This window comes from Rhea americana, unplaced genomic scaffold (genome assembly GCF_003343005.1).
Source record: "Rhea americana isolate MKP2758 unplaced genomic scaffold, rheAme1 scaffold_20, whole genome shotgun sequence".
NCBI classification, from domain to species: domain Eukaryota; kingdom Metazoa; phylum Chordata; class Aves; order Rheiformes; family Rheidae; genus Rhea; species Rhea americana.
This window is the reverse complement of record NW_028186150.1, coordinates 7547116-7619204: the sequence shown is the minus strand read 5'-3', so window position 1 is coordinate 7619204 and position 72089 is coordinate 7547116. Positions and strand designations below refer to the sequence as shown.

Genomic DNA, 72089 nt, shown 5'->3' with positions numbered 1-72089 from the left:
GAACCAGCATTTAGAAATGTCTAAAGAATCCTTAAAACACTCTCAGAACTCAATGAAGCATAAATGAAAAAAAAAATTTAAATCCCTCTGGAAATTACTTAGATATAAAACATTCCACAATTGCTAAAAAAGGCAACATACTGGACCTGATAGGATATCGACTTTGCTAAAATGTAAACTGCTTACCTCTTATTTGAAGGCTTTTATATAAAATAAAAAAAAAAAAAAAAAAGGCAATTCTTGCATACCTTTCCCTACTTGCTTATCTGTAAGCACATAAGTAGTTCTGTCGCAATCAGTGAGGCTGCTCATACTCTTAAAGCCGAGCTCATACTTCATTCAAAAGGAAAAGCAAAAAGAAAAGAAAAAAGGAAAGCCTATTGAAACATGGAAGATAGCTCCATTGGAGTGATCCCAAAGGAAGGAACTGTCAACACAAATGCAGCCTCTGCACTAAAACCAAATTTAACAAACTGTTAAAATTATAGATTCATATGTTTTTACCTCCTTATCCAAAGTATAACACGAAATGAACAGCATTTGCATTCCATCTCTCTTGCTATTTTATTGTTCATCCTTGAATGTAACACTAACATAATTCTTTTTCTAATGATTTCCATTTAACCTTCTGAATTTAGCTTCTGCTTTCTGGATCTCTGAACATATCCCCAATACTAGACACCACTACACTGCCCCTGAATGGGATTTTCTAACAGACTATTAACTTACTTATAAAGAGATTATCTTAATGTGGAATAAACTGTACATTCTTCTTCTGAGGACAAAATTTATTATGAAAAAAAGAGTACAGAGACCAAACCGCCACAGTCAGGAACAGACTTCTGTAGTCTGAGCCTGACTGCAGGCAACTTTTTACTCTTCGGAAGTTTTCTTTGTATGAGACCAAACCATTAACATACTGTGATACAATGAGCATTATTAATAAGGCGTCAACTGTCAACCATGAGTTATACATTCTCAGAGGAGAAACCTGGCAGGAGAAATAGTCTGAGTAGTGAAGAGAGGTTGCTCTTCGCCATTCTGAACAATTTCGCGAGCCTCGGGGCTCCAAGCCTCAGTGCCAGTGCAAGACCTCAGGTGCTACCTAGACCATCTCCAGGCATCGAAAAGCCCGGCTAGCAGGGGCACGCTATACAGGACAGGCTGTTCGCTCGTCTACTCCGTAACAAGCTCTACATCGCCGAGGGGGCACCTCTTTTCACCTGGGCAGCAATTTTTATTCTGCTCTGTTATAAACTATTTGACCACCTTTGCCATTTGCCGCCAGCACTAGTACTGGCATATATTTTTTCTCCCTACTGTTCCTATGCCCATGGGCTATAAAAATGAAATAGAACACAGTAAAATAAACCAGATCTTTTAAATACTGGACTCAGGAAAAAAAAAATTATCTCTACTGCAGTGACAAATGCCAAATTTCATAGCACCTTCTTTTTAAGAACCAAGCCATAAACCCCTCCATAATGAAGCTTGTAATGGAAATGCTGAGTCTCCCTTTACTGCTGTGGCCTGAACTTGCTGCTATAATCAGCTATTTTTATCATTTAGTTGATTACACCTTAGAAAAATGACTGCTGGCAACACAAGGCTGTGCAGGCATAACTTTTTGACCTTGAAAAAGAACAAATAAAGTATTCATAAATATAATTATGAAGGACATGGCCGCAACATGATGGCAACAAACAATATTACACTTSCAAGACGAAGGAGATTCAAAGATTTTTTTTTCCATGTGTAAAACCTATACATTGTTTTCCTTGCTAGCATCCTGGGCAGCATTGTGCATATGCAGTTAATCATGTCTTTGTTTACACAGACACACTGCAATTACATTTGAGTTTTCCTAACTCTTGCACATTTAAATGAGAAACATAATGCTGACCATGAGACAGAGCCAAATACTCTCCTGTAAGGGGAGAAAAAGAAGCCTGTGTATCTTGCCTGAGCTACAAAATGGGGAGGTATTAACTACACAGCTTTATAATCCTAATCTCTCAAAATTTCTTTTTAACACTGTTCTCTCAAAAATTTCAGCATTTAGCCAACCTGCCCATCAAATTGCTAGAAATCTTAACATCTTTTGTGAYCCTGCACTGTTGGGAGCTTCCCCTTGAACTGAGCAGAACCAAGATTAGACCCAAAATAAGCACGTTGTATACACATTGTACTGCTTTTCTTCCAGTCTTCGGGGGCTAAAATCTGGCAAGAATCATGTCCCTTAAAGACAAGCTCTCATCTTCCTAAAGGTCTCCCTGTTCCAATTTTGTAGCCCAGAGATGCTGGCGAAACAGGAAAGAACATGAAGAGGATGTGAAGTATCACTGGTTTAGATATACATTCTCTACCAGACTCTCTGTCCCAGGTCTCTACTCTCCTCAGGAAAATCTTCAAGAAACACTTATACCAGGAAATATGTCTTCATGAGAGCGGAATGAGGTTTTCACATGCCCGCACTGACAGAATACACATTTGTGTGCTTGCCCCTCTGGCAGAATACCAGTCTAGCTYGAGATTTTTTAAAAAAGGAAAAACCAAAGTGAAAGACAGACTTCTTATTCTTGCAAAGAAAGAGAGCAAAATAACAGTATGAAAAGAGATACATAAAAACGTTTTCAGCAAGATGCACATTGTCTCTCTCACTCAGGCAGCCCGATTAATATGAGTGAAGGTGAGCCATCTGTGAAGGTGAGCCATTGCCTCAGAGTTTTCTAGTAAGTATGAACATCACATCCTTAGCCACAAGGCAAGTATATCACAGGTGTATTCCAGGGCAGAGCACTGAAGCAAAAAGGAGAATAGCATCACTCTTAAACAAAGCTTTCCTGGTTACAGAACAATTATAAGAGCTTTCATAAAACTGCACTGTATTATTAAGCAGAAAAAATCTCCACGATGTTGAGGAACAGSAATTCCCGCAAGTGACTGAAGTGTAGCCCCGATCTTTTTCTTTTTCTTCCTTTTTTTTTGTTAGCTTTAATTTGCTTGTACTTTATGTTCATTGGCAGCACTGCTAAAATGTATCTTTACAACCTATTGTCTTAGGTAAGATTATATCAACAGCTCCAGATGGACCACTTTTAAAAATAAATTCTGCTTTCCCTTATCATTGACAGGAATCACATTTACATATTCTCCTGGTGGAACTGATAATGCACTAGATGATTAATGTGCCTCGATGTACTGATACCTGTAGACTGTTTGATCAATGTCTTGCAAAGAAAGTGTCTTTCATTCAGTATGCTCAGAGTCCAAAAACAGCCTGTGATTAATGTAACTAAATGTTTGGGGTCAACTGAAGCTACAGTTCCTGTTCCTGATTCTATATCAAACTAAAGATAGGTCACAGGAGAGTGGATTAGTCATGTGAAGAAAAAGTCTTGAGTGTGTGACTTCAACTATCTCCTTAAGGGATGCTAGAAAAGAGTTCACTGCATTTTCAGTTACTACTACAGTAATCTGCATGGTCTTTCACCTCATTGTTAAACAGAACAGCCCAACATGCTAAGCCTTTTAATGCCAGGATATTTTCAGTATAAAAATAAGTGGGTTTGATTTAGTCCCTGGCATTGAAGTTTGGATTTATTCAGATTTATTTATTACAATTAGTGAACCACGAAAATCCAGCTCTCTGAAGTTATTCCCCAAAGAAAGCACTTCTTACAGTTGGAAAAGAACAAAACGCCTAGCAAACGCTAGACTTTTTCCTAGTTTTACTTGATCAGCTGACATAACACTGACTACTTCTGCTTGTTCTTATAACAGCTGTTTGGTGTCTCATTAAAAATAAATGAGGATTTAGGAGGCAGGGGAACTTGTTGAGGGATGGCTTTTCCTTTCACTTGCACTCCTTTATTCTTCTCTTCAAACATGCAGGACCCCAACAAGCCAAGCAGGCAAGGAAGGAAAATCGTCTCCTCTTGCTGCCCTGCCAACTCTTTTCCTGTCTGCACCTCACTCCGACCAAGTCCCTGACTAGCAGGCAGGAAAGTAGGCTGAAGAAAGAGACTTGGATTTATTCTTTTATCCAGCTCCCTAAGTTGGGAACTACATTGCCTTAGGCTCTCTATAGTCAATAGAAAGAGACGGGCACCTCCACAGGGAGCTTTGGTTTGTAGGAAGCCTGAATCATATGCAGAGCTGTCTCTCTCCACACAAGCTATAGAGGAAATGTAGGCATTTCAGTGAAGTGCTTGAAGTTAAGTATGATGATTCCAGGCCAAAGTATAGCATGCTGGGAACAGATAAAAAGATCCTTCAGGATATATAAGTGYTGGAGCAGAGTTATGGGGATTATCCCTGGAATTGCTACTGGYTCCCAGGAGAATAAAGGCAATGGGTAGCTCCCTTAGTCCCCCTTGCTCCTCACTGTCTCTCYCTCTGTTCACAGCTCAGTTCTGGCCCTCCGTTCTGTGAAAATCAGATCAATAAATACGATTTACTCTGATGCTATGTTCATTTGGTGACCTGTGTTCCCATGCTTTTAAATAAGACCTCCATAACATCAGCTGGGGACTGATTCCTGAGATTGACTCACATGGAGTTACCGAGATGAACAAAACATCTTTGTTATCAGACACCAGGAGAAAGTATATACTGGGTTTCTGTGSAGATGATAGCACATGAAAAAATAAAATATATCTCTGTACCAGTAAATATGCCAGAAAACAAGGAAGAAAYTATCACATTTTCCAATCCAAACATAATAATTTATCTCGTAATTAAACAATGAGCTATGCTGATACAGAGATTTAGGGCTGAACTGCACCTACTCGCTATACAAATGTGCTAGAGAGTAGATTCAAGAGAAAGAGCCTTTCTTCTCTTCCAGTGCACTCACACAGGGAGCAGGGAAGACCTAGGTCAGCTGGCATGATTCCCTTCCTCRGGTCAAATGTGGAGCCTGCAGGACAAAGCTGATCTCTGGGATAATTCTCTCCAGTCCACCTCATTTTCTGCCATGTCTACACCATCGGGGGAGTGGAAGTGACAGTAAATGTCACTGTATCACCTCAAAAGCCCAACAGATGAATCACTTGACTGCCCAACACATACCACAGACAGGACATATCCTAAACTACATACCCAGCCCTGCTCATCCAAAGATTTCTCCCTCTGTATACACCATGCTACTGACCTGCCTCTCCTATGGCCAGACCTCACAAGGTGATTAGTGCTAGAGGAGATGACATCATCTTCTATGCACCATCTGGGGGAAAAAAAGAAATAGAGAGGTCCACCCTGAAAACTGCTGGTTTGCAATGTAGTTAATCTTATAGAGCACAATAATCTCAAGGGTAAGGTGATAAATGAGCAGGTAGGAAAACATATTACTTGAGATTTGCCATTCCTTTCTACATATCCTCAGAACAGCCAAAGATGATGCTTAAAGTGCCTCCTGGGCCTCAAATTCTTGCCACAAACGAGCACCTCTGCCAGCTAAAGCACAGCTTGCAACTTGCCGAATTTCCCAGCCTAGGAGGGCTTCAGTGGCTTACTCTCTTGAGTAGCTGATACACTAACATATTGTATAAGGGAAGATGACAAGCCCAATACCAAATTTACACCAGTGAAATTTAACCGGGTTCTGCAGAATCATTCCTAACCTCCCTCATCGCAATTAAAGGTTTCTGGGCCGTGTCGCCAGCTCCACTCAAGCGCTGTGAAGTGGCAGCGTTGCGTGCAGGGCAACTGCCCCGATAAGACTGCGAGCTCCTACACCCCATGCCACTCCTCTGCAAAAGCCCAACCAGGGGAAGGGAAAGGTGGCCTGGACACTGACCTCCGCCTATCAGAACAGCCCTTTACACRCCAAGATAATGGGACAAATTTAGAAAAAACACGTCAAAGCTCTCAGAAGGCTTCTGGCTCTCAGACAAACCTCTGGGGATGTGGACCTTTCTCCTCCATCACTTCAGTTCAGCTAAGCACAGATCATTCAYTGCCTTCCTTTTCCAATGGTTTCATAAACGCGGCTTAATTACACTGTGGACTTAGAGCATTACAACTGAAAACAGCTTTCAATCGAAAGATGCTATAAGAGGCTCAGAGATCGTATTTATTATTCCACAAACACTCAAGATTAATAAATGTATCCTTAATACTAATACAGCTGCAAAAGTTAATGTATGAAAAATAACCATTATGAAAAGTATTATCAATAATTTCAAGAATAATGTACCTACATAATGAATGAATTTTGCCCAGAGGTAAYAGCTTGCATCTTGGCCTGATTTAGTATGGAGAAACTGCATTATAATGAAAGGTAGAATTATCACATAGTATAACTGCTAGCTTTATCACTGCTTGGTAGGATCCTAAAACTGTCATCAAAATGTTAAAACTACACTCACTTAAATGATCTCTATAATACAGAACTATGTGCATGTGGATTTATTGCCCTCAGAATAATGCAAACAACCTCAACATCACTGATTTGTAAAACATTAATTATTCTGCTATAAAGATGCACATCAAAATAAAACAGAATTGCACTTAAGAGACAGTAGGCTCAAGGAAGGGACCTTACCAAATATGCTCTCTTGATTTTAAGCATGAAATGATTTATTTGTCAGTTGAAAGGTTGTTTTTTTCCCTATTGAATTTCTYAGGTATTTTTGTAAATAACACTAGCTTGGGCTACTAAAGCATAAAGGATTTTTCATTACTGAGAACTAGATTTGATTTGTTTTTTTTAAATGCCACAGTAAGAAGTGAAATGTGACTTCCTTGCTTTGCAAAGAAGTTCAAGTTATACAGTGCAATGGATCCCTGAGGAAAGACTTAAGAGTGTAGATCTCTTAAGAGAGTAACTCTGTCTGCATAAACCCAAATCAAATGAAATAATAAAATGGAGCTGCTTTATAAACAGAATAAATATATTAAGAAAATATGTGAATGTTACATGCACACTGTTATACTAAAGAACTTTAGTGTAGACAATATATGTTCAGCACAAACAATTACCTCTCTAGTGAAGTTCTGCTACTGTGTTAAAGATTTTATTGCACATCAGCAGTAAATCTGCTTTTCATCATCAAATGGCATTTAATTGCATACAATGAGAATCTTATTAATGCACAATATAGCAATGTTTTAAATTATATGGGCCCATAATGGATTACACAAAATATGAACAGCGTGATGTTCATCAAAATCTTTTCCCTAATACTTCACAGTCTTATCAACATTATTTAATTAAAACTATTTGTTAGTAAGAATAAATCTAACATAGCCTTATTTTTAGAGAGGCTGCAACATAGCCTCTAAGGTCCTGGTCCTGCAAGGATCCCTYTACCCTCTCACATTTCATTTTAAGATCTTCAGATTTTTTTGTAATTCAGCAAACAAGCAGTACCAGATATGAAGAGCAAAATAAAAACAATAGCTCATACACCAAGTGCCTTCCTTTATCTTGGGAGCTAACAAATTTATTTAAATATTTTTATAATGTTCACAACTCTATAATGCAATATTTAAGAATTAATTTTTATAACACGCCCTTTTCTGTTAACTGAAGTGCTGGGAAATTGTGTTTGTGTGTGCGTGTACACATGCGTATAGTTTGTTTGCTTAGTAGCAACAAAATAATAATAAAATGAAAATAAAATAGTYGACAGATGGGAATTCTTACATTACCAACCTCAGTAAAATCTAGTAGGAAAAGCCTCTTTGATGAATATTAACACTTATTTATTGATGTTTTGATTGTAATGCCTGGGAACCCTCAGATACATTCACAGAGTACCTGATCCATGAAGRTTTCTAATTTTTCCATGAACTTCAAAGGGCTTTCCCCTCTTTGCCTTACTTTGAGTTGGACTAGGACTACTGGTAATCCATGTATGGATTGTAAACTGCTCCTCAACTCAAAACTAGTTGAAATAGGATTTACCTAATGTCTTCTAAATATTTCAATTCCGAAATTAACTCAGTTCTGTTGCAGTGCATTAGGAATGCTATCTTTTTAACAAAATGCTCAATTCTATAACATCCAAACGCATTTCTCTTTAAAAAGGAAAAAAAAACAAAACAAAACAAAAAAAAACTTGATAAGCATGTCTCCTGCATTCATCTCAGGCAAATTAGTTTCCTCAAAAACACATGAGCATATTGGAAGAAACACTTGGAAATGATTGCTGAAGAGGAAGGTTGCATGGGGTACATCTTCTAAGACATTGAAGAATGGAAGCAAATGGGAGTGAATGAACAAATTAATGATTAAGGAAGATTTTTTTTTTATTATTTATTCTGGAAGCTCTGTCCAGCTTGGCCTCCCAGGTTCGAGCAATCTTTCACTGTCAACATATGCCATGAGATTGATTCAATTAAGATTAGCGGCACTAGAGAAAAAAAGTGTCATGGTTTACTTTTGATTAGTATTGTCTTTCCTCCCATCTCATAGTGCCTGTGACCCCTACAACCAAGACAGTTTAAATATATCAGATCATGAAAGTAAATCATCTGTCCAGTATGTATAAGTACAAGAGGAAACAAGCTTAATTGCCACTTATATTTTAGATGTTTTTATATCTCTGTGAGGATACAATTAAGTCTTATCTAAACATAGTGGCAATGGTACAGTACTGGAAAAAAGGGGCAGGATGCTGAATATGGCTTACTGCAGGAAGTAGTGTAATTCTCAATGTTATAACCTTTGAAGGTGGATTAGTTTCTCTCTCTCTGCATCTGAAGTGCTTTAAGAGTATATAAAGGGCATTCAGTTTCACTATCACACAYTAGCAGGTAGATTACATTCAAAACTTAGCTGGACACTTAGTGTGTTCCTCTAGCTGCTGTCACTAGCATGCCCTACATTTTCTGCTGGTATAAATGGGACAAACTGTCATGAAAACAATAGAACTAGCCTAGTTACGGTAGACGAGAATTTGACTGAAAGCCTGGATTTTTTTTCCTTGCATCAGAATGAAGAAGGAAAATAACTCTTGTATTATCCATTCTGAAGAAAAATGCTATGGCAATTTTTCTATTTTTCTCAGTCTCCTAGGACACAGAAAGACAAATCACTTACATCAGACAGGTATCCTGGGCCTCATGGTAACATAGGTAATAATAAGTAAAGGAACATTATTTGCTAGTGTGGTTACAATTTTATCGTTGTATAAAAAGGCTTTATTAACTTGAACAGAATATACCAAAAATACAGTTCACYGTGAACACATGCAGGTGTCTTTACATTGCTATAGCTATTTCTATATCAAAGGTTAACTTYGGTTAAAAAGAAAAAGCAAGAGCAAAATTTCATCTCTACCTACTTAATTTATCATAATATGAAAATCACGTGGGCCAAGTGTTAACAGTCGGTAACCTCCAGGAACATTGTCTTGGTCAACACAGGCCTGATTCTCATCAGCTGCCRAAGCTTCTCCTGACTTCTGCTGAGATTTCAATCACAGCACAAAGATCTATTTAGTAAAAGGTGTTCATTTGCACTCCCGGTGTATTGTAGCAATATACATAAATCACAAATTTTTCCTAAGATACCTTGGGCTGGATCCTTGCCTGGATCCATGCCAAATAATACTGGTTGAGGGTTGAYGGGTGAAGGACATGAATATAGCCTTTTATCTTTGCCCCAAATTCATATTCCAATGCAGTCTCAGTAGTGAGTGTAATGAAATCAGAAGTCTCAGTTCAGTCCCTAGTGGCATTAGTTCACATTATAAAATCATTACACATCATTTGACAATGTTGTGCACTGTTAGCATAGAGAAGAACTTGTTCTGTATCTCTGAGGGTGGTGGTCCCTGCAAAAATGATCAGGCTCATGTGTGATGAGGAGGTGCAGTGAGGAGTGCAGCTGGCTGGTTGATAATGAGGACTTTGATGTTTAGCATTTTTAGTCCCTTAACGCTCATCAAGACCAATATTTGTCAGAATAAAAAGAGAGAAAAAAGTAAAATTGTTGTCTTCTGAAAGGGCAACTGAGTAACATTTAGCTAGCACAAGTTCAAAGGGAAATCTGATRTTGGAAAATATATAGAATCTATTAAAACACCTTTGTCTATTGTTGCTCTGGAACTTCAACATAGAAAAGTGGACTTTTTTTTTTCTCCGCCCTTCCTCCCAATTTTGAGCACAGATTTAAGGCATGACCCCTGATCTCACACACTTGTGATGATATTTTCCTAAGGCCTTGGAAGGCAAAGGAGCTTTGCACAATTTTCAAGTTAAGCAAAGGAGCAAACTTGCAGGTCTGAGATCTAACTACATATCCAGGGAAGCAGGAAAAACAGACAGAACATACTTTCAATTCACAACTTCCCCAAAGGACAGTACATTTGTAGCCCACTTACACAACAACTTGCAATAGCATATCTTTAATTACTAGCAAGGAATGCTGTCGTTAATTCTAGTTCAAGAAATAGGTCTATCTGCAGGCCACAGAGCATGTTCTTTCTCAAGCGAGATGAGCTGCAACTGTAACTGGAATATAAAGAAGCAAGGACAAATCACTAAGCAGTTAATTATCTCTGCAGTTTTAGTTAAAAGTTACATTGGCTTTTCAGTCACAGAAAAATCACCAGTCCCAAGAGCACAGGTGGAACTGTCTGGACAGTTGGTTAGAAAACCCAGCTCCCAGGGGTCACCCAGCATCATGACAGTAAAAACTAGAAGTAGTGAAGTCAGGTGAAGCTGAATGGAAGCCTCTGATTAGCTATAACTGGAGTAGTTTCTCCCATGGTGGCTCCCTGAAAGCTTAACCGAGCTGAGTCCGGACCACTGCTGTCCTGCCTGAGCCACAAGTTCCTGTGCTCTCCCAGATGGCTCACGTTATGGTCAGTCAGAGCCAGTACCCACACCACCATCGGCATCAGCRCCAGCACCAGCGCCGCTGCAAGGAAGGGAGCAGGAACCATGCTGTAGTAGAGGAGGAGTCTCCTGTAGCAGAGTACAGGAGAGGCTGTAGTACGAGAGGCGAGAGAAGCACAGCAGCTCTACTTGACCAGATCCAAACCACCACCACAGACACACCATCTTAGGTAAACATGTCCTGTAAAATGTAGGGTCTGGACTACCGTAAGCACTGCAGCAACAGAAATACTGCACAGCAGGCCACATGGCCTGTTGGCAGATTCTTCTGCCAGAAGAGAAGACTTCCCATTGGAAAGCCCAAGTCTTGAACTCCACGTTAACCTGCTGCAGCATCAGCCAGGGATGTGCAAAAGCCATAGCTCAGGCTTTGAACATCCTTTGCTTCTGGATGTGGAAGCATTTCCATAAAGCAGGCTGCAGTTCCTGGTATGTCATCCAGTTCTGAAGTTCTCATATTATTAGGAGGTTTTGTCTTTTACGATTTTCTCTGCCATGTTCATTCTTATTTTAAGGCTAATTTTCTCATGCCGTCTTGCTACTCCACTATCTAGGCGTTTAAACAGAGCACCATTTAAATTGGTACAATAAAATCAGAGGAACTGACAATGCCAGATATGTTTTAGATAACTATAAGCAGGTTTCTTTGCTGTTCACTTCTGTGAAATGCTTTTCAAAACAAAATTACAGAAATATATTAAAATAAATGATTGTTCCCCATTGTGGCTGGACTCGAAATGTGTCTGCTTTAAATTGGTCCGCTGGCAGCTGCAGTCTGGGGGAGGGAGGGGGACGGGTCCTGCAGATATCTGGCTTCATTCACCATTCACTCCTAAACGGTGTAACAGTTTTATGGCCTTTCCCTAATGATCACCTATTGTGCGGCGGATTGCCAATCAAGGATCACTTAATGACAAAACAGAATAATTTAACCCCTATTCAAATGACAATGCCCAGGATTGCCCACGTAAGTGTCTCGACACAGCAGAGGCATACAGAGAGTTCTTCAGCTGAATGGGTGAATAACGCCAACAGGCCGCCGCTCTCCAGAAGGCCGCCCTGCCCGAAAGGCCGCCCTGCCCGAAAGGCCGCCGCTCTCCGGAAGGCTGCCCTGCCCGACAGGCCGCCCTGCCCGACAGGCCGCCGCTCTCCAGAAGGCCGCCCTGCCCCACAGGCCGCCCTGCCCGACAGGCCGCCGCTCTCCAGAAGGCCGCCGTGCCCGAAAGGCCGCCCTGCCCGAAAGGCCGCCGCTCTCCAGAAGGCCGCCCTGCCCGACAGGCCGCCCTGCCCGACAGGCCGCCGCTCTCCAGAAGGCCGCCCTGCCCGACAGGCCGCCCTGCCCGAAAGGCCACTGCTCTCCAGAAGGCCGCCCTGCCCGACAGGCCGCCCTATGAACTCTGAACTCCTCCTTTGACTGATCCAACCCCTACAGCGCTTGTGTCAGTCACTGAAACCCGCAGGTGTAGCCACCTAACAATCCCCAATAAAACAACTCGCAGGAGCAAAACCACGGGAATTAGCAAGGGCATTTCAAAGGGATTAATGCAGCGTAGTCGCGAAGGATGGGCCCAGCACCGTCTGCCGCCATGCTTCGCTTTGCCCCGCCGCCAGAAGAGCGGAGGCCGCCCGGGCCGTGCGCGGGCACCATTTGCTCACGCCCAGCAGCACCCGGCTGCTCTTCCATCTTCCTCCCAGAGTTACTTGATTTTAGTGTCCCAGGTATGGTTTCTCAAGAAGAGCCTGGTTCTGAGGCTACTTTGAAAAATGTAGCTTGGGTTGCTAAATCATGTAGGTATTTCTAGAAAAGGGGTGTTGCATTGCTGCCTGCAGGCTGTGCCCAGAGGGACCCGGCAGGGCTGTAGCCAAGCATCCACCCAGAAACAAGTGCCTCTCTGCTGCACGCCAGGGAAAGTAGCGGTGTTGCTTCATCTAGATGACCAACCACAGGCTTATGGAAATGTCCATATGACGGTTAGAGATGGGAAACCAATGGGCAGGAGCCTTTACGTCCTGAACTAACTGTAGTTTCCATGGGACTCCTTAAAACGGACTTCACAAGCCGGAGGATGCGCCTGCAGGTCGGCTGCGCCCTCTSCGATGGCCCGGTGGGCGCTCGGAGCTGTGCGGAAACCAACGCCTTGCTTTCCCCAAACCCCCGGCTGGGTTACCGAGCCGGCACGGAGCACAACGCAGCTGCTTTGCACCTAGTCGCCTGCCTCTGAAAGCGAGCGGCAAGACCGCTTGCACGGAATAAATACGACGTGTTGTGTAGTCTGGGGACAGCACGGTAATCGCCCTGCAGTTTCCCTGGATTTTTTTTCCTCTGAAACCAATTAAAGCTAAGTGCAAAAATAAGTAATGAAAAATGTGTTATTAATTTCGATTTGATATTGTAAATAGAATCACTTCTGTCATTTTATGACTCTTGTGTTCACTTCCTAAACRCATTCAAATGATTTGATTTCACTAATATTCACAGAAGGTGAATTTAAAAGGCAAATCAATATAATATAACCACTTATTGAAACCAGATTTTAAATTTGCACACTGCTTATAAGGTTTGCCTTATAAGAACAGGCACAATATCTTGTGATTTATTTGGATAGTCAGAAATAAGCCATCTACATTCCAGATCAAAATTTTAAAATTATGATCAATTCAGTGAGAAAAATGTGGACAATGTATTTGTTTAGTAATAAATTTAAAGAAATTTGAATATGGCTGTAGATATACTGCAATTACCAAAAGAAGGTAGGTTGATCAAATAAATTATTCATTGTGAATCATTCATGCAGCTCTATTTTAAATAATTGAAATAAAGGCTTTATTATTGTTTCTGGTGGAAAATAATATCTAATTATGTAATAACATTTTAGATAATTAGTATGTAATGGGAGCTAATCTAATGTAAGAAGAAAATTGTAAAATAGATAAATAAAGATTGATTTTGAACTGCCATTGAATGTCACTGAGCTTAAGATAAATTTGGATACTATAAACTTATATTGTTTTAAAAATTATATACACATCATTGCAGATTGTTGCCATTTCACAGACTATGGAACTCCAGCCATTTAAACATAATAAAACTAAATCATTTTTTGATTTTTTTTTCCATTAAATTGCTCAGGATGGAATATTCCAAGCAAAATGGATTTTAAATAGCACTGAACACTTTGGATGAAAATATGAAGGATCACTGGTTCTGTGGACTAGAAACATTTTTGATGGACAACTAGGTAGAGGCGCTGTTGGCCAGGATTGTTCACCTCCCCGCCTAAGCCCACTGCAGCTGGGGAGCTGAGACAGGCAAGGCCCAACCTAGCAGGCTCTTAGAGAGAGCTGGCTTGAGCTGTGCAGGACAGTGCTGCTCCACAGGACTCGCAGCTGAGTTGGGATAATGAAAGGCACTAAATAAGATGCATGATTTTGGGATCCTGCTCTGACATGAGGGGCTATCTTTAGAAACCAAATTTTAGTTCAAAAAGATGAAATGTTGAGTCCTTTCTATTCCAAGGATAGCTTTCCCAGWGCTACTGGACATGTTATCGTCTTCCCTGGGTGACTTTCTAAGGAGGCAGAACCACTGAAGAGATGCTCTCTTTGACACTTAGAGCTAATAAACTCTCTACCAGTACATGAATTATGGAAGAATTTGGTTTTAATCAATGAAATCAGTATCAGAAATGTGTTAAGCACAACACAATATTGTCTAAAAAAGGTCAACTAAAAAGTAGTGTCAGATGTGATTAAAAAGGTATCTTTTACTTCACTTTCTTGCCTCAATCTAGTTCTTCAGTTTCACTGCAACTGATTCTGCCCAGTCTATAATTAGTTAGCAAGTAAAGGAAAGTAAAGTTTAAGGAAAATGAAAATGAAAAGTTAGCAAGGAAATCATCATCACTTTAAACACCCTTTGGTAGACTAACCTTAGATTGCAGGAGTATTAAATTCTTCTTCATCTTCCCGCTTCCCCAGAATGGCTGAGGTTGGCCATAGGCCGCCACTCTGGCACCCCAAGCTCCTCAGTAGCCTGCACGCTTGTTCTATGCTTTGCGCTATCTTTATAAGACAAAGACACTGGATCCTCTGATCCAAAGAGTACTCTAATCTGCAGAAAGTTCTGCTCTAACTTTATGAAGTCACCTGATCTAACTTCAAAGCTGGCCATGCTTTAACTAGACAGCTGGACCAGCTGACCTCCAGAATCCCTTCTGACCAAAATTATTCTAAATTATTCTCTAATCTTTCAGTCTTCTGTATGCTCATTCTTTAACCCTCYTTTAACCCTCTTCACTGACATTCTTTTTTATTGCAACCAGACTTTGTTTCTATATCACATTGCACAGGAGAAAGAGAGAACCTCATCACCCCTTTGTCTGCCATTTTTTCTAACAATGCCTCACAGAAGCAGATTGCACACTGGCCCCATCTAAAAGGGCACATAGCTCTGCTCTCTTAAGTAGCTACTGTAGTCACATGTATAGAAGTATGATGAAAAACTAGGGCTTCATCCCCAGTAACCAAACAGATAAATCCTAAAAACCTAGTCATGGTAACCCAAGCCAGAATTGGAGGTGGAATTCCTGTCTTCATATCCTTCTTCATGTTCTTCTTCAGACATATTCCTGTCCTCAGTATTGTGTGTGAAGCCATAGGAAGCCACATATCTGTAACACCAGAATGCCCAGGGATCCAAAAGATCAGCAAACCTGTCCTTTGTAGTCACCAATTTAAATACAGGACTACTCAAGAGTGTCCAAAAAGTCTACGAATCCTCACCAGGTTATCTGAACAGCATGGTGTTTCTTATGCAAAAATGACACAGCTCCACCTTCACAATAAATGCCTTTCTGACAAGGTCAGTAGAGGTGACAAGAAAAGGAGGGAAGGGAAAGCAATGATACACCTTTTTGAGAATAAGTAGGACGTATGTTCCTAGGCAGGCACGTCACTGCCCCTGGGATGCCTTTGCCTGAAGAAAACAACCAAGTATGAGAGCTGCCAAGGCAGGCAGGTTCCCAGTGCAGAACCTCCCAGCTGCAATCACACTGAAGTAAATCTGCACCTCGCTGATGCATCACACTGATGGAGAGAAGAAAGGGCCACACTGCAATTGCTRTGCTGGCTGTCTCAAGACAGGCACTTCCCACAGTTTCTGGTGTAAAAGTACTGATCTCAAGTAAGGAATAGAATCCTTCTGCCAGGGGTTTCTTCAAGTTTTTGTTAGTTCTCTTGTGTTTAACATAAAACACACTTGCACAATCTCCTAGAAACAGTTACACATCTTGCAAAATAGATTGGATACTTCAAATAATTGCCTAAAGTGTCCCTGATAAAACTAAGAAAGAGAAGTGAGAGAGGACAAAGAAATTTTTGAAGAAATCTACTCTTATTCTATAGGTGGTCATCATTTTAGTTGTCAGTTTTGGACTAGATATATTGGATGGATCAACACACACAGCATGTACATTACATTGAAGAACTCTTCTAGAAAAAAAGAACTGAAAGAGAAGAAGTTAAGGCAAATATACAATATTCAAAATGACTTAAAGTCCCCAGCTTAACTAWGAGATGTATGTAAGGCACCATCTTTCCCTGCAGGGAGGGCTCTCACCATTTCCCTGGGACCCTACGGTACGGGTCATTTAAACTATCAGCCATCAACCACAAACGAAGCCCCATGATGTAAGGTCCTAGCTACTGCAGCACAACACACGCATTGCCAAGGAAAAATCTGCTGCTTGTCTTCATCTCGGGCCTTTTGCAGCTATCTGTCACCATTTCAAAACGTACTACAGCGAACRCCTCAGTCTAAATTTGCAGATACATTTTAATTAATGAGGGGAAGAGCGTTTATCTCCTTTAAAGAGCGCTTCCGTCCCGGGCCCGCGTTACCTCTGGTGCGAGGTCGCAGTGGCCGAGGGCGCGCGGAGGCTGCAGCAGGGCGGCACGGCCCACGCCGGTGCCGCGAGAGCGGCAGCCGCAGCTGGCAGGGTCTGGTGCCTCCTGAGAGCTGCCATGATGAAGCATCCCGCTTTGCGCTGTAATCAGCTTGCTATACATGCATTACTTCCTAATGAGAGCCGTGTTTAAACAAGTGTATAGAACACATCTGTCCGGGCTCTGGGATTTGAATCTGTGTGACCAATTCAGCATCTGAAAGTTAAATTAATGGTAAAGAGTTTAATTGTGAGTAAACAATACCACATTAAGGAGCAGTAAACACAGCAGTAGGGACTAAAAGACGGGGTATTCAATCACAGATGTGGCTGCTTCGGTGCTTTCATTAATGGTCTCCTCCGTCTGTACCTTATGACTGCTTTTGGCACTGTTATTCATTTAAACAGACTGTTTCCTTTTCCAACTCTTGCTTCTACTTTAACATCCCTTCAAATACACAAACTATCGGCTTGGATATGTCATGTGTGCATAGGGCTGTGCGCGAGTGAGCGAGCTGCAGAGAGAGACTGTGCCCAGGTGTCTCAGAGACAGCACAGAGCCGTTTTGATTGACTCCTAATGCAACAAAACTCCACGCAGAAGGAAACAATGTCCATGCCTGACCAAGAGCACACCCCCGGCAAGGGACCAGGACGGAGCCTCAGCTCCAGGAGCCTGAGAGGGCAGCACAGGGGCTTGCTAGATATCTACGCTATTCTTTCAAATAAGGATGTTTCTTTCTTTGAACGTGTTATGGGACAGACGTGCACAGAGCTGGGCAGCCTGCTCACAGGCTCGCTTGGGGAACAGGGGCTCAGTAGCCATGGATGTTCAGCCAGGCTCCTACGGCCCTTGAGCAAGTCACCTCATCTTTCTGGACCTAAAACTGAGGCAGTCTGAGCAATTACTATCAAGATCGTGGTGCCTTAGTTTCCTCCTTCACGAAACGGGAACAGTCCTGACTCACAGCCATGGGGATTAACTGYGGGCCGCAGAGTCCTGTGAAAGGGTAGGAAACACAGAACAGCTGAGCCAAAGTGTACAGACRGAGATACACGATTCCTGGTCAGCATTTTGTTTCTTTGGTTTGCCTTTACTCTGCTTCTCATTGCTTATTGATTTTTGTTTCCAGGTGACATATGAGCAACAACCTGTATTAAGACAACAGCAGCTGAAGCATCGCTAAAGTCAGCATCGCTATGTATCATTAAAAAGGAGAAAACCACTGTTTGATGTGCCTGTTTACCCCTCCAAGAAAYGCCTTTGGAAAATGCAACCATGTTGAAGCGGAACTAGTACTAGGTGGGTGGGCTTCAAAAACACTTCTCTGCATGATGTCCAGTAGGAGATTCCCCATTCAAATAGTGAGATGGATGAGCTGTCATCAGCCCCCTTCATACCCTGCTTTGTAGGGCACTCATAAAATGGGCAAAGGACAGTTCTGGTTTGTTCAACACAACACAAAACACAAAAAAACCCACAARATGCACAAAAGGTGATTCATGTGAAGAAACTGGAAGTGCAGTAAACTACTTGAAACATATACTTCTCGAGCACTGAACCACTGAAATAACTCAGTCATATGTATCCTCTGGCTGCTGAARGACTAACTACCACTTTAAAACAACAGAAATCCCCATATATTGTAAGTATAAGCTTTTAATTAATTTATCATATTGTATGTATCAACAGTAAGACGGAACTAGAGCTTAGCAGCAATTTATCTTCAACCTGGTTTTGAAGCCAACACAAATATTTCTTCATTCACCCTGCTTTTGACTCACAACAACATGTAAAAGCAAAAAGGCCAAAATCACTGCTGTCATTAAGTTCACTAAAGGTGTAACTTGGTTTAAGTCAGTGGCACTGACTCCTCTTGTGCCAGCAACTGGGTTTCCTGTCTTTACTCGTGATACTCTGCCATTAAAAGAAAATGATGCAAGGATAATTATCAATGAAAATACTAGTTTTGAACCCGAGAGACCCAAACTTCTACACAACATGACATAGGCAACAGGCCTGCATGGTTTTCTGAGACTGTTTTGACTACAAGACAACAAGACTTTCCCCCTTTATGGTTAAGGGAAAAAAAAACCTCTGCTCTCTCATCAAAACTACAAGCACACACTACACAAACAGAGCACAAAGATTCCCACCCCAGGCACTCACATTCACTTAAGTCCACAGCTGCAATCACARCCTCTGTTTTGTGCTAACACTAGTTCACTGCAGCAGCCATGAAGCAGGCAAGGCTCCAGCTYGGTTTATCCTCCTGCCTCAATCTGACATTCTCACCAATTGGTTAATTGGACCGAGAGAGTTTTCTTTTTTAAGCAGAAAAGAAACAGATATGCAAAGGAATGCCTTTCCTATCCAAGTTCTTCTGCTGAGATGGTTACCAAGAATATCACTGGGGTTTTGTGCTATATACAGCTATCTGGCAGGGCAACCACAGCCACCACCTACTTTCATTTGGTCACTGCATCAAGATTACACAGACAGTGGTAAGTCACAGGCCAGGAACTCATGGTTTGGGCTTTACGCAAACCAGTAAACCAGGAAGTCCCAGCATTTTCATCATTCAGCCTCCCACAAGTAYTAACAAGGTGTATCTCTAAACCTGGACACATGAAGCTTGCGGAATGGTTCCAGGAGGGCAGAAATTGCCAACATGGATATCTATCCATGTAAAAGGAGACATCCTTCCTGAGACAGGAGGTCTGTATTTGTATTCTCCTGTTTACTCAGTCTTCCTCTGATTATTTCATTAGCTCTTCACTTTTTAATGAGTATAATCCCACCACTCCCCAAGCACACACACACTACACAGCCTGTCCCTAGAAATGACCTCCCTGCACCCTTTTATAAAAAGCTCTCTCACAAACAGACTGATCCACCCTTTACACACATATCCATGTAACTAACACAATTTTCCAATTTGCCAAAGGGCAAAAAACTCTAAGCTCCATYTATTTGCCTCGCTGCTGAGTGATCTCCACCCCAGTGGCTGGGAGTCAAGCAGAGAGCTGAGGGGAGATGGCATGCTTCAGCTAAACTCACCTCAGCTGCAAGCACTGGAGCTGCCATCTTGCTAATCAGCTTTAATTTAGCTGTCTCACAGCTTCATAAGTAAATAAAGACTTACTTAGTGTCAGAAATATCAGTATTTAACTGCAGAGTTAAAAAAGTATGGTAATTACCAGAGTGCCACAAGTCACAGCTCTGTACAATCCTAACAGATTGTAGGGTTTGCCTTTTTGAACCTCTCAGCACGTTTAGAAACTTGAGTAAAACAACAAAAGGTGTTAATAGCTTTAAGGGGAGCACCATGCTGATAGATTACCCATTATGGTTATCCACTCACAGTGAAATGGCAAATAGGTTTGATCAATTCGATTTTAATGTAAAGTGGAACTTGAAAAAAACAGCAATGAGCACAGAGAAGACCTTTTGTTGCTAATGTGTCTGAAAAAAAGCACTTAATTGAGGTCGTAATAATATTAGCAGTTATCGCCATCAATAATTCAGCTTTATTTATTACTACATGGTAAAGTTCTGTCAAACAGGAATCGTTCAGGCTTTGTTATACATGTTAACATGAAGCTAGCTGTTGGATGATTGGTATATATTTCACCAGCTGCTCAAAACCGCGGGATAGCAAGAACTAATGATATTCTTTCTTGGTCCTTGCATTACACAATAGTTAATTTGCTGTATGCAGAAATATATGTTACAAATATAATAGCCCCACATAAAGTATGCGTAATAAAAAAAGCATTATATCTGAAACAGTGACTGACTAATCTTGCCTGAGCTATCTGTCATAAGAAAAACAATTTCAATTCCTGCATGATTTAGTACTCCTACAGCAGAAGAAACATAAATTCTGCCTCTTCACACAGTTCTAGTCACCTGTGATTAGTTATCTTTAAAAAATCTAAATGAACGTATAATTGTACAATTATAGATGCTAACTCCAGTGTTAAAATTTAAAATGTATTAGTCTCATAAAATGCCTCATTAATCTCTGGGTCTTAAAGGACATACTTGTCCTGTAATGAGCCAAATGTAGGAAATATGTGTGTGACGGTGGATGGGGGAATTTTAGCTGCTATTTTTTTTTAACCTTAGAATCACTTTATTCATACAAAATCTGTTTATCAAACACAAAGAAGTTGTCAGTGACAAAGTCAGCTGTAGTTCTCCGGTCATTAACTATGGAAATAAGCTGTTTTGAAGAGATTAGTTTTTCCTTATATTCATGGATTTATAACAGCTATATAATTACTGACTGGAACTGCAAGCAGAAAGGTTGGGCTGGAATATTGATCTCGCCCTGTCTATTAATGACTGCTTCTCCCACTGCGCTGATCACAGGAAGTGCTGCAACAGGGTTTTAACACCTTCCTTAAAAAAAAAAAAAAAAAAAAAGCAAAGGAAAGGAAGGGAAAACAAAGATCATAGGGGCACCTGCGAAAAACAAAGCTTATCCCACTTAGAGACTGTCAGGCTGTGGCATTAGGCACTGTAGCATTTGGTGATGACAGTTAGAAAGCCCAAATTTGGGGGTGGAGCGAGCATCACGGCTTGCAGGGCAGCAGCAAGGATGCTCATATGGAGGTGACAGAGTCTGGCGCTGAGCAGGAGGGAGCCAGAGCCCCTTCAGAGAGCTAATCCACTTGGCAGCCCTGTGATGGCTTCTTGAAGGAGCTAAAGTAGACTGACACAATGGCCTGCGAGGCATTAAAATGTAGGAATTAAAAACTGTTAAATTGCACAGAGGGATTCTTAACCTCAGCCCTTTGGCAACAGAGTGATGTTTCTTCCCTTTTCTCCTTGGCCCTTCTTTAAGGCACCATACACCTTGGATTTATTTTTTTCAAGATGCCTCACTGATCAGCCTTCTCTAACTCTGGAGGCCAATTCCTTGCCATACTCAAACCCCACTAATGATGGCCATAAAATGCCTAACCGACTGCCTCAAAAAATAATCTTGCCTTCTGCTCGTCCCCGTACTGCCTCTTTGTTGCTCCCTTGCAGCCTGCCCTACTYGATAGCTGCGTTGGCCGTATCACTCAAAAGCACATCTGGATTCATAGATTTGAACCTTTTGATCCTGCAAATGTAACAGCTCCAGACAAGCCCTCCTTTGCAATTGGCTCTGTGGAGATCCCCGACCCAATCTGAATGAGAAAGGTGAAGCTATGCGTTGTTTAAATGAACAGGCAAATGTTCAAAACGATTTTAAACTGTGGACCATTATTATTTGCCCTGAAGCTTAAGTGGATGTGTTTTTTTCTTTTTCTTTCCCTGAAACACAAGTTATCCTCAGGCGCAACAAACTGACATGTGGTTCATGACAATAATAGGGTATCACTCAGCCAGTTTGCAGAGAGCTGCCAAAACAGACTCTTCTTCCTTCCCTAGCTAGTGGGTTGCTTTGGATTTTTTTGTTATTTTTAAACAGCGTGACAATTTAAAAGTTATTAGAGTATTAATGCTGCCTTTTAATGAATGATGCTTTATTAAACCACTGATGGGGAATTAACACAAGTTTACTTCTGAATGCAAGTCTCTCTTTTTTTTCTATTTTACTATCCATTATTTCATTAAATCAACACTGGAAAAGACCAGCCTTGCCAAATTTCTCACTGCACATTCAACTGTTTGCCCATGACAGTATTTGAATGTGCTTATTATTTCTAGTAAAGCCCTTATCATTTTCACTGTGAAATTTAAATCACCCTGATCCAACTCTTCTTAGCTAAAGTCAGCTTTATCAACCACAAGAGATGTGGGATTTTAAAAAGATCTGAGTAAATTCACATTGTTTGGATAAACTCATTCAGGAGGTTCAGCAAATGGAAGCTGAAATAGATACGTATTCCAAGGAGGCTATGGGCTGCTCAGAAACAAAGAAGTTAAAGCATAATTAAAAAAAAAAAAAAGAAAGGAAAAAGTTAATGGTATCAGTCTCTTTTTAATGAGGGCATTTGCAACCCAGGTTTCCAACTGGCCTTTCTCTCCCTCCACACTAATTCAGGTGAAAAGTACAAAAACCATAATATTGTTAACAAAAGATTTAAAAATGTTCTCTGAAATCTACTTTGCCGTGCTGTCTGGTCAGTGTTGTGCTATCAAAAATGTTAAGGGCTGTATTTATGCATTATCCCACAATTTAAGTAACTGTGTATCATGTATATTTAAAACCATCTCTCTGTAGTTTTAATTATCTCAGTCTGCAGGGACAAAACGCAGCTCCCATGCCTGAGACCGAAATGAAAGTGCTGCATGCTGACAGCTAAGATGTCTGTCCTAGCTTGTTGAGATTTCCTGTAAAATTTGCATTGAAAAGGCAGCTTTAAAATACTTAAAATAAAAAGAGCATTTGCATCTAATTTGCTACACTTGCAGTATTAGAGTTTTATCTGAATAAAGACATGTCAAATGGATTTATATAGTTAAGCTGATAGCTTTTAAAGTCAACACAGTAACATCAGCTAAATTCAACAAAGTAATGGCATCAGCTAATGGCATTTATTAGTTTATCATCATTTACTTAAAAACCATAACACAGATCATTTTATTTTCATATTACTGTTTGTGATTCTTTGACTCAGTTTGTATTGATTCCACAAATTATGGCAGAAACTGACATTTATCTAACACAGTTTTCCAAGCTATGAATGTTGGCTTTAGCGGGAAGCAATTGAACTCTTGCCACACAATGGTTTGAGCCACGCTAGAAACAACCATCTTCAAACAAACATGTTTGGCAACCATTTTAAAATACGATTGTTGCTTGTCTGAAGATGACAGAAGGGTTTTTGTCATTGATAAGACTCTTAGTACTAACCACTGCCTATGTAATCTACAGCTTGATCAGAGAAACTGCTAGGCACATTCACCCTAACCCTACAAAGCACTGAAGTGTTATGCTTTATTTTAAATATATGCATAATAGCAACCAAGCCTTTACACAGCACTTCTTCAGACAGCAAAGGACCTCACAACAGAAATCATCGTTGTTTACTCAGAGGGAAACTGAGGCACAAGAGAAGTGAATCCAAATGACATCCAGCACTGTAGTGGTCCCACTGCACAACTCAGTCTTGTGAGTTCCAGTTCACTGTCCTGCACGCTATGTTTTACTGCCACCTTACACTCCTATTGATTTCAAGAGCTCCTTGCCATAAGCAGATGCTTATGATAAAGATTGCTAGAGAAGGGAAGGAACGAGAACAGTTTCTGACTGTGCAAGGCTTATGAATTATACTCCCAATTCTGCTATAACTCTCTGTTTTCCCATCTTCTTAACAATAATTACTCAGGCCTAAAAATTTACCAATACATACTAAGTAATATTTTATTGCCACCATAAAAACTAGGCGCCCACACAGTTTGATTTGTAAATATTCTGGGTGCGGACACCTGTGTGTCATCACTCAGTTTTATAACTTAATTGAAAATGGCTTCAAAAGTTTCCAATCATGAGATCAGCTCTCCTCCTCAGTGACGTCTATGCCTGTTCTGTAGTGGACAAAAAAACAACTGAGGTTGGAGATGGGGTTTATTTTCAGAACTATGCACGGAGGTCAACATTCTCRCTAATGGGAGGCCCATGTCTAATTCCCCATGTCATATCCTAAACCTTTAATTCCTAAGAGATCACCAGCCCCTCTCTTTTTCTGATAGCAAGGCCATATTCCCAAGAAAAGTGACAATCACAAGTCACACTTGGCAAGAATTTGAAACGATCGTGCTTTGTTCATGCGATTTATTATAATTCTCCCATACCAATGGGCTTTGTTCTGGTGTGTCCTCACTCTGAACTCTGGCTTCTATTTCAGCACACATTTTTAATTCACTGTCCTTGGGCTAGAGAGCACAAATCTCTGGCTCCCCAGAACAGCCTGATACAGCTGGGGCAAGGGATTCRGAGGCACAGCCCTCCTTCTTGAATCGCCATCCCACAGCTGGCCAATGTTCCTCTGTGTAACTAACAGGTCAGGCAGAAACGAGTCAGACAACTAAAAATTGTACTGACCTTTATTTAGAGCCCCAGTTTGACCTCATTCAAGTCAATGGGAATTCTGTTCTTACTGTAACAGCAGCTGGATCAAGTATTTATGAGGTTTTATTTTATTTCTTAGAAGATTACTAACGAAAACCCACTGCAAAAAGTTATGCAGAAAAAAAATGTTGAGAAAAATTGTTATTTCTCTTGCAGTATAGGCTGTGCTCCTTTGGCTCAAGTAGCATAGCTGCAACCTAATAAACGTGTATAAAAATCTTATGGCTATTTCAGTCATGCAGGACAGAATGACAACCCCAGAATGACAATCCCAGAATCTTTCACTGTGCCTGGAGAGCAAATGCCTCCTCCTGGGAGCTTGAGGAAGGCAGTGCCTCCAGCAAGACTCCTCCTGAGGAGAATATTGTGCCACTGGTCTTCTGAAATGAAAGCAGAAAACCTGGTAGCTACAGCTCTGCAAGTAGCAGCAACATTTATGATATAGGGCAGCTTAAGGGAGGAGACAGAGCTACATTCAAAGTCAGAGAGAGAAAAAGCAATCCCTTGATTTTCATCCAAATGCAAATAGAAAGCCAACAGAGCTGCTGAAGAACTAGTTCCTGCCAGCTTCACCTGAGAAACTCTTTGGGCTTTTCGCACAGTACTAGTTGGACCATTCATACAGCTTTGGGGCACAGCCCTCAAGCAATTTGGTCCAATCTGAAAACCCCAGGGCATGGGAGAAGTTTCCCATCCCTGATCACAAACATGGACTAGAAGAACTACTCTGAGCACAAATCCCACTACAGCAACATGAAGCAGAGCAATCTCACTAAGTTTACATCTTTTCAGTTATATCTACCTATGTAATGGGGAGTTTGCGTTTTTATTTCAATCTTTYGGTATTTCAAACAGCTCATTCGTAACTTGCACTAGCAATGGCCATTCTCTATCTTCATTCTCCCCACTGAGGCCCTTCCTACCCCACACAGGAATGAAACAACAGCACCACAGCTGGTCTTCACACTGTAGCAGCCGTGACAATGTCAACCAGATATAGAGCCAGATCCTCAGCCGACGCAAATTATCATAACTTCATTTACTTCAGTGGAGCTTTGGTGTTTTCCATCAGATAAGGACGTGGACTTTAGCATTACTCGTGTGCAGAGTGAAACCCCACCATTTCAAGCTTCATTATGAAACAAGTGCTACATTAGCACTGAGCATGGAAAATCTCAGAATTTCCCATTAATGATCTTGAAGATTATGTGTAGTAGGAAAAAAGAAGTGGAAAATCTGTCATAAATATCACTGAATATGTTTAATAGCTAAAAGCCAGGCTTTAATACTGTGGCCTGAAAAACTGAACACTGTTCATTAGCTTGGAAGTAGGGGAATTGGTTTGTCAGCATACTATGCCTGGGAGACAGAACACCAAGGAAAGACACAGTTCTCAGGCCTAGAGACAGCATAGGCTAGGGAAAAAAAAGATGGGCAAGCACAGCCRTATTAAAATATAATACATATAAATATGAAAATGGCTCTGAAAATTTCATTATATACATTAAACATTGATTGTTACAGCCTGTTCTTCTCTCATCCTTGGAATCCTTTCAGTCATTATGCATCATTCAACGGCAGCAGGAAATACCTGTGATGGTGATTTGCTTTTCAATATCTCTGGTGACAGCTAGAGAGTAGAGTCTGAAGCAGACTCCCCCTACTCCCTGATCATGTGCAGGAGGGATACAGAACATTGTAATCCTGAGAAAGCATCAGAGCTCTTCTGCCTGAATTGATTGCTATGGCCTTAACTCTATAACCACAGAAGATATTCCTCAAATCAATCTTAACTACATTTTTCATGGCTCAACCTATACTCATGCATTCCCCAGTCTGTCCTAGTACATGTGGTATCTCCCAAGAATACCTGCAGTTGGCTTTGGCTTGAAGAAAGACTTCTAACATTGTTCTGATCTGAAAGCAAGRTAGAAGCCCATTTTCTCTCAAAGCAGCTATAGAGATGTTGATTTGACCACTGTGTCCAGTGTCTCAAAATGCTCTAATGAGTCTAATCCATACAGACACAAAACCTCCAGAAATGTCCRTGAAATGAGAATAATGCATGTAAGGAGGACATAAAAAATAGTAAAGAAGGCTGTAGTTGTGATAGGTGTTCTACAAGATCAACTTGCTTCCTTAGATGTGAAGACTGTGTGGAGTAAAAGCATCCCGTCTTCTTCCTTCACGGGAGGTGGAAACTTCTATTGAAATACATGGTATTTGCAAACAAACAAACCTGCGAATACATTTTTCCTTCACTTTAATTGCATTGGGTGATGGGTAGAGAAGTTCTTTGTTTTGCTAATTTTCATTACACTCCCAAATCATGTTGCCACACACAATTTCACCTGCCCTTGTCTATAAAAAATCCTTATCTTTTGCCACGGAAATATATCTCACATTCTACCCTTCATGTTCTATCCTTCTCTCATGGTAATCCTTGAATGTGAGGAAGATGGCCCTTTTTCTTTCCTTCCCATCTTGCCTGTTAATGTTACGTTTGTACTCTTTTTGGAGTCAAACTTTTACTAAACAAAAAAACAACAAAACCCTTGTGACAATTAAAGGAATAAATATGCAAAATACATAAACTTCAAGCAGCCAAATAGGAAGAATAACAATAGAATAATAATTAAAACATTACCATTCACCTTATGGAATCATAGCATGCTCCCCTTCCCCTCTCCTTTCTAAATTAGTCTTTCATTTAGAGYTGGAGGGAGCAATAGAAATCTCTTGGTTTCTGCTGCTAACCATTAAGGCCTCACATTTAGAAAGTATCTTCTGTCCATGCATGGCTTATGTGAGCTCCTGTGTATGTGTTTACTTAAGGATGGTTCCCACACAGCCATTATATTGCATTTTTAAATACCAAAGAGACTGGTCTTGAGAAACAGTTTTGCTAGCTTATCACCAAATAATGTGCCAAGTTTAAAAAAGTATCTTCAGTGCTAATCAGTCTTTCCTACTATGGCCGACTTCTATTGTCTACATTTGAGATAATGAATATTAAAATTGCACAATTCATCCCACAGGGTGTTTTTCAAATTATACAGTGCACAATAGAATCCCTTTTCTTGCTGTTGAAATTCCACCTTCTTTAGGGTGGAAACAGAGAAGATATGGATGTAGGACACAACACTCTGTGCAGCAAAGAGGGGAGGAGAAATCCATGCCAAATGTAACAGGGCAAACCTTTAATCTTACAGAAAAATGAAAAGGCCGTAGGATCTTTGCAGCCTAATTTGATATCATCAGCCACGGTGCACAAAATCAAACATGTCTGTATGCAAACCATAGCTGGCAAACCRCATGCAAACAGAGCAGGTTGCGTAAACAACAGCAGTATCAGCATGCAAGCTACTGAGGCTCATAGGTATATTTTAATGTCTGTGCAAGGCAGGATTATTCAATACCCACATGAAGAGAACAAGCACTTACTTGCATGTTTAGATCCAAAAGCCAATCCTTCCCCTGAAGTATGGAATACAATCCCAGAGAGGTCAAAGGCAGAGTCAGCCTGGCTAGGTGCTGACTGTGGATCCATACTGTCTGGGAATTCCTACCATGGTGCTTAGATTGCAAGGCTGTCTGCTCTTTGGAAGCTCGGGAATGCTATARGGTTTCACTGTAGTTATCTGTGTAATAAAATTATTTCCATTTGTTAAGTAAATAACTATTCTTTAAAATGGTGTAAAATCACGTAACAAGTTATTTTGACCAAAACTTTTGAAAGTGCCCTAATTCCCAGAAACCAGCAGCAAAAGTCCTAGTAGTTTCAGTGCAAGAAGAGGTCTACACTGAAGATGTCTTCAAAGGTTTTAAAAATTTTGCCCTGCAAAAACTGTAATTCCAAACTGAAAATGCTTTCCAAAACCCTAAGCCTAAGCCTCCAGTYCATTTATAACTAGACAGACAGAGTATTTAGCTCACTTCCTTGCCCTTTTCAGACAAGAAAAACTCTCGTTTTTTATGTAACAAACCAGAAACATAGCAGCAGCTGCCAGTGGGGTAGGCCTGGAAGCTCGGTACCTTCCACATCCTGCAACTTCAGTGGTAACTTGGCACCCCTTTTCCTTCCACCCAGAGCTCCTCTGTACATTGCAAGATCAGGCTTTTTAAAAGAAATGGGAAAATACAGCATATTGTGTGAGTTCCCTCTTTTAGATATACTGTATAGGTCATAATTTATCCTTTTTAATAAAAAAGAAATAAATTTACCTTTTGAGTGTCATTTCTGACCACTGCTGCCCCTTTGCTAAAGCCACAGGGCTTCACAGTAGACAGCCTGATGGAATTCCAGTTCACAGCTTAATTTTCCTCCTGATAAAAGAGACAAAAAGTTCCTTTCAGTAAAAATAAAATTTAATACGGTCCGCAAATTTGATATATTACAACCTCCGACCTCAGCTTAATTGTTCACAAAGGGCTAACGGTACCGCTGGCAAGTAAATGACTTCTACAGAGTGTTGCAACCCTGATAGCTCAAGAGAAAGGGAGCAGCAGTCTGACAGATAATCAAAATTTTTAATGTGAACCATAGTGAGAGAGGTTATTCAGAGCACACCCAGACTGTAAGAGCCTTCCACAGCTGCCATGGTAGCTCCTTAGGATGAGAAATGCTTAAACATCATCCTCACTCAACTTCGTTAAGTGTTGCTGCCATTAGTTACCAACCAATACAGAGTCTGACACTTTACAGCAACAGACAGCAACAGTCTGGGATCTACAAAGATAGAAACATGGTACTTAAATTTCTTTGAGGCCAAACCAGCCCCCAACCCTGTGGCCCCAAAGAGCTGTTCTTAGAGTTTGACAAGGTACCGAGAAAGAGTATGAGGACAAAATGAAAGGAGTCATGCAAGAATATCCRCCTCTGGCCCACAGTGTCTGACCTTTTAAAGAGTTCTGCAGAGAGCAGGATTTCAGCAAGGCAGCTGGGTCTGCCTGTACATATACAGGTTTGAGAAGGGCCATGCGGGTCAGAGGGCAGGGGCAGAAGTGAGGCAAGTGGGGTCTGTTTGTCCTGGCTGTTTTGGCTGGAGAGTGTCAAAACTGAATGCTCTGCACACTATGGGTGGACACAAGGATATCAGATCTCTGCTCCTTGGTTAAAGTATGTTATACAACTCAGTTTCGGATCTCTCTTCCTACTCATGCATTGTGCACTACATGGACTATTTAATAACACAGTTCTGCTCCCCYGTTAGCTGTTATTCTGGTGAAGCCAACAGAGATCTGCATCATGCAGAATCTGTGTGATGAGATAATAAGCCTGTGAAGTTTAAGGGACCAAACTGACAATATTATCAAATAATCCCTTGTACCAGGAGTGTGCAAAGTAAGTTAYTTTGTGGTTAGGAAGACAGCATTACCAGTAGACAGATTTAGCTCGTTGTCTTTACCAGATTGAACAAAAGCAGGAAAACCACAGGCCTAACCCAGCAGCTGGTTTGGTAGCTAAAAGAGTGATGGGCTATGGGGCTCATGCAGGTGTGCAGATGCCCACCTTCATAGTCTAAAGCAAACTAAAGCCAATAATTTTCTTGTCCCTCCAGGATATCTAGAAGCCAGCAGCAACAAAACATATTTATTTTCTCACTGTTAATCTGGGTAGGTTTTGGAGCTGTATAGTATCACAAAAATAGCATACCTAGTAAAAATACAGGTAGCAGCTAGCACATATTGTCTATAAAGGGAGAACACTTGCTAAGTGCTGAATTATGCATAAACTCACACCTTACTAAGCATAGGTCATTATAAGATGTACTTATAGTGCTGAACACCATTCCCTCATTTTCTCTCTTGGTTCAGTGTGGAGATCAGCTACGCCAAACCAAGCTCCTGCAAAGAACCCCTGCAGTCACCRGAGACCAGGCACATTTATACTTGCATTTGCTCTAGCAACTGTTACTCATCCTTTTAGTCTGCTTYTTGGTGGGCTAGCCTTGCTAGCTTGACGCTCACAAGACAAAACAACGCAACTGCTATCTTAGCAAAAAAATGCATGATATAACCCACTGGTCAGCTGGCAGGGTTAATGCCTAATGTTTTCCTCCTCCTCCAAAAGTGGAAAAACCCCGACCTCTGTGTWACCCTCCACCTCACTTCCGAAGTCAGGGGACGGAGCCCATTCTCTGGGATTATCCATGTGAACACTCATCTGCAGMGGCAGAACCACAGACCCAGCACTGTAACTCTGTTACATTAACATAACCATGTTGTTTGGCTTCCTGATAGCAGGCAAAAGAGGTGGTGAAAACTATACCTGCCTTCATGTCAGTGAAGGTCAACTGAGCTACCACAGCATTTGCAAGCCGAAAGGGAAGAGCATTTTTAGATGAGAGTGGCTGTGGCTAAACATAGCCAAAAATCACCAGTCTCTTCCTAAATTAGGGATGCTGATATATTCAGCAACCAGTATTCATATTGGTTGTCTCAGCAGCATTGGAAAGCAACTACCAAAGCCTTCAGAAGTTCATATTTCAATTTTAAAGCTGAGGCTATTTTAGCTAATGCCCCCAAGGAATTGTCTGGTCAAATGTCAGAGTTTATATTGCTGAATGAAATCTCTATGTTTATGAGATCTCGTCAGTTTGGGAACTACATTAGGCTCTAATTTGAGCTTCTCAGATCATACTACATGGTGGATATTTTGTCTTTTCCCCTCTGTTTGGAACATACCTCAGCTTCATCATATTCCTATGAACCACTGAAAATCTCTCTCTCTCTCTCTCTCTCCCTCTCTCTCTCATGTTTGAATATCAGTTGAATTGTTGTGGGATTTTTCTCCCACTAATTCACTTATTTAAAAAAAGAATCTTTCCATTGATGCTGTTTCTGTATGTGTCCAAATCTAATATTGAGCAAATTAGCCATTTATTCTTTTTTCTTTTTTAGTAAAATGATGCCTAGATTTTGCTGTCTCATGACGAATGCCTAGCTTCAAACTCCATTTTAACTCTTTGGCCCAAGGTTGGAGTTTCCTTCCTGTTTATCTCCCTAAGCTTCTGTGGTTTTTTTTTGTTTTTTTGTTTTTTTTGTTTTTTTTGTTTTTTCCCCCAGTCACTACACTACTTACACTAGGATTTGGCTCTCTTGTTTTGACATACAGACAGTACAAGCATTACCTGTTGCTACTGTAGCTCTGACAACTGGCTTACATGTCAGTTGTGCCCTGCCTGCTTTCTGGGGCTATCACTGCATTGATCACTCTCTAGTGACCACTGCATCCAGAGCCCTACATAACAATTTCATTCATTTGGCTCGAAGGCATTTTCTTGACCCGCGAACTTTAGAAAAAGCTTTTTCAACTGCAATACTAGAGCACCTGCTCCTCTGCCAGACCTGAACCATTAAATCTTTTTCTCTTTTTTCCCAGCAATGCATTTGCACTAATGTTTTCATGTTTCTGCTAGTTTGGGGCACCTGTATTTCTGAGCGTCCGGCTTGTGACATCTACAATCTAGTGTCAGTATTACACGCRCCACTAATCCCAATGAGGTGCACAGGGGCAGACAGAGCCTGCTGCTTCAGAAGAGCTGACGTTGGGTTGTTCAAGATGGACACCAGAACTATAGAAATGTGTGAAGACTCTCTTGACTAGACTTTTACGTGGCCAAAAAAGCCAGACTGCTACACTTTATGGAAGACAAGCACTGATGATAGTGATGGACATAAATGTAAACATACCTGTTGCAGAGTATTTTCCTGCCAAAACATTTAGTCTATGTGCCCTACATTGTGTATGATTAAGCTGTCAGCAAGTTGTGTTAAATGCTCCCCTTTACAAGTGGGGATATAATACACTCAATCTAATGAAAAGCTACCTCTTTAAACAGAGCAAATCCACARTCCTGTTTCCATGAAAGATTGTGGCTGAGACCTCCCTCCCTCCCCTTCATGTCCCTGCTCCCCTAAGCACTGCTGTGTGACCTACGGTGGCACACAGCTGCAGCACCGCTGTGCCAGCCTTGCTCACCCATAGCAGCTACTATTGCTCCTTTTACACTTGTAGCCTGAAATAGGACAAAGCAAAAGGAGTGTTTTAGTTGCAAGTGAGAGCAAAAAGGTTCACAGTACACCTTTTCCTTCTATAGTCAAGGTGTCAAGGTTTTCCCTTTTTTTTTTTTTTTTTTTTTTAAGTTTTGTTCTTCTCATATTTCTGCTAGATCCTCTCCGTCCTTGGGAAAGCAATGGGTGCCAGGCGCTGACAAGACAGCACTGAGCCAAGCCTAGAAGTTACATTTTCATATTATATTTCACGTAATGATCATCTGTACTTTTTCCATTTATTTGTCTGAGTAAGTTCCTCTATTACCTGTTTGTTTGGGTTTTTTTAATTGCTGGCTGATACCCAAGTAAGGAAAGTATTTCAGTTCCATCCCATCTCTAGGTTCAAATAAAAAAAAAATGAAAGAAACAGTGTAAGGTTGATCACACACTTGTTATTAAGTCAAAGCTGGATTCAAGTGTTCGTGTGAGGTAGAATTATCTCATTCTTTTTGTCTGTGTCTTTCTGTGATCTACCAGTCAAGTATGTGATTGGATTTCAGTTCAACAAAATCTTAAATTACACACCTATTGTGCCTGAGCTAAGCCTAGTTTCACAGCACTGGAGAAGGCTCCTCACTGCTCTTTTGGCACTGTTCGATCTGGCTTCTGCTATCATCCGCAGGTTGATGAATGAGTAATAGGATTAGAAAGTCTCATCTCTGAAATGCTGTAATTGTCACATTTGGTGAATTGACAAAAGGCCCGGGCGATGGAGAGGTGCTCCGTAATGTAAAGTCATATGTTCAACCTGCGCTTACTAGCCAACACTAAGAGAACAGGAGGAATGAAAAGAACCCTTCCAGCTTTCCATTTGCTCAACATACACAGACATCCACACACTCTAAATTAACCTTTTATGCATGAGTTTGTTGGAAAGCGGAGTGCTCTACCTCTTCACGGATCTTATCTCACTGTAAGGAAGATGATATGCTTGTTGCTTCTTTGGTTAGTGCAGGTGATTAAAAAGTCTAGAAGGACCAGGGAGAAGGGAGCAGATCTTCCCATCGACCCTGGGAGTCTTACATTCAAAACACCAGAGGAGAGATTTTCACGCAAGGTGGCCAAGCCATCGCTCAACAGCCAAGGAGCTGAGCCTCTCTATCCACAGTGACTTCCCTGTCCAGCCAGCACCACGCAGGGTCAATGAAATACTGCTTCAGAATGCCACACATTTCTCTCTACAGACCACCGTACACTTTCAGTGGCTCCCATCCTAAGTGTAATTTCAAAAGGGCAGTTTTACAAAGGGWTTTACAAGCTGAACTCAGGTAGTCCCTTTAGTAAGGCACACTAGGAACCTGCCTGCCAAAAGAGCTATGTGAGTATAGCAGTGAAAACCAAACAGATAGGTAAGAATTTTCTATTGTTTCTTTCTCCTATTTTTCCTCTTTTAATTCCTACTGTCTGCATGCAATGGCAGCATCCCTCTTTTCAAATAGAAGGATGGAAAATTAAAAAATATAGTAGGGTAGCTCTCCATTCTGAAGTACTATCGGCACTGCCTTCTCCCGAGAAATGGCTTCATGCAGTGCATACAAATTAACAGAGAACTTTATTCTTGTTCACCTTTTATTAAAAAAGAATTTCAAAAACCAACATCATTTTTGCTAAAAAAAAAAAAAAAAAAAAAAAAAAGAGAGAGAGAGAGAAAGGAAAACGTGTCCCCGAATGCTCCACAGATGCAGCAGGAGAGGTCAGTATTCACAGTCCCCTGTCTCTGTCAGTGTCAGTTTCATTTTAATTACAAGTGCATGTTTTGCACATTGTAAAACTACCCCAGCTCTGACCACCACAAGAAAAGGAACATTTAGCTCAGGAAACAGTAGCTGACCCTGTCTGCTCTTTTTCTTCCTTGGCATCAGCTTAGACTATTAACACCTTATGTGTGTTGCCTGTGTGTCCCACATATGTGTGCTCTGCATCCATTTCATGCAATACCTGTCGTAAGTGCATACCAAAAGCTTCCTTCTGGGAATTCTCTGCTTTGTTTGACTCCTCTTCTTGGTGGCTTGCTTAGCTACTGAATTCATCCGCTTGACAGAGAAGCCTTTCTATGTACGAGAAGCTTTGTCCTTGGAAAGCTGTGACATTAGACTTAAACACATAGAGGCCTTTTTCACCTCCCGGTTCACTTCTTAATTATTCATTCCCAACAGAGGAAATCAGGAGAAACCTCGGCAGCCAATGTAAACATTTTGTAGTGGAAGGCAATTTTTTTTCTCCCCAAGAGCCCAGTGTGACCATGATAGTTAAGTTTCTTACTCAGAAACTGGTCTATTTTTTGTACAAAAAAAGGGGGAGGGGGAATAAAATCCCTGTATTTTTTGCAGGAAAGAATTGATCTAGAGCAAAATGCTGCCCATTTGACAGTGACTGCTTTGCTCTGAGTAGCTTTTGCTAATCAGCTTCAGAGAAAAGGGCCAAGTCAGTCTCCAACGTCATTCATTTACAATCTTCATTGTTTTCCAACTCGGCTCAGAGCAGCAGTCCTACAAGGCTAACAAGGTTACCTTGTAACACAGGATAAGAGCATTCAATGGCCATTGCTTTAGAGATCTTCCACCTAATGTGGCAGCTACTCTAAAGAATTACTTTCTTGCACAGGGTATCTCACAGTGGGAGCACTTTCCCTAGTTTCTCGCRTACAAACCGAAATGGCTGCCTTTCAGAGCACTCCGTTATTAACAGTAATAGATGCCCTGTGCAAAAAATTTGCAGAACCAGGGCTACAGCCAATATTTTTCCAGTCTCACTGTAACCTTAACTGAAACACACAATATTGGCCTGCTCCCAGGAACCATCAGTGGTAAGCGCATACAGCAACGGGCCACCCACTTGCTGTTTTCTTAGAGGAAGTTTGCCAGGAGTGATATGTAGCTTGCACCACCTTCCTGAAACATTACCACACTCCCAGAGCCTGCACAGGTCCGCCCTTACCAACATCTCTCTTTTCAACCTGTCCTGCTCCACCTCCTGCTTCTCCGCTCAGCCCAATCTTCTCCTCTGATTGCTTCCTTTTTCTTCATCACCTTTTCCTGGCTTCGTGCCTTTTTTCATGTTATTCCTAATGCCTGGGACAACCTCTGATTAATGTTCAGCAAACAGCCTCCTCCACAGATCAGACCGCACCCAAGCGTGCTCTGTTTTCTCTTGTTCGGCATTATTCTGACTCGTGCCTTCCACCTTTTCAAAGCAAAGACGCTTGCTTTCTCGACAGGGAGCAGCATCAGTTGCTTCTTCCAGTTTACGTAACAGTTAGTGGCTGGGCTGTGCAAGTCCCACCARAGGTTCTTACAGGAGGAACCAATGGGACAGTTTATGAAATTGGCTACTATTATCCATAAACAAAGCCAAAATACAGCATCATTCTAGACCATTTAACTATCCCCCAGAAATTTGCCAAGCACAGGAACTTGGGCACCACTGCTCTCTGCACACYTTGGGAAGGGGCACGAATGGCTCCACCATCTGCTCCCACCTGTTCTGGGCTAAGGTTTGGATGCAGAAACAGAACTCAAAATGCAGCGGTAAACATGGGCCGACTGTAGACCTTGCTGGAGGGTTGTTTCACTTGTGCTATCAAGGACTATTCTACTGGCCAGAAACACCGGAGACCAGCAGCATCACATCTGCAGTAGGTACAGCCCTCACAGCACTGGCTCCGTAACCCTGCTACTAGCTGGTCAGGCAGAAAGGGATTCAAGAGCACCCTGTGCTCGGAGTCCCTTGCAGGTGCCTACAGACGCACACAGCTCTCCTTTTGTCCCACATGCGTCCCTAAAGCAGAATGTGTCAGAGCCTCTTAAAGCAAAAATCAGTTCTCTACAGACATCATCAAACAGCAAGGCAGGACCTCAAACCAAAAGATGCCCCAAATCTCTGTGCTGTGTGGCAGCTCAGCCAGGGGCAAATAGAAATAATGGTTTGTCCAGAAGTTAAGAAGAACAAGCTGCCTTCAGGAGATAGTCTAAAATCTGGAGAGAACACTGAAATGCCACAATGACAAGTATTTCAGAGTCATTAATACAACAGATTATTTTAAGATTATTTAAGTCTTCAAATCTCACTAATGACGTATCCATGGATATCAGAAGCCAAGAAGCCCATCTTGTGTTTTAAGAGTATTTGTATGACCTTTGATGACTACATATCACCTACATCACCTGGTCACTATTTTTTGGAGAAATAGTGGCATTATACCTTTTTTCCCTTCACCAGTTCTCTTAGGAGTCATTAGGAAGTGCAAATATCCTAACAGCTACTTTGCTAAGCAATGAATAATGCACTTGAAAAGCAGTCAGTTTTATGGTCTGTTGCTATATGTCTTTTTCCCTGCTCAGCTTTTTATTTTATTTTTTTTCCAGCCATTTAGGTAGGTTACCAGGATAGCCTGGTTTGGTCCAGTGTGCCATGTATGTGGTATAATCTTCTGAAAAATTTGTCTCCAGTAATCATGGTCATTGGTGAGGCAGCATATAAAATAAACTGAGAAATAAGGGTAATTTCTTTTAAACTCCAATGTCTAACAAATACTGTATCATTTTTTAGCTCTTTTAGAATGCTTTATACATACTTGACCTTTTTGGCAAAAATGAACTTCCCCCTTTGAGAAAAGGTAAGCTAAAATGGAAAGCAGTTGGGTGACTTCTATGTTTATACATATTAAATTCAGTCTTCTCAAGAACAGCAATGCTCCCAGCATTACACTGTTTCTGTATTAAAATCTAATTCTGAAAGTTTGACAAAGCGCACATTTAACACAGGTCAGCAGTATATTGACAGGATGTTAATTTTAAATTGTGTCAGCATTTCCTGTCTTGAGTGTTAATGTCAATTAGCACCTTGCTGCATAACCTCCAAGTCCTACCTTATTACAGGAAAGTAGCAAAGCAGGCAGCAAAAGCCGTCCTATTCAAAACACCACTCACTATCAGCCAAACAAAGAGCTGTCATAACAAAACCGGAGAGGTGAAAGTGCCTAAGCTGCTATGGATTTGAGGTTAGAAGCCTTAGTCTTTTTCCTTATTCCTGATATTAAAAGTGTAAGTGTGTCAGCTTGGAGGGAAAGGCTAATTACTTTGAGGCTCTTTGAAAAGTGTGTTACCATTCAAAATCTCTAAGCCTGACATAAAGCCCTTGGCTTTAGATTGCACAGTGTATCGCTCACTGTAGGTCACCCGCCGGTATCCTTAACGCACTCTGAAATGTGCAGTCTTACTCTGGGAAATGTGAGCATTCCTGCACATCTGCTTTTCTTTCAGTATTTCACACAGGCTATGGAAAGCAAGCGTTGCAGTTTCCAGCATCTCACACTGTGGTCTCACTCCCAAGGGTCCAGCGAAAAGGCCTGGTGAATTTGTACACATTTTACTAAAGCACTGTGTAAGGCTTCCTTAATGAACTTCATAAAATTCCCACTCTACTTTGTGATTTGACAGCAGCTCACAATATATCTGTGTATATGAAGGCCTAGATGCATATATAGCTAGGCCTGGTACCTTTTCTTGTGCTTACCTACTCTAACAAAATTCAGCAGTGTAGATACCCAGRGTAAAAACCTGACTTTCACTGAAGTCAAGCAAAAGCCCTGACACAATTTCACTGCCTTCTCAGAATACAGATGTGTTCCCTGAAAGACAGCACAAATCTCAAGACATTTAGTCTAAATTTTGAAGAGTGCTGGTGGTATCATCGTCTTTTATGAAAATTAAATTTTCATAGAAAACAGAAAATGTAACAGTATTTCCAATCAGCTCTAATCCTARGTTGTTGCCTGTTCAGAAAAAAATTAAGACAAGCATTTTCACCAACAACTCAATGTAAAGCATAGTGTTGAATGTTTGGAAGCTCATGTTAAAAGACAGTGGGTGCTCACATTTTGAACATAGGTTGCTTACTTTTAAATCAGACCCGGACACTTTTCTAAGTATTAGTTATAACTAGCTGGTGGAAACTTTCTCCCTGTGCTCCTCTGTGGTTTTTGTTCCATATACCAGGAAGCAAAAAATTCCAGCGTGGGCCTTGTGGGCATGTGATCCATTTTCATGGATCTGAATGCAGAACTGGGACCTTAAACTTCAGTGCAGCTGGAGAAGAAATATTTTTCATACAACTTGGGAAAGTCTATAACCATCCATTTGAGCGTTACGGGAAAACAAGAATAATAGGGAAGCATCACACAAAATTATATAAGGTTAGAATCAATAACTTCCATAAAAATCAAAGGTTCAATAGGCACAGCATTAACAATCCACAGTGAGCTATGCTGGCACACACTGATGCATCACTTTTGTTACTATATTTGTTTCTTTTGAGTCTGGATTCAAGGTGCGGCCAGGCATTATGCGGATTTGGTGTAGAGATGACAAAGGCATTATGCCCAGACATTGCGCTGGGTGCTTACGCTCTGCCAGATTCTAAACAAATTGGCCAAACAAATTAATGCCACACACCCTAAATTGGCTGAACAAATTAATGCAACACGCCCTTTGCACAAGGGTGCCTTTGAAGGCCAAGGACTGCGCATGTTACAGCGAGATGCATTCTACTAAATAGGGTGTTTCAAACAAATGTGTTTTGAGAGAAGAAAAACAGCACATTATGGTTTCAAGTTAGAGCACGGCTTTCACCCGAGAGCTTTTCAGACACCAACACCACGTGTTGACATTTAATTACTAAACTCTTAAAACAAATAATTTGTATGAGCAAATGCTCCTCAATCATTTCATAATAACACAACTAGTGTTTCTTGGCAGTTAGAACAAAACCAGAAGCATGTTGAAATCACATACACAATGCCTTGTTCTGACATGGAGAGAGGTGCCAGATAGAGCAGTGTGAACCCTCCAGGCTGTGGGAGCTGATGGGAGTCAGGAGCTGAATGCTGCAGTTTTGTTCCCAGGGGCTGGCAGCAAATCAGTCCCAGCAGGTTCACTCCAAGGTTGCAGTTTACCGAATTTCATTCTCCAAACAAGCCTCCCTTCTTCTGCTAAAGGTCTTCTCTTCCAACCAGCCCCAAGCCTCCCAGCAGAGGATTAAGGGAGGGTGCATTCTTGAGGCTTGTTAGGTGAGAGAGGGAGCTGGCAAAGTAGGAGGCTGACAGAGGAGCTGCAGGTATGTACACTTTGCTGCTGTGTGTATACCAGAATCTAACCTTCAGTGAGATCCACAGCAACACTTCGCATAGCTTTGTTATCAAGCAGCTAAGCTCAAAACTATCTCTGGTAGAGACATAAACCCACAGCTTCGTCATCTCCCTGCCTTTGTTACAAGGCCTWTCTCCTCAGTGCGGCAGAAAATACTGCTTTCTGAAACCATGCTGGTCTTCTTTAAGTCCTCCTTTTTCTCATGTTACTTAATGTTATTTTTCATCACGCTCTTCAGGACAACGTCTTAGACTTGTCAAGAGGTTTTACATAAGAAAGAAGAAAAATTACTCTCCTAGAGTGGGCTCCAAATTCTGAGGCTATCTGTTTATCTATGTAATCCCTCTGTATCTGGGATTTCTTGTAAGACCAATATTAGAAAGATATTAAAGGAAACAAATCACTTTCTAATGAGACTTAAAATAGGTGCAGTCTCCTGACTTTGCCAGTAGGAAACACAGCTTCAGTTTAAATAACAGCTGCTGTGTTTCTCCAGGCCCAATTCTCATGAGTATCTTTCTATACTGAATCTGCAGCTAGAAGATGTCTTTTTCCAAACACCATGCAAGTGGATTTTTTTCTTAATAAAGCTGGAGTTCCCCAATTTAACATGAAATGATTTTTGTGTTGAGTCATGTCACTAGAATCCGCTGGGCCAGCCCAGTTCCATTTCCCCTTACCTGCATTTGCAACCACCTATTCACATTGTCCTTTCTATCTTCCTCCCTTTGCTCACTCTTCTACTCTGATCTTTTTGTACCTTTCCCTTCACTCAGTGATCCCACCATTCCCCAGGCCTCTTCTTCCATGTGCCCATATCCCCCAATACATTCCCCTTCCAGCACTGCTAGCAGTCCCTTTCTCCTGTTTCTACAAGTCTGTCCTACCTCTCTTAAGTTACTGATTTATAGTAAAACAGATGAGAGGAAACCCATGAAAGCAATGGCCAGAAGCATACAGATTTCCATGGCGCAGRACCAGGCCAGAGCTTGACATGCAAGRTTTCCTTATGAAGGTTAARCTGAGGAGTGCTTGATTGTGAAAACTTCAGCTGAAATGCCTTTTTGGATATTGTTTTATTAACAGTCCACRTTTGCATCAGCGGTCTCAAGCTCACCATGCCTTCAGTTAGTGGGCCTCCAAAATTCTGAGACTGTCCCAGCACACTGCCCTCCTCTCTAATTAGGAGCCACCTATTGTGTTCCATTTTTCTCTCTGAAAATTGCCATTGCAACCTTGCTATCAGCTCAGTATCATACCATTAGTCAGGAGGGCAAATGTGTGGTGTCCTTGACATGTCAGCTAGAAATGTCTGGCCCCTCTTTCTCCCTAGGGAGCAAGCCTATAAGCTCTGTAATGCATTTAACCTCTATCACCTCAGGGAGTAAGTGTCTCCACAAGCAGTCTGCTACCACCCCATCCCTGAGCTAACTCATTTACTTTATTTTTTCTTACAATGTTCAATAAATTACACTCCACCCTTTAAAAATTATTATGGTTAATATATGACTTGYTAAAGAGTTGCTTATAATTCACATAACTCTATGTTATAGCTCTAATCTCCTAACACAGAACATTAATAAATGTGGCAAGACTCCCTGAATTAATAGCCTGGCTTGTATTCACATATTTAGGCATATTTGTATTTGTGTATTCTTCTTACGATATTACAACATATAGGCCAGATTCTGATCTCCATGTCAAAGAAGAAAAAAAGAAAGAATTAACATTATAGGTCATCAGAAGAAATATAATGCTTTGTTAAAATTACTAATTTCTATTGCAAAACAGACAACAGCTGGCTTTCACAATGCATCTACGAGCAAGAATTTGATCTGAGTTTCTGTTTAGTTTTCATTTTTACAGCCTGATTTTTAAAGACAAGTGTATTCCTTCTGCARTCCTCAAAGGTTTATTAAATTTGAAAAAGGCCATATCCCCTGGTTCTTGATAGTTGGTTCAGTAATGAATCCAGCTGCTCAAAAGAGCATGTTTAAAATAAGACCAATTGTTCAAGCAAAAGCAGAGGATGTGCAAGAGCCAGTACTGGGCAAATATTGGGAAATTCCTTGTAACATTCATTCCTATTTTTATACTTATTAACTTTTCACCTCTTTTTTTCTGTTTGTTTTACCCAAATATTCAAAGAGCAAACCAAGAATGTTCACCCTAACATGAAAAATGTTGAGGACCCATAGAAAACACATTCCAAGTTTGCAAACCCAAGAACTCACACCAGAAAACACTATTATTCTTGACAGGAAATTTTTACACATAAACCAAAAAATATGAAGTGCCATGAGATTTTCCTTAATTGAGTTCTGCCTGAGAGAAATGACAGTTGTTGCCATCGGGAAACCGCAAGTTTGAAAATGTATGTTTTTCAAAGCAATACAATGCAGAAGATTAAAAAGCCAGCCCCTTCAAATTCCCTCAGTTATTCACAGCATCAAATAATTTTCATAAATACAATAAGGAATGTAAAAGCCTTTGATGCTGGAACAACGGAAGCCACAGTTCTTCTACAGTTCAGCCCCCATCTCCCATATTAAATCCAATGCCAGAGTCCATGCAACTTCATGTTGGTGGTAGTGTCCATTTCCAGGAAACTACTAGCAGCACCAAACCTACGTTTCAAGTATTCTGCGCAGAGTACGCCAGCTTCTTACTGTACATCACACATTTCTCAGAAGCACAACCAGCTGCTGAGCTAACTTTACTCATAGCAAGAAATAGAGAAATAGTTTCCAGATCTACTACTTATGCAAAGGTCTTAAAAAAAAAAAAAAAAAAAAAAAAAAAAAAAAAGTAGTATTTCATGCTTCTCACTTCATTTTCCTTGTTTGATTGGTAAAACTGTGTTAAAGTTCCAGCCCTGTAGGCAGGTGGGCTTACGTGGGAATCTCAGTTAACACTTAAACAGAGGAGGGTACTGTTAGGGCCCCAAGTAGTAGAGAAAAGCCTGAAACATGAAAGCTCCAGAGCCACATGACACACAGAGAAAGAACCTCAGCTGCAATCTTTTGGGAGTTTCACAACCAACTTCCTGATTTTCATTGTGTGCACAGTTGGGAACAGTACCCAGTTACGATATTTGCATGGTGGCACTGGCAATACATTGTGAATATAACGAATATATATTTTTAAATGAACTTTGTGCTATTTATTAATTAAATCAACTCCACTCAATTTACCCAATATTGTATGTTAAGTCTCAACTGATTTGGAAACTTCAGGAAACAAATAAACTACCTTTGAAAGGGAAAAGAGGTGAGGTGCTCTGAAGATATTGACAATCTGAGGAAAAGGATCTGCATCAGATCCTACTTTAAAGCATTTGGCCTCAGGAGGGAGGGTTCAGCAGTTGAAACTCATCCTATTCCATCAGTAGCTTAGTCCAGAGCACAGGATTCTTTTAAAGCCACAGTTAGCATATATTGGCTATAACCTGTTACCAGGAAACATCCACATATATCTGAAAGTAACCTTGTTCACACTTGCAACCATCTATAGGCTTTTCTTGACAACGTATGTCCTCTAACCACACATTTGCTCTCTTAACAAAGACTACAATCCCACTGAAGTTAATGGATCAATTCTAAATACAAACTACAAAGGTTTTAAGTGAAAGTCTGCTTCAGCCCAGAGGAGGCTTTGTCAGTGTACAGGGAAGGCAGGCTGTCTTCCGCAAGAAGAACTGAATGAACTGGAGAGCYGGAAATACTGGTAAAAAATGGGGCCACAAAAAAGTGAAATGCAGTCCTAGCACACATCAGGCAAGGCAAGGAAAGACAGAAGAAATGTCCTGTTCCACACAGTATCTGCAATGCCGAGTATGGAGCTGATCACCTAACAGTGGCAGAATTAAGGCAAATTCAAACAGAAATGTGCACAGAGAAAGGAGAGTAGGAAGTTCAGGAACATGAAGAACATATTGTAGGATGGGAGACTAAAAGAACAGTTTGTTTAACGAGGAAAAGGGAGCTCTTGTCTCAATATGTAAATATGTACATTTAATAAAAACGTACCGAATGCTGGGTGCAAACACCCGAAGTACAGATCAATTATCCTTCCTTTTCATGAAAAAAGGAGAATAAAACATCTGGGGCTGAGAAGGCTGAAAATGACAATTTCCTGTAGCAGCCAAGAAGAACTGGGCCAGCAATATAACTCCACGAATGGTATGATGTAGCTGCCAATGGTAGAGGCATTTAGGCTTAGTGGGACTAAGCAGGCTACTTCCAAATCTATGTTTCTTCAGGGACTGCAAGAGCCCCACAGCCAGCCAAGAAAGGCTGGTGCGTAAGAGGAATGGGTATGGAGCCTGTAGGTCTGGCTTAGAAAGGGCGTCAGGGAAAGGCAGAGAACCTTTGAATTTCAGCCTTTTTCTTTCTCTCAAACTAGCGAGTTCATTTCTAAAACCTCAAAAACCTCAGCATCAAGTCTTTCAGGAATGGCATCCTTTCAGAGAGTCTGTCAGAGATGTGGCTCTGAATTCTCCAGTTTGAATGTCTCTACTGAGGAAAGACAAGTATTCCTCTATCTACTTTCATTTTCTAAAACAAAGGCCCTCTCAAATGCTAAAATGGCCAGTAAATGAACCCTACTTTCCCATCTTCTTTTTCAGCTGCTATGATGCAGAAGGTGAAATGCTATTAAACTAGTTTACAACACTGGGCAAAAATTATTTTCTGCTTAAWGAAATATCTAATAATTGGTCATAAGGCAAATGATATCAATGAGCAGACATTCGGCTCTGAATGAACGGATCACAACCCAGAGGGTTTTATCTGCATCAGCCTTTGCTCTTTAAGAGGTTTTCATTTCAGAAGAGAATCAGTACTAAAATTATAAACTAARTATGACAGAACACATTGACAATAAATTTGGAAGTCAAACAACTACTGGAAYGAGGAATCTTTGTGCACACTGTAAGTGGCTCTTGAAAGTCTCGCAGCATCATGATTCAGTTGCACCAGTATGCCTGGGACATGCCTTGGACTTTGCGGACAAAAGGAGAGGTGAGTCTCAGAAGACAGAATCAGTTAGGGCTGAGGGTAAGGAATGGCAACTCTGAAGACTAAAAGCAATATAGAAGGTAAGAACAGGGGGAAACAGAGGTGCCTGTATGGGATTGCTCAGCTATCAGTTGCCAACATCCAGCAGAAACAAAGATCCAACAGAATTTTGTTTTGAAAACAATATACCCCAAAACCACTRAGAAACCACCATTTGCACCGATTGAAGCTATTTCAGCTGCAAGCAAGTATAATCTCCAAAGTATAAAATGTGTCTGCCATGTCTGTCTACAGTGCACCGTGCACTGGTGGAGCCCTGCTGTTAATTGCCTCTGGAACACTGAATATAGCCAAAGATCGAACCATCCAGCACATTTAAAAACAAGACTTGGGTGCTTTAAAAGTCTTGTGGGAAAATAAAGCATTTCTTGGGTAGTGCTTGTGATTAAGAGCTCACCTCTTTCAAACCCCCAACGCTCAGTTAATGTTAACTTCTTTCTCCTACCAGCTGCATATATAATTTAGGCTTAAATAATATGAGATATCAAGCAGATAATGATAAAGAAATCTAAACCTCAAACATTTTAAGTTCATGTAGCTCTTTGAGAGCTTCAGCTTTACTTTGCTAGCGAACACCATCAAAACGTAGAGAGGAACACAGTATTTTTGTGTGTCATGTCRACTAAACTCTTCCCTGACAGCTCTTTTCAGCATGCACACTACATGGCACAACTGTAATTACTATGTGATCTGCCACAGGTGCAGTCAAGGGTGTTTATAAGGAAACCAAGATGGTAAGGCACATTTCATTTGCAGATCAGACATGCCTGTTAGCAGATGAAGCCAAGGTTTTAGGTACAGATTAGAACAGTAGCTCTSTCCTCCGGGGAAGTCACCTCCACCTCAAAACTCAATGAGTTATTTTTCAAATTTGTTGTGCATTAGTTATTTTTAAGTGCTTTGCCAAGTATTTAGGAAAATAGTTTCTCATTGAACAATGAATTCTGAGGTCCAACTGGAAAAGATATAATGCATACCCAAGGTTTTATCAAATTTACTTAGCAATTGGATGAACACCACTGAGAAGGGAAATAAGGACATCTCTTGCAAGGCAGAGGGAGGATATTCCACATTACAAAGGCATTGGAGCCCAAGGGGGACAGCTTTCTTGGCCGTACTAAATCATTCTGTTTGACTGTGATAAAGACCGCCCTTAAGTGACAAATTTTACTGATAATCATTAGTTATTTTCCTTCTGAGCCCTGCACTAGTTTACATTTCTATGATCAATATGGCCCTGCTCCAGTGATGGGGAAATGATGAGGCAACACACAAGACTGGCCACGATACTAACCACAGGGTCAAAAATGGATGCCTGCCCACTTCTTATCTCCTGGCACACCTTGAAGATAGTCTCTTCTTTCCCCTCAGGTTTTTCCACTTCCCTCTGTGACTGGGCCATCCCTGTCCACCATTTCTCAGTGAAAGTCTTCCAGAGCTCTTTGGAAAGCTGGCTGTGCTTTTCCTGCAACACAGTACACATCAGTGGAAATGCCAAGAAAATACAGAATTCCTTTGGCAACAGAGGTGGTATATGCAGGCTTGACGAACTGAACTCACAATATGCTGTTCGAGTTTAGGTAAAGCTTTACGTCTTGCTCAGCCTTCCTGTGGACTACCACATAATCAGTACTTAAACTGGGCTGCTCCTGTAATTCTAATGCAAAATTCCCTTTAAGGACAGCAGGACCTTTCCCTGCAAAAGGACTGCGGTTTTGTCTACAGATAGACATTATTAACTAATTCCTATCAGTTTTCAAAAAATCCATCACAAAGCACTAGCTAGAAGCATTAACCTTTTATAACTCTTGTGAGGGCCTTTTCATATTGCATGCCATAACAAGCTTTTTTACACAAATACAAGGTAGCCATACAGAACATCCTGCTACATTTCTTGACAATGTTTTGTTTGGATTTTCTTTTATCTTTTGTTCACCTATACAGCAAAGAAAATATCAAGTTAAAACAGACCTGATTTGGAGCAGACTGAGTTTCACATTAAAAAAAAACTTTAAAAGAACAAAGGAAACAGATGCACCCCTAGCAGACTGAAATGAAAGGCCAGCTACCCCTGTTATGCTGAAGACATCCACTTTTATTACATTACATATGATACAAGTCCTAGCTGTCAAAATCCTCAGGAGCACCTAAACAGATAATAAACAATCAGTGAAAGACTTATGGCTACATGTTTTTCATAGTATTGGAAATCACCTGGGAACCATATTTTAATGGAAAATACAGCTTGATGGAGACAAGCTTCATAGATTTATGAAGAAACTGCAGCACAAATCAAGTGGAGGGTTTAGCTTTCCAAAGTGATGTGGAAGTGCTAGAAAATAGCACCAAAAAAAAAAAAARAAAAAAAAAAARAAGAAGAAGGACGAAGAAGGACATGCAAAGAGGTAAGAAAGAAGTGCCCTTCTAATGATTTATGCTGGAGAGAACGAATATGCCTACTTGTGATCCCGTTACCCTTGCTGCTCTTTGTGATTGTTATTCTTCCCCTAAGAGAAGCGGTCATGTTACATACTGACAGAAAGTTACACCTCTTCAATGTGATTTGTCCACTTAAAACAACATTTATCATGTTGCCAGTTTATAAATCATTTAGGCCAACTAGATTAAGGCTATAGGTAGCCAGCACCCCTAACTGATCCTCATCCCAGATAATTCACAGACCTGCATTTGTTTACACTAAACCTTGTCAGCCAAAATAGTAGAGCCTGGTGCCAGCTAAACTCCAATTCCTTCATCTGAGTGAGCATAAAGAACGAGGTACAGTTTAACACATTGACAAATAGACTCTTGCTTTAAATGCAAATCTACAGTAACCCACACCACACCAATGTCCTGAATGGCTTCAGTAAAATGGACAGATCTTGTATTATACACTGGCCAGGAGCACAGCCTCTCCACATAAAAAGGAGATGAGCTGAAGAGGTGCAAGGTTGGTCCACATATTTTACCCAATTTGTATACGAGRATGTAGAAAATGTCCATCTTTTAACCTATAAAATACGCTGCTCCCTTGCTGAACACACAGAGACACAAACCATGCTGTGCTCTTTGTTCTACACTCAGTGCTGATTCCAGTAAACTCAAATCGTCAAACTTGGAATTGGCCTTTTGTCCAATTAAAGCTCTTAAAACATTAACAGGAGGCTRAAATACCAGTTTGGATACATGATACAGCCCACATCACTGTATACGGTTACTGATACGCAGTGGGTGCCAGGCACCATCTCACAAAGTGAACTACACAGACATGCATGTTATGASAGGAAACAGCTGGTATACAGAATGCAGCCCTCAACTACAAGATGGGATTTTAAGTTTGAATAAAGCCTCCAACCCCACATTTCTTATATTGCTGGGAAATAAAACACAGCTAAGCATTAAAAGAGGATAAGCTTTCGATCCAGAGGATTTCAAACTAACTGAGAAGCAGTTAATAACCTGAAGCCTAATGATCTTTATGTATGAGACCTAGCACAAGGAAAGAGGAACTAGATGCAAAATCTTGGTCATTTAATGTCTTTTGCCTTAGATGTGATTTTTAAGATCTACACAGAAACCTGTATTAGCCTGTGTAAAACACCAGCCAGCCAGAGCTCTTCTGTAGAACTTCGTAATTTGAGGCTCTTGAATGCTCTTTATGGGAAATTCTTACCAAGTGAATTATTCTTAATCCAAACTAGAGATGACAAATTACGGGATCAAAATCACCCTATTTACCTTGGAAGATAAAGGATGTAGACTTAGCATACCCAGTTTAGATACTCTTTTCCACCCAGCACCAAGGTCCCCACTCCTGTTTTTAATTATGGGCACATGGTCCAAGGTATCAGGTTAAAGACTTGGAGAGGGTCTCTTAGTGATGCTCATGCACATGATTTTGACACCTAATCATCATGTAAGCTATATTCTGTCACAGCCATCTTCATGACAGGGCCCTGTGCTATTTTTAACCATTGCCATTGCTTTCTCTTCCTCATCTAGCTGATTTTCGCTTCTCTGTTGCTTTGGTGTCTCTCCCCACTTCAGCCTTCTGCAGCATCTTCTAATTCCTAGTCAAATAATTCCCTTCTATGCTCTTCTTGATCCCATCTTCTAAAATGCCCAGCACTTTACACCCAGAAGGAGATGTTCAAAGTCTTGTGATTGCTTCCTGAGGAGCTCACTGTATACAGATACTTGCCTGCCTCTGAGAGCCTGTCTTGGAGAGAGATTAAAATTGAATACTCCATGAGGTTAATAAGAGAATGGAAGTAAACAGATGATTTTTCAAAAACAGTTGCTGGTTTGGGGCTAAGAGTAAACAGCTCAAGATGCCCTGGGCCTGTTTTTTTCAGAACTGCTCAGTATAATAGCTCGGCACAGTCCTTTACCGAAAGAATACTGAATATTGACATGCATCTCTGGATACTTACTGTTTGGGGTTAACAGAGAAGTAATAAATGAGGCACGATAACTCATTTACCAGCACAGCAAGAAAAAGAAACCCAAACAGCTTAATAAAAATGCTAGCTTGTTAGAACAAGTAACTCTTGTCTGAGAAGTACTGGTCTGAGCCCTGTAATATGAATTGTTCAGTTAAAGCTGCCTTGAGCACCACTGTGGGAGAAGGGGACAGTCACTGAAAAAAGCCATGTGTAAAGTGTTTATCATTGCAGCACCTTTAGCCAAAAGCTGTGTGTCTGCTCTTAAAATAAACACAAAAAGGGTTTTAGGATGACCTCCTGGTTGCCATATACTGCTGGTTATGGAGGTCTAAAGAGAAGAGCTTCCGGCAGCATGAGTTTGAGCAGGCAGGCCTGATCCAGCATGAAGGAAACCCAGCTCCATGAGTCAAGTGGATGTCTGCTATCAAAAGGAGGTACTTGAGACTAGGGGGAGATGGAAGTACAGCTCCTCTGTAACTGTGACGCTGAGCACTCACAATCCAGGCTATGCTGACAGGAGCTACCCGGCACCAACTCCTCCAAAGAAACACTTTGGTCACCCCAAAAGCAGAAACTTACACATCCAGAGGCTCTGTCTGTAATTATTATTTGATTCTGCAGAACATGAATCCACTGTGTAGGCCATGCAAATACAGTGAGGCAGGAAGAACCAGCCCCCGGGCAGCATGTTTGACAAAACCGCCTCAGATAGTGGGGGAAGTCCTCCTTTGGGAAGACTTTCTGGACAGATGTAACATTAAAAAATGCTGAAAGGGGCTGTAAAAATGTAGGTGTTTAAGCAACAAATTAACTGTTTTGCAGATTCTGGGCATTCTACACAAAACAGCTTGCAATTTTTCACAGCACAGGAAACTCTGTTCTAACAAGTTTTATAGTAAAAGAAAGTCTTTTAAGTTTATAAATCTTCAAATGTAACACTGCATCAAAGATCCTCTTCAGCACTGAAGGTCTAACAGCACTTCTGACCAGAGCTAGAGCACCTAGTAACTTCTGGGATGAGAACTCCAGTCTCTCTACTAAACTGCTCTGTTGCTCTCATTTGGTATAAAAAATGTCCTTTCTTGCTTTCTGTAACCAGAATACTGTATGGAGACAGTGTCTATGATCCAGTGTGCCACAACCCAAGGCAGAAGGACTTCCCTTTGATGGTAAAGTGGTATAATCCATACAAATCTGGAACTTTGGATACAGCTTCTCAGCACAAAATATGCGTTAGAAATGTTAAAAATATAGATGAGAAAGGGAGAAAGAATAGAAAGGGATAACTATCAGAACAAGAGCATAATGGAATAACTTTTTCCAGACTAAAGAGTGGATTTCTGTTTAACAAATGAATCATATGAGTTGATTAAACAGATTCATTACCCTGGAAGTTAAGCTAACATTAGTGTAAACTCAGAAAAACTCCACTGGCTGCATTTATGCTCCTCTGTACTCACATCAGCTAAGAACAGAACTTTAACCCAGGAGTTTCATTTCAAAGAAATGCCACTATGAAGCAACTGTCCAGTGCTCTGTCTGCAGGTCTAAGCTTCTCTAGCCCCTTGCTTCTCCATTATATTCTTACTGTGCTTTTTCTTTCATATGGGATATATTTCTGAACACTGAATGCAGAGGAATTACAATACCTGCCTGTTCCAACACTCAGTCCAGAATTTCACTCTGTACTGAACGAAGCCTTCCCCCCCCCCCAATTAGGGCAACTGATGTTAAAAAAATAAATGACCAGCAGAAAAGAAAAATGCAAGGACAAGGGGGTGGCACCGCTCTCCTGCAGTGACTGCTGAGACTCCAAAGTGAAGGGTGTGCTATCCCTCCTGTCCCAGGGTCAGCAAGCCTGCCTGGGCCCTCAGTCTGCAGCTGGAAGCAGAGAGAGGTCACCTCGACAGTTAATCTAGAAAACAGGGACTGCTCCTTTCTACTGAGAAGCTTCAGAAGCAAGTTTGGGGCCAAGCCTTTGGGCGGTGGAGTGCTTTGCAGTGAGGCATAAAGCACTAGCAAGGCACAGGTGAATTAAAGCGAAAGACGGGAGAACAAATCCCAGGCTAGCAACACTGGCACACTTAGCTAAGTTTGCAGATTTGGGACTTTTGGGGTACTATTTAAAAAACAAATTTTTTATGCTTTGCAGATTGTTCTTRCCTTCTGATGAGGTTAGCATGCTTTATTCAGTGCTGCCAATATTGAGGCTCACCCAGGCATGTTCTTCCTTCCTTGGGTACACACTCAATCTCACTCAAGACTTTGACTCCAGAAAGGTAAAGAACAGTGGACATTGCATTCCTTGACATCACAAGGATGTTTTTTAACAAAGCATTTAAATATGTGACAGAAAGCATTTAAATATGTGACTCATGCAGAGCCATGAGTGATTTGGAAGCAGTATGCATCCGCACAGTGGTCCAGGAGAACAGCCATTAAAATCAAGCAACTTCTATTCAGGCCCACTCTGAACACAATTTATACACCAGATGTACCAACAAGGGACAGTGCTCAGAAAGACAGAACGTGATGAGCAGCAGACCACACTTTGCGTAAGAGAGCAAAACTTTTAGCTGAGGATATCTGCATTACTAATGGAATTTAGTAATTCGAACTTTGATTTATCATGTAATAGGAAAAACTTATTGTGAAACCTTTTCCATGGGCAATGATTTCCCAAGAGAAACAAGTAGAGCCCTATTAATGGAGAGCTTTTAAAACAAGACTTGATAAAGCCCATGGGAACATATGTATACACCATAGGGAATAATCCTGCTTGGGAATAGCACTGATTAGGTGACCTCCCAGGTCTTTACCATTTCCAATTGCACTGCTTTTAAGAACTTGGCACTGAATTGCTGTACAAAGTGACASCAGTTTTTCCATTCATAACTTGGCCAGGAAAACTTTTTGTAACAGAATGAAAATTAAATAGACCTCACAGAACGAGGTTTTGCTCTGTTTCATTGTATTTTAGCAGGAAGTCACTGCTGCTTGGTTTAACAATAGAAAAGCCTTCTCAGGTGATGGGAGGAATGAAAAATGTGAGCAGTTAAGAACTCCTGATCATTGAGGAGATTTGAGAAACAGAGCTCGATTAACTGCTAGCTAAGAGACGGGGGAGAATATTGTTGCTTTTTGCCACTGTGTTTCAACATAGCAAAGATATGCACAAGATGCCAATCTCACATCTGGATCTGAATTTCAACAGGACACAGCTAGGTAGGGTTTGACATTTAATTTGTCAAGATTTCTTTTTATAATTGGTTAATACTAATATCTATTGTAATCTTCAGACTGCCTTTACTGAACTTAAATTTCACAGAATATCACATCACAAAGCTCAATGCATCACTGGGACAATTACCACAGAATCCAGCCACRTGTGTTCATCTTCAAGGAATCAGGACATTCTGCCTCCTGTAAGATTTCTACAGCCGTTCATCAACCTTTGGTGTAGTATTTCAGACTTCTGAAAGCACAAACACAGGACAGAGAACAGCAAGTTAAGATTCAGGGGGAAAGTTTTAAGAAGTGATTCTTGCTTGGCTATTCTGCAAGAGACAGGCMGTACAAAACTCAGGCTTGAAACTTGTCTTTTTAAAGTAGAAAACAATTGTTTAAACAACCTGAATTAAATGGGAATTAAATGCTCTCCTGATAGTTAAAACAGTCCTTCTAGCCTCTGCAGTTACATGACCTTCCTAAACGTCAAAATGTTCTRCATGTTTTAAGCCTCTTGGAGACCCAAGTCTTGACCACAGACCACTGATCAGCCAGAGATCAGAAATATATCATAGAAAAGAGCAAAAGCTGTTGCAGTAATTAACTTGAGTTCAGCCTTAATGTGAACTGTAATGAAGATTTCCAGTAGGGGAAAGAAAAATTCTAAGAACTGATAAAGTAAGAAAATCTTTAATAGATCAGTGCTCTGCAAGTGCTTTCAACCCACCAAATCAGAAGAGGATAAAGACTTTGATTGCCTCAAAGTTCAACATGGTTAATACGTTAGGGCAGGTGATTTGGTTCATTATAAAGATTTTAATTATCATCAAAATCTGAATATGTTTGGTATTCAGGCTTCTAGTCCAAAATCAACTTTCARTTTGACTCAGGGCATGCAATATGTCTAAATGCTGTACTGAAAAGGTGTCTCTGGAAAGTACAGTGTAGCTAGTTAATTTTTGAAAAACCAACAGTGATAATGGATTGATTCTGAATTCATTACTGAAGCCACACAATATCTGAGTTAGATATCACTGTGCCTTTATGAGAATTTAGAGTTTGTGTGTCTTATCCCAACAAAATCTGCACAGGTAAAAGTGAGATAAAATGTGTGATAAACATATAATTAAGTGAATTAAAATATTCCTATCAGTTTTTGCTTTGAATAAAARTTCATTCAGTTTCCAAATTCACCATTTGCTGTTCATCAACCCTAAATTAACATGATACTGCACCAACTAGAAATCTATGCACATTTATTTTCCCTTAGGATTTGTACCCCTGTTATGCAATGATGGGGAGAGAAAGAATCAAGATCTAAAGCTAAAGTGAGAATATTGCACGAGAACAAGAAAGCCCTCTACTATTAATTCTACTCAGTCTCCTAGTGCAGTCATATCCTTCGAAGTTAGAGGCACACATATATAGTCTGGGAAGTCTTCCAGATTTCTTTTTAAGGAAATGAAGTTCTCAACACTGGCTGCATTAAGAAGGGTATTTTTGGTTTTCCACAATGCCAACAGCAAAGCTGAGTAGAGCTCTGAATACATACTTGGAGGCTGTGCAGTATGTAGCTCTGCCCTTGTAGAGCTAAAAAAGCTGTCATCACCATACCAAGTACGCTATGCATCCAAGTTTCCCAACAACTGTGCTACATCACATGTTTGTGCACTTCTCTAGAGCAGAATCCATCCCAGGGCCGGCCACTTAGAGCGTAACTCTAATCCAGGATGGGAGTTTTCCAGAAAAAGAGTATTTTCAGTTATTGTGCCTGCAGAAATCATCTTCAAAATGCACGTTTATTTCATGAAAACATGACACTGAGACATGTTCACTGTTAAYTCTGAAACCTAAAGAATTCCTAGTCTGTCCCATTACCTTCTTCTCCCTGTTGCAGGAACATTTAGTCAATATGATAATGCCACTATCCAAAACTGCTTCGTACTCCTRAAGTTTCAAAATTCTCATTAGCCCTTCTCTCGAGTGCCAAATCCTTCCAGCATTCCCTACTGCTATGAGGAATTTCCAGAAACTAAGAATGAAAATATTAAGTGTATTTGAAACAAAATCTGGGGAGATTGTATCAAATGAATTAGGCTAACTAGGAATCTATGTAGGTTTATTTTCCCCTAGGACTTGTACCCTCATTGTATAAGATGGGGAGAGAAGGAATCAAGATCACTAGAAGGGCTAAAATGAGAATATCGACTTACACACAGCAACACTGATTTGAGCTGGTAGAGAGTGCTTCATTCATTTGAACCACCACAGACTAGCATGTTGAATGCAATATCAAAATACTGTTATATTCAGTACACAACACATTTTCACATGCCAGACTCGAGAGTGTTCCCATTTCAGAATGCAAAGAAGATAKCACTGACTTTCTAAGTTGTCATTTGTTGACAGTGGAGTATTTGGATTGAAATATTTCTCGTGAATAAATTAAGGAAGTAATATAAAAATTGACAGCTCAGCTATAACATTTACTTGTCCATAAAAATGTCACTCCACCCAGCAGAGTGGGTGAAGCAAATTTTACAAGGTTGAATTAATATAGGTACTGACAGAAATACAACTTTTTAAAATCAGTGTAATTTCAAAATAAATTCATAAGTAGTAAAAAATTAAAGCACAGTTGCTATAGTGAGTGGAGTGATATGATCTGGATTAATCTACCGAGACTGTAATCTCTTGGCAGGCTTGCCCCAGAAATTCTTTCACACCTGCAAAGAAATCTGTATCAGGTTGCTTAGAAAATCTTGCTTATGCAATATATTACAGTTGATATATCAACAACCAATTTTTTGAGCCACCACCTAGGACTTGATATTCAGATGTGTCTGAAATGATTTGAAAAAGTTCAGCATATGTTGAGTCAATCCATTATTCAGGACAAAACTTTCACAAATGATACATCATCAGAAGCAAAAAAGAAAAAAAAAAAAAAAAAGGAGAGAGAGAATGTACCAAACACTTGAAAAAAAATGACGAGATTCTGAAATGGAAAACAGCTCATTAGAACGCTGAGCCCATTACAAATATAGGACATAAATGCCAACTCAGCAGAAAAATTAAGCGCCAGCTGAACTTTAAGCATAAATTTACTTTCAAAACAGTAGGTGTCCAAAAGTGAAACATCCTGTATTCAAGGAAATGTAAAAGGACAGTGAAAACTGCTAAGAACTCCAAATTTGAAACTTACAGGTGTCATGGGAAAATATAAGTGTAAAGCAACTACGTAACTGCAAGACCTGGTTTAAGAATGAATTCATAAAAAAAAAAGAAAAAGAAAAATATAAAAACACAGAAAGTACTTTACTGTGTGCCTTCGTCCTTCAAAGGAGCATTCTGTGAATCTCTCCACCTGATGGTTAGAGGTTTGAGACATAACCACTCTGTTCAGAGCCCTGCACAGGCACCCACCTTGGTAATAGCATTTCTCTGTCATAACCACATTAGAGCTGCAAATGTCCATGCATACATACACAATATTTGGGCTATTCAGCTGCTGCAGGACTACAATGCAAATTCGTTTGACCTACGCATGTAGTTTGACTATTTTCACAGGACTGCATTCTCTTCTTGCCAATATGCTCACTGATCATTTCTTCTGTGAACGTCTGTTTGCTTACTTAAGTGGTAGCAGAGCACTGACCATGACAAACAGCTTGGAGGTTTCCAAGCAGTGGAGTATTTCCTCCTTTAGTAGCTTTGGGATCTTTATAGTAACTCTTTATCAGTAGCTTCCTCATTCCAGTGCCTTGAGAACACCCCATTGCTTTACGGTTTATTCTTCCACTGATACATGTACATCACTCACCCAAAACACTGCCTCCACCAGCCCCTTGATGGATCTGCTCTGGGACTGCCTTGAGAGCACAGATGCTGACAGGACTGGTGGCATGTCCTCTTAAGGGCTACTCTCCCTTTCATTCATTACARTTAGTTCTTTGTGATGTGTTTTGAGAATGAACCTCTGAACAGACCATGCAAAGGAGAGGAGATCCAATCAGAGAAAGACCCCTTGCAAAGKTGCTCCAAATGTCTTTAGGGGTTGCTAAAATAAAGCTACATGCTGCTGTCGGGATGATACTGCATTTTGGCTCTCCCAGGCAACAAACCTTCCTTAAAGTCCATTGCCTTTCTGACTGGCAGAAAACACACATGTTCACAAGGCTGCTGCATCCACAGCAGTGTGTGCAAAGATGGCAGGGCAGGTATTTTGGTTTAGTTTAAGAAGATTGACCTTAGTGATGACACTGAGCCAGCTACACAGATTATGTTTATCGCTGCAGCTTCATGTGTATTCAGAGGCCTACCCTGAGTTAATATAGTGTATTTTCAAAGTTACTATACAATGCATGTTTAGAACTCCAAATGCAATCCATTCCCTCTGCTCAGCATGAGAGAGAAATCTGGCAAATTAGAGATTTGTTTATATTCTAAGCAGGTAACAAGAAAACAACACACCTACAGCAGTTCAAGGAATACATTTCAAAGGTGGTTTACAGTACATTTATACTGTAGTATCATATTTACATTTGTTAAGTCTTGTGTATTCTGTAAGTAGTGCAAGTAGTTGTTCTCTAAAACCTTTTGATAAAAAAAAATATTACTCCTACCGTCATTATACTTGTTTAGATCAACTTATTTAATTCAGAAATCACATTTCAACTGTTTTCTAAAATTTACATCAGTTAAGGTTTTGTTGATGATAGGCAAAGTCTGAATAGCAAATCTCTAACTTCTGATTTTACAAAACCTCCTCAGAGTGTAATTAGGTTTTCACTGTAGGCACATTAAACACCTACCAAACTGGGGCCTTTATCCATGGCTGAGCCCTCCAGACAACTGCCCCAGTATAAATGATAAGTAATCACAGTAAAACAAGATCTCAATTAATATAATTGTAAGCTGTTAACTTGGTCAGGATCCAAGGTTACAGGGAGATGCKGAGACACATCAGCAAGTGCATACAGATTATGGAAGAGATGTAACCTTGTGCTTCAGAGAGCATCTCAGTTGTGTTTCATATGTATTCTCCACAATTCTTACAAGGAATAGTTCCAGCACAGGAACAAAACCAGCCTTGCTCCAAGGGTATTGTATGTAAAGATTAACAGTGTCAAATGGTGACAGCGCTATCGTAAATTCCAAGCACACAAAAACTAAGATGTTAAATCCTATCTCTATAACTTCTGTTCCTCTCAATGCGAAATTCAGAAGGTGTTGAATGGAAGTGATCACAGAAAGTAGTAGCTTGATTGATAAAGTCCCTATCTGGTCATTTACGATCTGGCTGAAGGAGAAGCAGCTTTTGCCAGACAGAAAAGCAATTAATCTGCAAACAAGCCGAGGAACAGCAGGGCTGTGCATTGGAGTCTCAGGCTGCTGGGAGCTCATGAGAGGAGATAAGACTGCAGCCTGCTATTTATTGTACATTTTAATTAAGTGCTTGTTAACGGCAGTTATCTTAACAGTCATAAAATTACTGTTGTAATGCATTTTGTTTGAGGAAAAAAAATGGAGGGAGCCGAAGGACTTTATGAAAGCAGTCACAGATTGCTTTCACTTTAAATCAAAGAATAAATTCTGAAGAGGAGGGATGTTGCAATGATCTAAGCCGAGCCACTAATGGTTATTTAATATGGCCATCAGTGTTTGTAAGTCCCTAGCATACGGAACGTACACAATAGCCTCCAAACCCTCTTTAACACTTATTTGAGATGACAGGAAAAATGAAACCGTTTGTGCTTTCAATGGAAAAGCAATCATTGGTACATTATATTCTGCTTGCCCTATCATGCTAATGCATGGTAAAAATGTCACCAAATGTATTTAAGGACCTGATGGAGTGTTGCTGTTTGATTCCTGTTACCGGGCTGATTAATAAAAATCTTCAATTTGTATGTAAATGCAGTAGGGTTTCATATCATCCGCATACCTGCACCTGGAGAAAATAATAAACTGAAGTTTAATGCAGCAATTATAAGCATTTATGGAACTCTTTAAAGAGGCTGCCTGCCTCCCCTGACCATCAAGATGAGATATTCACAGAGGAATATTACTGATGCTCAGACAAGCAGGGCTGCAGATGGTCCCCAGTGCAAATGCTGCCAATGCAGATTAACTCACTGACTCATACTCACTTTGGTACTACAATGTAAGCTACTTATTGTTAGACAAAAGTGTCATATTTTTCCCTACATCTGAAATAAAATCAAATTGAATTGTTCTTTGGACTAGTGAGAAGGGTGGTAATTAACATTTCAAATGAGGTGTGTTTGCATCATTTACACTTTTCCTGACATCATTTAATTCCCCTGTGCATATGTTCCCATGACAACATCATCACCATAGATAAAAATTGCATCGGTACAACAGAAACTCTTTAAGATATATGACAACAGCTGTTTATTTATTTTTCTTAAATCCCTCYAATGATCTTCAGACTTTTAACCAGTGACCCCCCTAATGGCTGATCTTTAATAAAACAAAGTATGTAGCTATTTGCATCTTCACAGATGGATATTGGAAAGGGTTTGTGGTTTGAGTACTAATGGAATAATAAGTACCATGTATTGGATATGGTCATGTGGAGGAATACATTACAACATAGATAGATATCAGCTTTGATGTATGCCCATGCACATGCTCTCCTCAAATAGCTATCCATGATTGAGTGCATATGACATAGATGTTCTTAGTTTGTTACAACCATTTACTAATSTACATTTGCAAATTTCAGCGAATGTGCTCAAAATGAGAAACAAACATATTCAACTGCAATCCCCGTGAGACACTACACTGGATAAATTATTGTTCTATTGTTTCAACRCTGTATTTTTACTGGAGTGCAATTCTTAACTATTAGCAGGGTACCAATGTGTTTTCATGACTGTGATGCTCTTCACAGATTACAGCCAGAAAATGAAATCAGTGAGCTACCAAAAGCACAACTGTAATTAGTCTCTTATTTAATAGTCTCAGACAAGGCTTTAACTTATCCCATCCACAACTGAGTGCTCTGTTGACACTGAAGAGCTGTTTTTATTCTGCTTCCCATGGTGCATGATCAAGCCATCCTCCTTAAAGAAGTTGAGTGGAAGAACCCTGTTTTTTTAAGCCAGCCTCCAGCTTGTCACCAAACAACAGTTCTCAAGCACAGCTGTGGCAGCATTTGGCTGGCACACAGCACATACCGCATGAAGAGCTGTTCCTCCTCTCTTCACCATAAAAGCAAAATGCATATACTGCTTAGATTATCATTCAGYCTGTTAACTAAAAAGCATACCAAAAGCCACTTTTGGGCATGCGCTGTGACAAGTAATTGCTCCAGAAACAGTTTCCCAGCATCATGCATGGACAAACTGAATAAAATCCCTACCAGGAAAGCCCCTCCTACAGATGTAGCCCTAAGTCCCAATTCCAAGCAATACTCAGAGTAAGAAAAACTTAGGAGAGAAAAGCACCTGTGTTTGAGGTCTCTAAATCCAAAGAGATGCCATAATCCATTCCGGGGGAACTTGGCAATTACCAGCCAAACCTTTGTTTATCRTCCTAAACACCAAGGGCAGATGCAGGCAACGAGCAGCATAGCACCATGCTACAGAGGAAGAGTTGTCCCGTAAAGCTGCCCCTCAGAGTCATCAGTCACTACATCCACTGTSAAGTGATGTGTCAGATGATGACAGAAACTAACCTAAAGGACTCTGAAAGCCAGCACCAATTTCCTGAGAGGCTCACAGAGATTCCCTGCTTTTGAGCTTGGATTCCATCCAGGTTGGTAAAATGCTGGTCTCCTGTTTCACCTACGGCTAGTGAACCTGCAAGCATGTAACTCCAGCCATGGTTTTAGATGTCTTACTGAACAGAAGTGCTGTCATTTCCACACATCACTCCACGTTCACCCAGCCTCGTTCTGCAAGGACAGGGAAGAAGCTGAAGCATTGCCCCTACCAGACAGAAACAGTGACTGAGTTCGATGATTAACATTTGATTTAAATCCCATCAAATGAAATATGAATTCTATTGTTGCCAGCAGACTTTGGATTAGAAACCTCGGTTCTCAACCAACTCCAACTGCACAGCTATGCCTGTCTCGGGTCAGGGAAAACGGCCACAGCACTAACTGTGCCAGCCCGTGCCCCTGCACAGCCATCCCTCAGAAAGGCAGGGAGGGCTAGTGCTGCGGAGCCAAYGAGCTGTGCAGAAGTAAAATTCATGATAGTCCACTTTGTGTGTTATCAACAAAACTGGCAGCTAAATTCACATGATAAAATCTTTATTACCAGTCATAACACAAGAAACTGAAAGCACGCCAGCTGACTTTCAGATCCCAAGCGGGCTCTGCAGCAATTACTAAAAAAACAAGTATATGCCATCAAGGGAGTCACTGAAGAATAAATACGGATTCTCACAATGGCAGTTAAATAGAAACATTTCTGACTACATTTGAGGTTACATGCAAATCTGCAAAAGTCAAGAAACTGAGTTTCAATGGCAATGAGAATTATATATATTTTTTTAATTTAAAGAAATTCCAAACTCATGGACACTTTACTCTCTCCTCCTCCCTCTTTGGGCAAGAATCAYGTGGCTTCTGATATGGAAACAGGCKTACAAAGAAAAAAAAAGGATTTCATTTTTCATTTTTTTTCAGCTATGCCATCATACTAGGATAATGAATCTACATATATTACTTAAACATTGCACCTTGCCCTTCAGAAGTGAGGAGAAAATCAGAACTTAAAATATGGAAAGCATTACTTCTTAGAAGAGCAAAATCAAAATGATAATAAGAAATAGTCATCCATCATAGCACTCTCTGGAAAATGCCTATATTGCATCTCTGTGAATAAGCCATATAAAGAGTGTTTTCTATGATCTTGCACTGATGTCATACTGTCTTACTGATGTCAAATTCACTTTTAACACTATCTTATGTTCTTGACCTTGACTAAAATTAGCATATTGAATTGTCACCTCATTTATACAGCAACAACATATACAAATGATGCTTTCTTATCATGCTTACTAGGGTACAGAAATCCTGCTCCAATATACACACACAAACAGAATCCACACTGACTTGTCAAGCCCAGCACATACCAAGATACATTCATGATAATATTGTGCRAATAGCAAATATTGCAAATATTGAAAATACGTTGAGATCCTGAACAAAGGTATTTTGTCATCATTTTTTAAACACAAAGCTTCAAAAAACATCCAGCAGATCAAGTTAGCATCTATGCAGCTTGCACAAGCCATATTCAAATATATTTTATAATGACAACAACTTCAAGTCTTGCTTTTTTTTTTTTTTTTTTTTTTTTTCCTTCTTAGCAAAGCTTCTAAAAAAAACTGATTAGTCACATTCAGGTTTGCAATATAGAAGCATGCTTCTTAATTACAATATGGCTCAGGTGACAGGACCCTTTTAGAGTTACAGTGCACAAGCTACATCATATCTCTGGCTTCAAAACTGTCCCACAGATTTAGGAGAACCATCTGATCTGCTAAATAGCAAGAATTACACCTCTCATGCCAACTTCGAGAGTATGTGGAAAGTCTGATCACTCATGTTCACCAACTGACCTGGAAAGCTCAGCAGAAGTGGACAGTGTACCTTTGCTGTTCCCTTCACTCTTTTGTAATTGCCTATAAAATGACTAAGTGGCTTTAGGTTGACTCGGGTTTCTGGAATGCTGTACCTAATTCCTTGTACCTACTCCCCACATACATACCAATGATTTGTTTTCTAATTTTATAAATCTTTCAAGAACATCACTATTAAGTCTTAAATATGCAGGTTCTGAGCCTCTGGGCAAGGGCACACAAACTATAGTTTGTAGAGCACATTTACCATGGTACATGAAATGCTTATTGATGGCTTGTAAGGAGCTGGAGAGCTACACAGTGATGGCATCGATTTCCATCCCTTTGGTCACTTCACCAACTCATTACACACAGGGGAAACATAGAAGGAATGTTAGTGTCATTCAGTTGCTGCGAAAAAGGAGAAAACCATCTAAAAAGTTCTGACTGGCACCTTAACATATAGCACATAATGTTAAAAGATCTGTGATGTCCTCATGTGCACTTTCCTATGGCAAAGCTGTTCTGTGAATATGAATTATTTTGTCTAGAAAAAAATACAAAATGTTCCCAAATAACATATTTATGTACGCTTTGAATTTGTAAAGAATTAACTAACACTGGATCCCTGGAGATCTGCAGGACTTTGAGACAGTAAGTCCCTTTGTAGTCATTTCTGGTATCTTCTAGATTTTCCTTTCCTCTTCACACCTCATTAAAGCTAAGGTTAGCTTCACACATTTCCATGCTGGTCTAATTATATTTGTTATAGCATAGGTGTTTTTAWCTCAGTGTAGTACAAGCTGTAGTGTTGATACAGTAACAGCAGCATACACGTGCCCTAGTTTTGCACAATGTAGGGCCGGCATACACGGAAAAGTGACGGCATAATAACCTGGAGTACGAATTTGAATTCAGGTACACTATTAATTCCACACTAATTACTGCATGTTCGTATGAGGTGAGATAGCTTACTCTTATGCAAAACAGCATAAACCACTTCACACATATGCAGTCATATTGCTTGCTGAGGCTACATCTAGTAGGCTAACCAGTAAAATAAATTAAATGTGCCAGGGAATATTGCTGGGCATTGAAGCCAGCTGGTACAGAAYAGCTCGTGCCTGTTCAAGATTTCTCTTCACTTGCTGAGTGAAGCGGCTGCTGAGAGCAGTCCCCAAGCTACAGCTCCCAAGGCACGTGCAGCGGCTTTGTGGGAGCGGGCAAGAGACCCTCGGAAGGCCACCCAGGACCACGCCGACTGCTTCGCAGTGCAGCCCATGTGCTCCTATGCTGAGCAATGCTCCCAACCACTGCTTAATTTACTCGTCTAAATTCAGCCTAAAGAGTCTGCACAGGGGAGCAGTGTGAACACCTAAGCTATCCAGCAGTCACTCTATGCAGGTAAGCATTTTTTTCACCCCAAAATATGGGAAATATCAGCACATTTGTATCAATTTAATTATCAGCAGAGTTAAAAGTAGTAAAACTTGTGTATAGGTAAGGCTTTAAAACTCCTTTCTTCTCCATTAGGAGAGTTTAATTTTACTGTGCCTCTACAGTATTTTCAGTGGTTTCATATATCACCCCCTGTTGAGGTCCAGAATTCGGCRTAGTTTGGCATAGTTTAGTGGAAGAGAATGGGTCTTATTAATCTAAGTTTTATTTCAGCTTAAAATGACCACTGTAAGGATGACAAAATCAAAAAATACCTTCAAATCATTTGAAATAATTCTTAACTTTGCCATAAAGGTTTATTTTATCATTGTGACTTTAATAAGAATGTTTCCCTTAAGAATTKCAGGGAGGTTTTTTTTTGAGAAAGCAACAACAAAACAGTGAGGAACCTTGGCAACACTGAAAAAAATCAATAATAAAGAGTGTCRTAAAAAAGCCCAATATGAACTTTTAAGATGACCAAACACTCATATCCTACCATTTGTAAGTTTAATTTGTTTTCTGCACTATTTTTAGCTCACTGAACTGCTATTATGTGAAGTATAGAGGAAAAAAAGAACATTTTTTTTTACTTAGAGGAATTCTTGACTCGCCATCTCCTAAATGTGATATTCTTGGGAAAACAGGATAGCACTTTAATAGACAGAAAAAACAGTCCATAGCCACAATACACAAAACCTGATCTACAGCCCTAGCTAATCTACTACTTAGCATATGCCTAGTTTTAAGCATGTAACATATTTCCCTAAAAACAACTCACTCCCATCAAACACCTCACAGGCCTGAAAGCAATGCATCAGTTAGAGCACCCTGCCAAACCTACGCCCAACATACTGTAAAACAACCTCAGTCTACCTCCARAAAATCAAAAGTGAATACAATGTCCCAAATAACATTAATAAAGGCATAGCCCCAGAGCTGGTAAGAAGCAATAGCAGTGCTGTAAAGAACATTTTGGAGAAAATCTACCCTCACAGAAATCCACAAATGTTCTGCACTCTCTTCCATCGCAACCAGGAGTTCTCCCAATGGGCACGCTTTGTCCATGAAAAGTAGAGCTTCTCGCCCCCMAAAAACATACATCCTTTATATACTTTAAATTCGCTAACTTCACTTAAAATCATACTGAACACCAGCTGGCAGTTTTTGTAAAAGATTGCCCATCAAACGCAAGAGTACAAACAAGCACCACCCATCGATTCATGCTGCTTCACTGCTTCTGCAGGTTTAGTTTAAGGCATCAGCCTTCAGTTCAAGCCATTTTACAAACCTCTATTTTTTGAATGTGAAGTTTTGGACTAGTTTTGAATTTCTTTTTCCTCATTTCWGTTTCAAACCACAGTCACCTATAACTCAAATCGCCCTTGTTCGGCTGGTGTAGCACGTCTACACGAAAACACCACTACGCACAACAGTGAAGGCATTCTAGTTATGTTTAAGCAGTCTCTATTAATCTGGAATTTGAGAGATTACATGTATTTAGAAATTTATTAAGAAGGAAAGTCTTATCTGCTGTACTTCAAAACCATGCATATATTTTCAAACACATCATGGTTATAAATAGATGGACCACTGACTTATAAACTCAAATTATTGGTTTTGCAGGGGGAGAGAGGGATGCTAACTGCTGTAAATTGTTTTTATATAGGAYCTTTTATTGGACATTATCTGGCTAAAAGTGCCCCTGTACTGAAGAGGTAATGCAGAGTTAGCAGGATCACACTCGTAAATTGGGAAAGTAGGTAGTATGCTCTGGATTTTGCAAGACAAAGACAGAAAAAAAAGTTCTCTTTGGGCAGTTTTAGCAAGTTTTGGGTTTCTGTAGTTTCCRTGCAACTGTGTTGTTACCTCTGTGCTACAGAACAGGACAGTCGAGCAGAAGTTTGTATTTTCAGTATTGCCATATAAACACTGGTCTTTGTTATCAAATTTTGAAATAAATTTGAAACAAAACACACAACTAGCTCAAATTCAAGGGAATTTCTCATAATTTCACCTATTTTTGGATGACTTTAGAGATTTAGAAAAGGAAAATAAACTTGTCAATTTTCAGATTTTCACTTAAAAAAAATCCATGATAAGAAACCAAGCACTAGCACCAAGAGCAGGTGGCAGCGGATAGTGCTGGGATGGAGGCACCCATAAGTCAACCAAACTCACTCTCCTGAGAGGTCTATTGCTTGCTGGGGTCCTGATGCAGGATGTGCCAGTAACTGCCAAGACTGCAGTCTGCTCAGGCTCTATCAGCTTTTGTTATGCAGGCACCAAAGACACAGCCAAGGGAGACCTGGAACAAATCAAGAGTGACTACAGGGGGCAAAGACAAAGGTCACAGGCCTTCAGGTGCTGTTCTCCTCAACCCTAGAGGGGAAAGGGAGGGCTTGGGTAAGAGTGGATGCCTTCTGCAAGTTAACAACTGGCTGTGTGGCTGGTGTTAYGTACAGTACCAGGGCTTTTATGAACATACGGGTATCTCTTTGAGAAATGAGGACTGCTAGCAAAAGAGGAGACCCAATGGACAAAGTGCGGTAAGCGTCTTTGCCAACAAACTTGCCAACCTACTCAGAAGGACTTAAAATTAAACTTAAGGACTTGAAACTGGCATATCAGGGGATGGTGGTACCAGCTTGTTGTTAACTTAAGAAAGAGGTTAACAGAAAACTACATGAGGCAAGGAGGTGGAGGAAAGCAAATAGCAGAGTACAGACCAAGGACTTCAAAACAGCAGACTTCAGCTTACACAGGGTACTGGTAGCTGAGATCCTGTGGGAGACAACCCTGAAAGCCAAAGAAGCTCAAGAGAGCTGGCAGGTTTTTAAGGACAACCTCCTTCAAGCACAAGAATGGTCCATTCCAATACTCAGTAAAATAAGTAAACGTACCAGGAAATTGCCTTGGTTACACAGTGAACTCGCAATGGAGCTCCAATATAAACAGGACATATACAGGAGGTGGAAGCAAGGACAGGCTATGAAGAAGGAAYATAGAAAAATCATCAGGCATGCAGGAATGGCATGGGAACACCAAAGCTCAAACACAGTTCAAACAGGCAAGAGACAAAAGCCTCTACCATCTACATTAGCAATAGAAGGATAAACAAATAAGAGCCTAGTGCTGAATGGGGCTGGTGATTTAGTGACAGCAGACACAGATAAAGCTGAGCTACTCAATGCCATCTTTGTCTGTCTGCACCAACAAGGTCTCCCAGGCTTTGTGCCTCAAGACAGGGTTCAAGGAAGAGGAGAACTACCTGCAGTGTAAGAGGATCAAGTCAGGGGTCTCTCCAGAAGTGTCCTACACATCCATGCAACTAGCTAGGATGTATCCCAGGGTGCTGAAAGTATTCATCTCCCTGTAAGGCTGCTCTCCATCACCACTGAAAGGCCTTGGGCAGTGTTAGCTGCTGCACTAGTCTTGCTTGCATGTTCCCTTGACTTTGAAGCTATACATGAAATAATAAACTCTGTGGTAGAAAGACTCAAAAGCAAATGTTRATATTTTGGTGCATTTTCCACTGCGCATTTATGATTTGCATACACTTACATTTCATCAAAAATTATTTTACATTTGAACTTTCAGCAAAATTCCCAACATTTAAAAAACCAGAAAATTTTCCATTTAGTCAAAAAGCAATTTTTCACCCCAAAACCAAATATTTCAGAGGAAAAATGTCAGACCTTTAGTTGATCGACAGTTCTGAGGTGGGAAGGGTAAATGACATTCACAGTCCTTTTACTGGTTGACTCACTGACTTATTGCACAATTGTGCCGTATCAAAAGCCATTCTGAAAGAAATGCCTCATGTTCACTTACACATTTCAAAATTTAGTGAAACAGCTCTATGGCATTTCTTTTTTAAAAAAGCAAGTAACATTTCTGTCTAAAGAATTTACACTACTTTAACATGTAGTTTCAAGAACAAGTTTTTCTTTAAGGCAGCAAGAAAGTGGTGCTATCTAAACAACAGGAAAAAATAGGAACATTGAGGATTTGAACTTCTGCAATTATATTTAATTCTAAACCATTATTCACAGTAACACATTTCAAAGGGATGGAAAGGCAGCCTCCTTCCCTATGGCCATCAGCTTCCCACGGAGGAAGCCAAAGAATTATGCACTGCAGTGATCCTTCCACTGTTCTCAGCATCTTGACTGAAACCACCGCCTTTTATACAACACAGATATAATATGACACAAAATACCAATCTCTCCCAAGCTGAATTAAATGAATTAGTGAAAGAATTTATCCTACAATGAGAGCCACACTTTATCAGGCCTTGAATATGTTTGAGTTAATTTCTGTAAGAAGAGAACTAGAATTCTGACCGCTTTACAGTTTGCTGCAACTGTTATACCAGGTCTGACACAAAGTATGTATCTGTAGTGAAAGCTGAAGAGCTGAGTAAAACAAAACTCTACCTTTGGATCTGCCAGTGCACATGCTGACAAGCCCTTTCAGGATATATACCAATATTTCATATATATACTAGCTCATAGGTCTTTGGAAAAAATGTAGTCTATGTGCAGAAAGATACTTTACAAAGCCCAATATAATATTCATTACTTATTCGGAGATCCGAAAGTGCTCTGCAGTCTTTACAGGCAGAACTATACAACCAGGGAACCTTTCACCCACCACTGAACTCTGATATCTCAAACATGGAACACAGCAACCAACTAATATAACACCACAATGCCATATATGAGTTGAGGATGGGAAAATACAGAGGAAAAGCTAAGTAGTCATAACAAAGTAATTGCTCAGATTCTAGACAAGACAACAGAACTTGTATTCTTCCTTCCGCTGGAAGCGTCTGATCTTTAACGAAATGGCCACAATCCTGACATTCTGTCTCACTGAGAAAGTTACTATCTTCTCCTTCCGGTGTCCTTCTCCAGTCCCATCACTGGTTATTACATTGATTCAACAACTGGCTCCAAGGGAAAAATACCACTCACTAATTACCATAGAGTGGTGTTCATTCAGCACTTCAGTTTTCCTTGGAGGCTTCTTACCCAAACATTAACCCTCAACCAAACCAACCTCAGCTGTTTCAACATTCTTTTTTTTTTTCTAATATGTATATAAAAAAGAAGAACCAGACCAGTTGCAGCCAGACTTCTTGGCAATTTAACATTTTTAACCAAAGTAATTTATAAATTATGCAAGTGGAATATTTATTTATGTGAAGAATTTTGTGGGTTTTTTTAAAGGTGGGATTGGAACTGCTTTTATATAGTAAGTGACTGAGAAATCTGAATGTTGCCTTGTATAAACTTCACAGTAGCAACAACATTAYAGAACAGTTTTGCTTTTATTGAAGGAACATGTACATTTTAATTAAATATTTTAATTATGAGACAGCAGCTTATATAGCTATGAGAATTGAAAATGGTTTTGGTTTTAGTTTTTGATCTGTCCTAATATAAAAAATAGCACAATTTARACATAACAAAATTAAGAGAGGTATTCACTCTGCAGTAAGAAGGGAAAAACACAGCAGGAACTAAACGAAGGACTTGAAAGAAACCGGGCTGGCTGCCTATCAGGTCCCCTCTATTTGCACACCAAAGGTACAGGACATCTGGGGGAGAGTCTGCGCGGTGCCTTCTCGCTGTCTTCAGCRGGGCCCGTGCCCAGGGAATTCTCCCCCAGCCAGAAATGGGGCTTTCAGCCCTTTTATGCTATTCTGGCCTGTTTACYTACCACAAAGGGGTCAGAACACAGGAAGAAATCTTAACCCTACATTTGAGGCAGAGARTACAGCAAACTGACGGACTTGGCCACATGTGGGATTCAGTCATTAGTGGCAACTCTTCTAACTGGCACTAATGTAAACCCCAAAAGCAGAACAAAAATCCGCAGCTGAGCTACTCCTGCTTGAATCCTACTTTGAGGCCGAAGCAACGTTGGAGAAGTGCTCTGAGACCTTGTGACAAGCATCACAGAGATGCAAAACAGTTATTTCTAGGTTGTACTTAGAAAGTTACTGAACAGCAGGATGTCATAACTGTGCAATGTACACTATTTTCCACATATGTATAAATAACACATTCAGAAAAGTATGGTCATATGTATATGTGTACACACAGAGTGAATACGACTTTTTCTTCCTGTATGTTTGGAGACCCTTTCTCCCCTTTCCCCAGCTGACCACTGAATTACCATTCAGTTGCAGCATATTCTGCTGTGCTTGGAAATCCTCCAACTCTGGACACTCCAGAAGCGTAAAGTCAAGTAGACAAAGGAGGARAATACAAAAAGATGAAGGGAGTGAGAGGAAGGAAAGTATCAAATATCAAAATTCCAACAAACAATTACTTTTCTCTGGGATCAGCCAGAGGGTTATTAATACTCTAACTCTACGCCAAATAGGTAATAGTAAAWTAGTAACAAGTTAGTAAATATATTAGAACAATAGCTATAAAGCAGACTCCTTGCAAGCACAACTTTGAATATTTCACTCTGAAGCTCAAAGGAGGTATTAAACAGCACTTCGTAAAATGCTATTTTGTATAGGCTGAAAACATGAATTCTGCCTAGATAGGTAACACTAGGGGATAGGAAACAAACTGTTTTAAGCCACAGCATATTAGCCCCAGAGCTGGCCAAGTGCTACAGAATTTGAAATCTTCCAAAGAGGAAATATTTTGATAAAACTCATCTCCTGTAAAACCGGTTTAAAAATTCTCAGYACATTTTTTTAATAGAATCCCAACTTCAGTGTATCAGGTAACATGCCTCAGTGAAACAAAGCATTCTTGTTTTTCAGCCAACTAATGAGCAGGTTGCATTTGGTACTCTTTATTGGAAAAGTAAATTGCTATTAAAGGAACATAGCAGATAAGTCACTGGGGATAAATTGCCACATCCTCCCAGTTTGCTTTAGGAGCAGGCTTTTTATGATCTAACCTCCACAAAAGTTTCTTTGTGGAGATTCTCCTTCCTTGTATCATGGGAAGAGAAGGCAAAGGTTTGTTCTCTGCCTCTGCTCAAAAGCTGCTCCTAACCCTGGAAGAACCTTTCAGGTTGAYAGAAGGCCAAAGCCATTCATTCAGAGGCCTCAGATTCCCACAGCCAACTAGACTCATCTTTGACATGAAATTCCATGCTTTCATTGAGACAGAAGGTCCCTAGAAAAATTACATRGTTTGCAAAACTTTCACCTTTTCACTGAAACTTCTCCAGCATGAGTGTGCACGTTATTCCCATTCCAGCTCCAAGCTATAGTCACAGGCTGTACATACAGCAGAAGCCTCCAAAGCAAGTGATTCAGGAAGGGGGCTAATAGCATTGCAGCTGAAGTCTTTTAGTTGTTGTTGTGAAAGCAGAGGTTGAGATCTTCATGCAGATGCACAGATCTCAGAAGCATGACCTGGATGCTGGACATGATAGGCTTCAGATACGGAACAGCGTTACTATAATCCCTCTCTTATCATGAAATACTCAATTTTCTTTTCCATTCTTAGAAAGTAAAATGCTAAATTACCTAGTTTACTAGGTCAATGTCAAAACTTATGATGAAAAGGAATCTTCCTAAGAGAGTTTCTTAAAACCTGTATAATCAGGTTGGTAATGCTGCCCATCGGGAAAACCCGTTAGCAGAAATCTCTAACACATTTCAAAAAGCTAAACCTAAATGGATTGTGGGTGTACCTGTTTGTTAAATTGCAAGCAGTCCAGCTCATCTGAAAGAGCTGAAATACATCTGTGCATTGACTTTCTCCTGCACATTACTGTACTAGAGGTAGAATCTGTTAATGCAGCAGAGAAGGCAAATTTAACAAAGAAACTAGATTACATCTTCCTTACAAAATCAGATGAACTTTCACAGCTTATTCAAAGGGTTAAATTCTACTCGTGAACTTCAATACTCAGAAATTCTATGCACTCTCTTTTTAGAGTACTCTTCCTTCCTTCCTATCCACTAACACAATAGGGAAAGCTTTGTTATCATTAATCATCTTCAGAGCCCTAGGGATTCTGCGAGTACAAACGCTGCTGCAGCCTCACTGAAAAATACACAGACACACACCAAAGTTTCTGTCCAAGTTCACTCTTGTAGATTTTCATTAGTGACTGGATTTATGAGTTAGGGGACATGGTTAATGGTTCATCTAGAATCAAAGGAACTAAATCTTTAACAATTATCATGGCAGTCAATATTTTTAAATACAGGATTTGAGTCTTATTTTTAAGGAAAGACT

The 72089-nt window shown here is 40.4% G+C and overlaps 1 long non-coding RNA gene across 1 annotated transcript; it reads right to left on the bottom strand.

Annotated features, from left to right (window-relative positions):
* Window positions 1-28438: 28438 nt before the first annotated feature.
* LOC146596541 (uncharacterized) lies at window positions 28439-53044 on the bottom strand. The gene is made up of 3 exons (XR_014895737.1): window positions 52964-53044; window positions 29092-29193; window positions 28439-28508 (listed from the first exon to the last, which is right to left on the bottom strand). It is a non-coding gene; the product is annotated as an uncharacterized LOC146596541 (long non-coding RNA).
* Between the last annotated feature and the right edge of the window lie 19045 nt (window positions 53045-72089).